The 61806-nt window shown below is 42.7% G+C and overlaps 2 protein-coding genes and 1 long non-coding RNA gene across 3 annotated transcripts; all 3 read right to left on the bottom strand.

Annotated features, from left to right (window-relative positions):
* Positions 1-36826: 36826 nt before the first annotated feature.
* LOC115155467 (trace amine-associated receptor 13c-like) lies at positions 36827-38420 on the bottom strand. The gene has a single exon (XM_029702099.1). The coding sequence runs from the start codon at positions 38324-38326 to the stop codon at positions 37364-37366; it is 963 nt and encodes a 320-aa protein (XP_029557959.1). The 5' UTR covers positions 38327-38420; the 3' UTR covers positions 36827-37363.
* Positions 38421-46865: 8445 nt separating this feature from the next.
* LOC115155468 (uncharacterized) lies at positions 46866-49012 on the bottom strand. Its single transcript, XR_003868079.1, has 2 exons — positions 48526-49012; positions 46866-48297 (listed from the first exon to the last, which is right to left on the bottom strand). It is a non-coding gene; the product is annotated as an uncharacterized LOC115155468 (long non-coding RNA).
* A 9068-nt stretch (positions 49013-58080) lies between these two features.
* On the bottom strand, positions 58081-59666 carry LOC115155323 (trace amine-associated receptor 13c-like). The gene has a single exon (XM_029701891.1). The coding sequence runs from the start codon at positions 59597-59599 to the stop codon at positions 58637-58639; it is 963 nt and encodes a 320-aa protein (XP_029557751.1). The 5' UTR covers positions 59600-59666; the 3' UTR covers positions 58081-58636.
* Between the last annotated feature and the right edge of the window lie 2140 nt (positions 59667-61806).

Below are 61806 nucleotides of genomic sequence, written 5' to 3' on the forward strand. Positions count from 1 at the left end.
ACAGCCAATGGCATTGCACTGCGCGAAATACAAAACCAACTAAAATACCACTAAAATACCACAATTCAATTTTCTCAAACAATCAACTATTTTACACCATTTTAAAGATAAGACTCTCATTAAGAAAATCCCTTGAATGAGTAGGTGTGTCCAAACTTGTGACAGGTACTGTATATTAGAAGTGCCTGTCCAAGAAGGCTCAAGGTAATTGGTCACAGATTTAAACCCAGACTTGCACCACACACTGTCACACCGAATAGCAGGCAGGGGATGCAAAATAGTGATTGCATTGCATTGCAGTGAGCCACTGATTCCATCCAAACCACTCATAGTTGAATTTGCAATTTCCAACTGTTCTGTAATGTTTATGTCAAATGGCCAATGTGCACTGATACGTTGTATCTTACATTTCCCTTCATATGACAAGGATTGAAAAGGATTTGAAAGTAGATTGTCATTGTGATTCAAGATGATGACTGTTTGTCTCGCTAGCTAGCTAAGATTTCGAAAGTATGATGTTGACAGGATCAGTCCAATCAAAGCTATGGCTAATATGTGTCTGTCTCTTTTCCAAGCTTAAAAGGAAAAACATTCACACGCAACACCATGAGGCAGAAAATGTTGAATACATTGGTCATGCTGTCACACCCTGATCTGTTTCACCTGTCTTTGTGCTTGTCTCCACCCCCCTCCAGGTATAAACCATCTTCCCCATTATCCCCTGTGTATTTATACCTGTGTTCTCTGTTTGTCTGTTGCCAGTTCGTATTGTTTCGTGAAACCTACCAGTGTTTCTTCCCCTGCTTCTGTCTGTTCTTGTTTCTGTTTTCTAGTCCTTCCCAGTTTTGACTATTCTGCCTGCCCTGACTCTGAGCCTGCCTCTCATTCTATACCTTGCCACCTCACTGGATTATTGACCCCTGCCTGCCCTGACCCTGAGACTGCCTGCTGTTCTGTACCTTTTCCACCCTCTCTGGATCACTGACCTCTGCATGCCAATGATCTGTCGTTTGCCTGCCCCTGTACTAGAAATACATTTTTGGTTCTTCGACACTGTCTGCATCTAGGTCATACCTGAAACCTGATACATGCTGTCAATCCAGCATGACTTCTGCCCCGTTCCAAACAACTGGGAACTCAGATCTCAGAATTGGGAAATCTGGGAACTCTGAAAAACTAGCACCGACTGGAAAAATCCCTTTTGAACGGTCGTCCAACTCGGAATTCCAAGTCGGGAACCCGGTCTCTTTCTAGAGTTCTGACTATCCAACCTGAAGATTACTGACGTCATGATTCAATGTAGTTTTTCTCCGAGATCCCAGTTGTTTTGAAAGCACCATAAATTCACAGAAAGACAGACTTTGATGACAAAGTGTGAGGACAAAGTTTGCCCACAAGAAGGGCTACCATGTCACCTTCCTGTTCAAGTGAGAACAGCAGAACAACTGTGAGTCTAAAAATAGGCATATGTCTTGTATGCTGCTGCATAAATGATGTAATATGCCAGGTAGATATGTATACTGTAGATAAGAAAGTAATACTAAGTGCATGCTGTGTAGTAAGCTGTTAGAAGCCCATCTGTCTCACCCTAAGAATTTGGACCCCCTCCCCCTTAGAACTTAGCCTACTGTTCTGACTTGATGGTGCACATGTAGCCTATAGCCAGTTTAAGAGACATCTCATCAAATATTGTAAAAGCTTTCATTGTCTGCTTATATGCCTCGTTATTTATCCTACCTTTTTGACTTGGTGCACAGGGAGAATACTGTATGAACGGCCCATGTTCTGAATTCTGTCACTATCCGTTTCAAAAGTGCTGAACAAATAGGCATAATGTTGTCTTAGTTCGCTCATTAATATCTTAATGGAAATTACACCTTGCCTCTTACCCGCTCATCGTTCCTTTATGCCATGGTTTGTATATCTCAATTGTTATATTGCTTATATCAGTCTATCTCATCAGCATCTTATTCATCATTTTAGACAATGTTGGAATTATGCATTTCTTAGTTTTTCTTACTTTATGTATTATATTTTGCTTATGTGCTTTTCTCCACAAGGAGGGGATACTGGGTAAGTAACCATGTTTGCAAGTGAAAATTCAGTAATAGAACCATATAATTCCAGATTATATTGCGTGGGTTGTTTTTGTTTGCGCAATGCGCTGTCTGTGCATCGGTACAAACCACTATCAGAATTTCTGTCAATGTCCATTTTGAAAGTGCTGAAGGAAGGCCTACCTCGTTGCAGCTCGTTTTCTTACGCTTGCTTATATTTAGAGCTAAGTATTTAATCATATAAGCAAGTCAGCCATATTAGCTATGCTTTTAAAAAGTAAAAATTGAGGCTGAATAAACTTTTTTGCTGCCAGATGAGGCTCCTCTGATAGCCAGGTGTAGCGATGGTAAGTATTCACTGCTGAAAGGAAAGCTCTGCTGTCCGGAAAGCGTTATGTCAGCCCCAACAGTTTGTGGGCACCGTTTGTCACCGTTATAGTGCAATTAATGTATTGTATAGTGTCGTGTAGTGGCTTTGCTGGCATGCATCAACATTTTTTTTGAGTTTGCCCCACCAAGATTTACATGCTAAAATCCCCACTGCATACAGTACACACTTTTAGTTGTTGTTGTCCTCGGCTACCTGTCTAAAATGCTTGCTCGCTAGCCTAACTTCCTTTCATGGTCAACAATTAGCCAGCCAGTTGACATTAGCCTTCTATGTCTAGTTACATATAGCTACATAACTTCCATCCTCTCAGGTAAGGGGCACAATGTATTCATTTAAGGTTAAATCAGAATCACCGTTATAATCGTTGGCCAGTACGGAGAATTAAGTAAAATCACAACTCCAAATCCCTATCTCTGTCCATGGCTAATCTAGAAAAGGGCCAATTTTAGCTAGCTAGCGTCCATTTGAATAATTATTGCTGCTTCAAGTTCAGTAGCCATACCTTTCTTCTCCTAGCTGTGCCTGCGGTCTCAATTAAATCGAGTAGGCTATAGCCTATGCATTGGCAGAGAAGCACAGGGCAATTATCTTTCCTAATACATTAACTTTCTAAATATGACTAAGCTATAGTTTACTTCATTCCCTAGAAATAAATATTTATCACCCATATTTGTCTCCATCTGAAAATCGTCACACTCCTAAAAGGAAGGCTATATGTAAAACATAGCTTAAGAGAAAGTGCAAGTGTGTCACGGTTGTCGTAGTGGAGAGAAGACCAAAATGCAGAGGGAATGGGGGTGCTCATCTTGACGTTTATTAAACTCAAAATAGACGAACACCAAAAATAACAAAACACGAAAAACACGACAGTCTTGAAAGGCTTACTCACGTTAGCCATGTAACAGACAAAACAAGAAACAATCTCCCACAAAATACGAACTCAAACACACCCTCATATATAGGACTCTCAATCAAAGGCAAAGAGACAACACCTGCCTTCAATTGAGAGTCCCAACCCCAATTAACTAACATAGAAACAGATACACTAGACAAAACATAGAAATACATGACTGTGACACAGTGCCCAAAAAACCCTGGAATACATAAATCAAATGCCCCTACAACAAACACACCACCCCGAACCACATAAAACAAATACCCTCTGCCACGTCCTGACCAAACTACAAAAACAATTAACCCTTATACTGGCAAGGACGTGACAAAGTGTCCTCTCTCCTACTCTGCTCTCTTCAAACTACGTCTTGCCTGTTGACTGATCTAGCCTGCTAAAACCTATAGCCTAATATAATGAGAGCCAGATGAGAATCTATTTCTTAGGTTATTTTTGCACATTTTGATATTTGCTATAGGGTGCACAATTTCTGGGACCATGGCAGGTAAGCGAGCTGGGTCACATACGCTTAAAACCTCTAAAAGTATAAGCCGTTGCAGGTTAACAAGCTAACATATGGAATTATTTACATTTATGACCATGGATCATTTAGCTATTTGATTTTGAATTTTAGGACCCTTTCAGGTATCCAAAAAAATATATTTAAAATTGTTTGATCAAATATTGGCCTTTACTACTATAGATCATAGAAACACAATCGGAAATGGCAAAAAAGACAGTCAAAAAATGAATCATAAGGAATAAGGTTTTGACGAGTCTGTCCTATATCTATGAGATATAAGAAAGCTCAGGAAATATGTATTTTTTGGGGGATCCATATTTAACCCCTTATTTTTGTTGGCACACAGCTACCTCTGTACTTCCATTAGTTTGTATGGGTTACCTTCAGACGAGTCCGGTGACTCTTGTGGGGGTCATAGATAAAAATGAAGAACACCATGTTTTGTGAGAGTCTATTCTATCCATAGAGTGGTAATTTTAACTACCACTTGGTTACAGCGACACCGTTCTGCCGAAGACACCCAAACCAGAGTGGCCTGCGTAAAGCCCAAGAGGTTAACTCTGTCTTCCCTGGTGAAGGTTTTCTTCACTGCTGAAGACACCTCTTCAGTAGTGAAGAACAGGCATCATCATGGTTGAGACGGCCCAGGGTGCCTATTTAACACAACTTTTTCAACATTTTAAGATAGCAGTTTGTTAATTTAATTCATTTTCACATTTTCGCTGGACTCATTTTTTTCAGCCAAGGTCTCTCATTGATTTACAATGGGATCCCAGGTGCCCATAGTTAAAACGGCCTAAAACGAGCAGTGGTGCCTCCCCTGTGGCTGTCCCATATAGAGGGTGTTAGGGGGTCTCCCACAACCTGGCCATGGAGCCGTAGCCCTAGCCCTGAGGGCCCCGGAGCCATTTCCCCCATCAACACCTGGTTGTTGAAATGTGCTGAAAATCTTCACCACTGAAGATCCTCCCCAGCTTTCAACTTTTTTCAAATGAGTGTAAATGCCTATTTAACACATCTTTTTCAACATTTGAAGATGTTGTTAGGGTTGAACTGGCTATTTGTATGCATAACCTTTATAATATACTGGGGAAGCTATGCTAAGTACATAAACTACGAGTAAATCAACGGTTGAAGACAAGAAGAACTACAACCGGCAACAGGAAGTGCGTCACGACGCTGGGATCAGCCTACACGCCGACGACAGGAGGAGCAAGTTTAAACCACGCTCCTCCTCCCTCGGACAGGCCAGCATTGAGCGGGAAATATCTCTCAGTATAAAAGAGAACAATAGGATGTGTCGTTCTCTTCTCTGTTTTGCCCTGCGAGGTAAAACAGCGAGACCGTATATATACGAACCACACATATACCATGCACGTGTTTGCATTAATTAAAGTACAGCTAAATCAGAAGTCACTATGTGCTGACTATTTTGTTCTGTTACCAGAAACGAACTGTCGCAACATTAACAATAGCAGTTTGTTAAGTTTGATCATTTCATGTACTTCTGCATTGTTCTTTATTTCATTTTTTTAAATTACAAAAAAAAGTCAGGAAACTCCCAGGGAGAAGACCCAAGCGAATAGATTTGTGAGTGACACTGTCCTTCAGGGGGGCAGAGCAGGCTCTATGGAGGTTGGCTGCTCTGTCCCCCTTTTTTTCTGGAAGTTGCTGTAGCCCTGCTTGGGATTTTTAGCCTATATTGACTATTGGTTGAGACACAGGGCCCATTAGTGTGTGTCAGGGTAAGAAATCGGAAATGTGAATTGGGCCAAGTTGGAGGTAATAATGCATTATGGTTCTAGTTATTGAGATGCATGAATACATCACACCAAAAGATAGATTTTATGACTGTTTGAAAACTAAATTCCTGCAATTCTACAAAGTAATGATTTAATTTCACTGCCTGGTTGATTTGATGAATTGATTTGATTATAAAATCTATGCAAATAAATGATGAATTGATAGTTCAGCCCTCTTTTCTTATTTTATTCTGCAATAGGTATATTGTAACCATGTGTTTGTTCAAGCTAAATCAAATCAAAGTTTATTTAGCGCTGTCCTTTTAGAACCATGAAGGACCATCCAGTCATTTAAAATAACACTCATCAAGATATGTTGCCTAATAGTCCTACTCATCACTTATAATTATTAGAATTACAGATAGAAGATTATCACTTCTAACAATGGTCCTCTTTAGTAAAGTTAGATCAAAGATCAATGTCTCACAAAATCACATAAAGATGAATTTGTTTTATATATAACAGCACCGAATAGCAAAGCAGGTCTATAACATTACTGTAACCACAAAAACACCTCATTTCTAATGAGATTTTAGGATGGTTAGCTGAAGCTGAATAATTAAAAATATATATCATTATGCACTTGTCAGGTCCTGACCTTAGAAAGCTGTTATTTTCTATGGTAGAGTAGGTCAGGGTGGGACAGGGTTTTTTTCTAGGTTAGTTTTTCTATGTTGTCAGGTTCTAGTTTTGTATTTCTATGTTGGGTTTTGTTTGGGATGATCTCCAATTAGAGGCAGCTGGTCCTCGTTGTCTCTAATTGGAGATCATACTTAAGTTGGGTTTATTTCCACCTGGGTTTGTGGGAGATTGTTTTTGAGTAGTGTATGTTTCACCTCTGCGTCACGGTTTGTTTTTGAGTAGTGTATGTTTCACCTCTGCGTCACGGTTTGTTTTTTCGTTCATGTATTGCATAGTTTCACAGTGTAAATAAAATGTGGAATGACACACACGCTGCACATTGGTCCACTTCTTCCTACGACAACCGTGACAGCACCAAAACTCAGAGCCACTATGCAGGATGTCTGCTTTGATTGAAACTAAATACAAGAATAGCTAATAGTTTGTTAACATCATCTGCTCTAATTCACTCAGGAAACAGTCATTCAAGAAGATTGAAATGTTGATTCTCATGAAACTGATTGAGATCAATCAAATGATTGGAAGGTTTCACAGTAATGGTGGCCTATTTGGAATTAGGTGTGCCTAACTTGCTGTTTGAGGGTATTAGAAAGGTAACATTTCTTGAGACAATATGTGTGGGCATAGGCAAACGTTTCGATTGGAGGATGCATATTATGCATATTTTATAACAGGGCTCTCCAACCCGGTTCCTGGAGAGCTACCATCCTGTAGGTTATCATTCCAACCACAATATAGTGCACCAGATTCTAATAATTAGCTGGTTTATAAGATGAATTGGGTTAGTAACAACTGGGGTTGGACTGAAACCGTACACACAGGACAGTAGCACTCCAGGAACAGGGTTGGAGAGCCATGATAGGCTATTCAATAGGCTATATCTGTCAGTACAAACATTGATTGAGGAAATGAAGACGTCATTGATATATTTTTTTGCGATCCCTTATCTTAAAAAAAATTGCACTACAAGTCAGATCTGTGGTAGGTCTGTAGCCGGTGGGGTCTGCGTGCTGCATGTGTTCCCCGCTGGATTCATCCATCTGAGCAGTGTCTGCTGTGGTCTCCTGCGCTGTTGTGTTTAATCATTAATGCATATAGTAGTTATTTATAAATGTGGGAATACCTAGCTTACTAACATTTAACACATGTGGATGTAATGATTAATAAATGGTGAACAAACTGTAAATGCCTTATAAATGGTTTATTACTGAATGTTATTTTAAAGTGTTACCCATAATTGCATATTATTACGTTTTTACCACCAACTACTTACACAATACACCATTGAGTGAGCCTCGTGTGCGGTCCCGTGTGTCTCAGTTGGTAGAGCATGGCCTTTGCAATTCCAGGGTTGTGGGTTCCATTCCCACAGGTCACCAGTATAAAAATGTAAGACGCTCTCGATAAGTCTCTGCTAATTAATTAGAAAAATGTACTAAATAAATAATTCATTTAAAAGTATTTTATAATAGCATCACGGTATATGATACAACACCAACAGGTTATGGATATACAACACATCATTCTTGTTATTGTTATTTTAGAGTGGTACAATAAGGGATCACACACAGCGACATAGCGGTCAATAGATATCAAGACCAAATGATCCTTCCCTCGATCCTGACTAGTCTCCCAGTCCCTTCCGCTGAAAATCATTCCCACAGCACAATGCTGCCACCACCATGCTTCATCGTAGGGATGGTGCTAGGTTTCCTCCAGACGTGACTCTTGACATTCATGCCAAAGAGTTCAATTTTGGTTTCTTCAGGCCGCAGAATCTTGTTTCTCATGGTCTGAGAGTCATTTAGGTGTTTTTCGCAAACTCCATGCAGGCTGTCATGTGCCTTTTACAGAGGAGTGGCTTCCGTCGGGCCACTCTACCATAAAGGCCTGATTGGCGGAGTGCTGCAGAGATGTTAGTCCTTCTGAAAGGTTCTCCTATCCCTGGCCAAGGCCCTTCTCCACCGATTGATCAGTTTGGCCATGCGGCCAGCTCTAGGAAGAGTCTTGGTGGTTACAAACTGCTTCCAGTTAAGAATGATAGAGGCCAATGTGTTCTTGGGGACCTTCAATGCAGCAGAAATGTTTGTTACCCCTACCCAGATCTGTGCCTCGACACAATCACGTCTCAGAAGAATATGAAAATAAATAGTTAAAATGTAAAAAGGCTAAAAAATAATAATTTTGTAAAAATGTGCTTATGTCAGTAAAAAATATGGTGGACTAAGAATAGATTACATTTATTTTTATTTAAAAATAATTATTTGGGTGAAAAATATGATTGAATTGTTGACAACCACGTTTCATGACCCATGGGATTAATTAATCAATATTCAGACATAAGGTTGCCTATAAAATAAGGTCTATAATTGTAATAAAAATTAATTTTGTCATATGTGACCACTGGCTCAAATCTTACTTATGTAGCAACATTTGAAATTGTATTTGTTAAATTGGACAAAAGTAGAGATTCTTAGCTACAAAATGGCCTTTGAGAAAATGGCCTTTGAATGTCTCTACTGGAGAGCCCTCTTTATCTATACGCATTCAACATCATTCACACCCTCTTAAGGGTTGATCCGAGCATTCTGTATTGACAACAGCAGTCAAGCACCCCTATAAGACTTTTATTATACACAGATTCAAAAAAGCTATTGATAACAAAATTGTATTTTGTGGTTGTGACCCAGAGACTCTTGACCATTATTTTGGGACTGTTCTTATGTCAAAAGATTGGAGTGAGTTAGAAGATTTTATTATAAAAGAAACTACTATTAATGTTAATTTGGAAGACTAATATTATGTTTTATTTTGATCCAAATTATATGGACCGTGATTTAACAATCATTATTAATTTGTTTAATTTTCATGGCAGATTCTTTATCCATAAAATGATGTGGGTGGAGAACAAATAGAATTTAAATATGTTTTTGAAATGATCAGTAAAACCCAAAAAACAATATGTACCATAAAACCTTTTGACAATGTCAGACTGCTCGAGGAAGCAGGAGGGTTGAAGTCAAGCACAAGAGACATAAGTCCGTGAACACTTGTTTCTTTTAATAAATAAGCCACATTTGCCAAAACAGGTAGGGCGGAGCAAGGCAAAATAAATGCCCATAAACAGCCCGAAAACAGCGTAGGGACGCAGCCCAAAATACACTGCCACAAAACCCACAGGCAGAAAGGAAAAACACCTGTTCCCCCAGAACGTACAACCTGACAAAATAACAATCACGCACAAACACAAACATACCTACCTAGACTAAATAACCCCCCCCCCTACTAATAACTAAACCAAAACAGGTGCGTGCCTACCTAGACCTAACCAACAGAAAGTGAAACAAAACAGGATCGATGGCAGCTAGTAGGCCGGCGACGATGACCGCTGAGCGCCGCCCGGTCGAGGTGGGGCGCCACCTTCCGTCGGTGTCGTGACAGACAAATTGAAAATATATGTTGATATGTAACACCCCTGTCTGTTAGGTTTATGGACTCTTTTTTTGTATGTTTTGTTCATAATAATAATAATAATAATATATATAAATATATATATATATTTAAAAGCAGTTAGGCAACCAAGCTAACTTGCTAGCTCCTTCCAAACACAAGTGAGAGAACAGCTCACTGAACATTACTCACCCTAGCAGAGCTGGTTAGGCTGTTATGTTATCCAGAGCATTGGTGACTGGAATCCAGGCTGTATCACAACCGGCCATGATTGGGAGTCCCATAAGGCGGCGCAGAATTGGCCCAGCGTCGTCCGGGTTTGGCCAGTGTAGGCTGTCATTGTAAATAAGAATTTGTCTAAACTGACTTGCCTGGTTAAATAAAGGTTAATTAAATAAAAAAAGTTTTAAAAAACTGTGCTGTCAGGTTGTCTATTCATAAATTCAGAGCGTTTCGCTCTCGGAGCTTTCAAGTGCTCACTGGACACTGGCCGAGGAGTAGGGTTCTTCCGAGCGTTCTGACCTCACAATGGCAGTCAAGCACCCAATCTAACTGGTGAATATTGGCTAGCTTGCTAGCTACTTCCAGAAACATAATGAGGGAACACCACACTCTGACCATTTTACTCGCCCAAGCAGAGCTGGTTAGCCTGTTTTCATGTTATCCAGAGCAGGGGTGCCAGGTAGCCTAGTGGTTAGAAAGTTGGGCCTGTAACCGAAAGGTTGCTAGAAAGAATCCCCAAGCTGACAAGGTAAAAATCTGTCATTCTGCCCCTGAACAAAGAAGTTACCCAACTGTTCCTAGGTCGCTGTAATATTCATATGTGTAAACATACTGAATTATAATTGGATGCATTTTACCGCCGTATCATACTGTGCTATGATTGGTTAAAACCACCCAGATGGTTAGGTCATGGTCAGTTGATCATGGTTGGAGATAGGTGAACATGCCAGTTGTAGCTAGCTAATAAAGAGCTGCGTTAAGAAATATCCTGTAGTACTGCGTTTTATTATTTTGTACAAAGCGTACAAAACAAGACATGGTGTCAGAGTAAATGGTCTTAAAAGATGGATTTTTCTGGAGTTCCTTCACCTCGAATGGACTGGGAGTCTACAAACGTACCCGATGCATGGCGTAAGTACAAACAGCATGTGGAGCTGATGTTCATGGGTCCTCTGAAGGAAAGAGGAGAAGAAGAGAAGTGCAGCTACCTGCTCCTCTGGATCGGTGAAAAAGGGAGAGATATTTATTACACATGGACACTTACCGAGGCTGAATCAAAGGTACTGAAAACATACTACGATTGTTTTGAAGCATATGTTGTGCCGAAGACTAATACAATTTTCGCTAGGTACAAATTCCATGAGAAAGTACAGGGAGCTAGCGAGTCTTTTGAACCGTTTGTGACTGAGCTGCGTCTGCTTGTGAAAGACTGTGATTATGCAAACAAGGATGAGATGGTCAGGGACCATATTGTATTTGGAATACACTCACCGCGAGTGAGAGAGAAACTTTTGAATGTTGGGTCTGAGCTAACGCTGGACAAAGCTATCGACATAGCCAGATCTCACGAGCTAGCACAGGCTCAGATGAAAACCATTTCGCGCGGCAGCACGAGCGCATCACGTGAACAAGCAGTGCACGCAGTCAGGCAGACATCAAAGCACACCTCCGGTCCCCAGAGAGCGCATTTTAGAACGGAGAGAGACATAACTCCAAAACAGAGCGACACAGACTCAAAACGCCCCAAAACATGTGGATATTGTCGATACAAAGTGCATGGCGAACAAGGAAATTGCCCAGCTAAAGGCAAACAGTGTACTAAATGTGGTAAATGGAATCACTTTGCAAAAGTGTGCAGAGCTTACCGTGGAAAAACAGTACACACAGTGAGTGAAGATGAAATGTCAAATGATGATGAACTGTTTATTGATTCAGTGACACAGAAAAGTCACATCAGAGACAGAGCAAGCCTTTGCTGACATTGAGATAGGAACACAAGGCACAAAGCTAAAGTTCAAACTAGACACTGGTGCACAAGTAAACATTATTCCTCTGAATAAGTACCGCAGCTTGACATCTGAGTGCGAGCTACAGTCCACCATGTGCAGACTGACTGGTTATGGTGGTGAACAGCTCCCAGTAAAAGGCACATGCACTTTCAAATGCAAATACAAGGAAAGTGACATGATGTTGGACTTTTACGTTGTTGACACTAGAGCACCTGCAGTGCTAGGTCTTAAAGCATGTTTAGACATGGACCTCATCAAGCTAGTTTTATCAGTAACAGCACCAGTAGAGACAGAAAATGTACTGGAGGAGTTTGCTGATGTCTTTACAGGAATAGGATTATTCCCAGGAGAATGTACCATTCACCTTGACCCAGACGCAACCCCTGTGGTCTACCCACCGAGAAAGATTCCCCTTGCTCTCCGTGCCCGTCTGAAGAAAGAGTTGGAGAGCATGGAGCAATCTGACATAGTCACCAAGGTTACAGAACCGACTGACTGGGTAAACGCGTTAGTGGTGGTGGAGAAACCACGCACAGGCAAGCTCCGAGTATGCCTCGACCCAAGAGACTTGAACAAGGCTATCAAACGGCCCCATTACCCTTTACCGACGCTAGATGGTATTACACACAAGCTAGCGGGAGCACACTACTTCAGTGTCATGGACGCTAGATCACGCTACTGGGCTATCAAGCTCACAGAAGAGTCATCTAAGCTCACAACATTCAACACACCATTTGGACGCTACAGGTTCCGTCGCCTGCATTTTGGGATTATCTCAGCCCAAGACGAGTTTCAGCGAAAGATCGACGAAGTGTATGAAGGCCTCGACGGAGTTGTGGCAATTGTGGATGACATCCTTGTTTATGGTTGAACCAAAGAGGAGCACGACCGAAACCTCCGCGCGATGCTGCAAAGGTCCCGCGAGAGAGGAGTCCGGCTCAACCACGAAAAGAGCACAGTCAGCGCTACAGAGGTCAGCTACTTCGGACATCTTCTCACAGCGAATGGAGTCAAGCCAGATCCACAGAAGATCTCAGCCATAAAAGAAATGAGAGCCATCAAAGAACCGTGCAGAGCTGGAAACAGTGCTTGGCATGGTCAACTACTTAGCCAAGTTCGCACCCAGCCTCTCCAATGCTAATGTACCCCTGCGTCAACTGCTAAAGCAATCCAGTGAGTTTCTCTGGGACAAGCAACAAGACATTGCTTTCCAGAATGTGAAAGACTTGATCACGAGAGAACCAGGACCAATCCTTGCCTACTACGACCCCAACAAAGAGCTCAGACTCCAAGTGGACGCGTCGAAGTATGGACTAGGTGGAGTGCTACTGCAAGAAGGAAAGCCCTTCGGCTACGCTTCCAAATCTTTCACAGACTGTGAAATCAACTACGCTCAAATTGAAAAGGAGCTCTATGCCATTCTGTTCGGATGTAAACGTTTCCATCACTACGTATATGGACGACAAGTCATTGTGGAATCCGACCACAAGCCCCTTGAGTCAATCATGAGGAAACCACTAGCTGCAGCCCCGCCAAGGCTACAGAGAATGATCCTTCAACTACAAAAATACGACTTCACAATCACTCACCGTCCAGGCAAAGACATCCCTGTCGCAGATACACTCTCCAGGAAGTTTCTTACCTACAAGGACAGCAGCCTCAGTGAGGGCATGGACATGCAAGTGCACACTGTGTACAGCAACTTACCAGTTAGTGACACGAAACTGAAGGAGATCCAAGCAGAAACAGACAAGGACTCACAACTCACACAGCAGAGGAAAGTCATACAGGATGGATGGCCTGAGGAGAGGAGAAAATGCCCTCAGAGCGTCTCAGAATTCTGGAACCATCGTGATGAACTATCACAGATCAACGGAATCATTTTCAAAGGAGAGAAAATCATTATTCCTACCAGTCTCAGAGAAGAGATTTTGACAAAGATCCATGCTGGACACATGGACATGGAAAAGTGCAAACAGAGAACACGGGACATTTTGTTTTGGCCTGGAATGTGCAAACAAATAGGACATTGTTGGTAGATGCACCATCTGTCTTGAAACACACCCCTCAAACACCAAAGAGCCAATGTTACCTCACTGTATCCCAGACCGACCCTGGCAGATCGTGGCAACCGATCTATTCACCTGGAACAACGAGGACTACATCGTAACAGTGGACTACTACAGCAGATACTTCGAACTCGACAAGCTTCACAGCACCACATCTGCAGCTGTGATACACAAGCTGAAAGCAGAGCGGAACACAAGCGGAACCAGGCTATGAGGGGTGGCCAGTCCTCTTCTGGCTGTGCCGGGTGGATATTATAACAGAACATGGTCAAGATGTTAAAATGTTCATAAATGACCAGCATGGTCAAATAATAATAATCATTGTAGTTATCGAGGGTGCAACAAGCACGTCCGGTGAACAGGTCAGGGTTCCGTAGCCGCAGGCAGAACAGTTGAAACTGGAGCAGCAGCATGGCCAGGTGGACTGGGGACAGCAAGGAGTCATCATGCCAGGTAGTCCCGAGGCATGGTCCTAGGGCTCAGGTCCTCCGAGAGAAAGAAAGAAAGAGAGAAAGAGAGAATTAGAGAGAGCATATTTAAATTCACACAGGACACCGGATAAGACAAGAGAATACTCCAGATGAAACAGACTGACCTTAGCCCCCCGGCACATAAACTACTGCAGCATAAATACTGGAGGCTGAGACAGGAGGGATCAGAAGACACTGTGGCCCCATCCGATGATACCCCCGGACAGGGCCAAACAGGCAGGATATAACCCCACCCACTTTGCCAAAGCACAGCCCCCACACCACTAGAGGGATGTCTACAACCACCAACTTACCGTCCTAAGACAAGGCCGAGTATAGCCCACAAAAATCTCCGCCATGGCACAACCCAAGGGGGGGGCGCCAACCCAGACAGGAAGACCACGTCAGTGACTCAACCCACTCAAGTGACGCACCCCTCCCATGGACGGCATGGAAGAACACCAGTAAGTCAGTGACTCAGCCCCTGTAATAGGGTTAGAGGCAGAGAATCCCAGTGGAAAGAGGGGAACCGGCAAGGCAGAGACAGCAAGGGCGGTTCGTTGCTCCAGCCTTTCCGTTCACCTTCACACTCCTGGGCCAGACTACACTTAATCATAGGACCTACTGAAGAGAAGTCTTCAGTAAAGACTTAAAGGTTGAGACTGAGTCTGCGTCTCTCACATGGGTAGGCAGACTATTCCATAAAAATGGAGCTCTATAGGAAAAAGCCCTACCTCCAGCCGTTTGCTTAGAAATTCTAGGGACAATTAGGAGGCCTGCGTCTTGTGACCGTAGCGTACGTGTAGGTATGTATGGCAGGACCAAATTGGAAAGATAGGTAGGAGCAAGCCCATGTAATGCTTTGTAGGTTAGCAGTAAAACCTTGAAATCAGCCCTTGCCTTAACAGGAAGCCAGTGTAGGGAGGCTAGCACTGGAGTAATATGATCAAATTTTTTGGTTCTAGTCAGGATTCTAGCAGCCGTATTTAGCACTAACTGAATTTTGTTTAGTGCTTTATCCGGGTAGCCGGAAAGTAGAGCATTGCAGTAGTCCAGCCTAGAAGTAACAAAAGCATGGATTAATTTTTCTGCGTCATTTTTGGACAGAAAGTTTCTGATTTTTGCAATGTTACGTAGATGGAAAAAAGCTGTCCTTGAAACAGTCTTGATATGTTCTTCAAAAGAGAGATCAGGGTCCAGAGTAACACCGAGGTCCTTCACAGTTTTATTTGAGACGACTGTACAACCATCCAGATTAATTGTCAGATTGAACAGAAGATCTCTTTGTTTCTTGGGACCTAGAACAAGCATCTCTGTTTTGTCCGAGTTTAAAAGTAGAAAGTTTGCAGCCATCCACTTCCTTATGTCTGAAACACAGGCTTCTAGCGAGGTCAATTTTGGAGCTTCACCATGTTTCATTGAAATGTACAGCTGTGTGTCATCCGCATAGCAGTGAAATTTAACATTATGTTTTCGAATGACATCCCCAAGAGGTAAAATATATAGTGAAAACAATAGTGGTCCTAAAACGGAACCTTGAGGAACACCGAAATTTACAATTGATTTGTCAGAGGACAAACCATTCACAGAGACAAACTGATATCTTTCCGACAGATAAGATCTAAACCAGGCCAGAACTTGTCCATGTAGACCAATTTGGGTTTCCAATCTCTCCAAAAGAATGTGGTGATCGATGGTATCAAAAGCGGCACTAAGATCTAGGAGCACGAGGACAGATGCAGAGCCTCGGTCTGACATCATTAAAAGGTCATTTACCACCTTCACAAGTGCAGTCTCAGTGCTATGATGGGGTCTAAAACCAGACTGAAGCGTTTCGTATACATTATTTGTCTTCAGGAAGGCAGTGAGTTGCTGTGCAACAGCTTTTTCTAAAATTTTTGAGAGGAAAGGAAGATTCGATTTAGGCCGATAGTTTTTTATAATTTCTGGGTCAAGATTCGGCTTTTTCAAGAGAGGCTTTATTACTGCCACTTTTAGTGAGCTTGGTACACATCCGGTGGATAGAGAACCGTTTATTATGTTCAACATAGGAGGGCCAAGCACAGGAAGCAGCTCTTTCAGTAGTTTAGTTGGAATAGGGTCCAGTATGCAGCTTGAGGGTTTGGAGGCCATGATTATTTTCATCATTGTGTCAAGAGATATAGTACTAAAACACTTTAGTATCTCCCTTGAGCCAAGGTCCTGGCAGAGTTGTGCAGACTCAGGACAATGGAGCTTTGGAGGAATACCCAGATTTAAAGAGGAGTCCGTATTTTGCTTTCTAATGATCATGATCTTTTCCTCAAAGAAGTTCATAAATGTATTACTGCTGAAGTGAAAGCCATCCTCCATTTGCGAATACTGCTTTTTAGTTAGCTTTGCGACAGTATCAAAAATAGATTTCGGATTGTTCTTATTTTCCTCAATTAAGTTGGAAAAATAGGATGATCGAGCAGCAGTGAGGGCTCTTCGATACTGCACGGTACTGTCTTTCCAAGCTAGTCGGAAGACTTCCAGTTTGGTGTGGCGCCATTTCCGTTCCAATTTTCTGGAAGCTTGCTTCAGAGCTCGTGTATTTTCTGTATACCAGGGAGCTAGTTTCTTATGACAGATGTTTTTAATTTTTAGGGGTGCAACTGCATCTAGGGTATTGCGCAAAGTTAAATTGAGTTCCTCGGTTAGGTGTTTAACTGATTTTTGTCCTCTGACGTCCTAGGGTAGGCAGAGGGAGTCTGGAAGGGCATCAAGGAATCTTTGGGTTGTTGACTGGCGGGCAGCTCTGACGACTGTTGACTGGCGGGCAGCTCTGGTGATGGTTGACTGGCGGGCAGCTCTGACGACTGTTGACTGGCGGGCAGCTCTGACGACTGTTGACTGGCGGGCAGCTCTGACGACTGTTGACTGGCGGGCCACACTGACGACTGTTGACTGACGAGGCTGGGTTCACGCACTTGAAGCCTGGTGCGTGGTGCTGGTACTGGGCGTACCCGATTGTGACAACGCACCTCCATGCTAGTGCGGGGAGCTGGCCTGGGGCTCCATTCTTGCCCCGCAACACTCCCCTTGTGCCCCCCCCTAAAAAATTATTGGGGGTGCCTCTCGGTCTCCCTTACCTCGCCAGCCTTCTTCCGCTGCTTGGTCGTGTTAAGGTGGGGAATTCTGTCACAGTTGTCTTCAGTGAAATAGGACCAAAGCGCAGCGGAAGTGTGGATACTCATATTTTTAATGTTAAAAAAAAAGGAGTAGAGCATCCACTTGAAACAAACAAAACAACAAACAATACTCACAACCGCAACAGTGTGGCAGGCTCAAACAAACGCAGCAGTGCTCACAACAGCAACAGTGTGGCAGGCTCGTCAAAACGCAGTGCACACAACAATTCCCCACAAACCCAAAAGGCAAAGTAGGCCACTTATGTGTGACTCCCAATCAGCCACAACCCTCTACAGCTGTGCCTGATTGGAAGTCACACGGCCAAAATTAATGAAACCACAAAACACAGACTCTTCTGCCATGTCCTGACCCAACTACACCCTCTACTGGTCAGGACGTGACAAACGGACTAAATCTGGAATTGACAACTCATTGCTCTGACGCTATCGACACACTACCAGAGGCACTTCCAAATAGCTTGTTCAAATGGAAACACACACAACCAGTCTGAATACAAAGCAGTCTGTTTGTACAATTCTGTTTGCACAATTGATATATACAGTTGAAGTCGGAAGTTTACATACACAGGTTGGAGTCATTAAAACTCGTTTTTCAACCACTCCACAAATTCCTTGTTAACAAACTATAGTTTTGGCAAGTCGGTTAGGACATCTACTTTGTGCATGACACAAGTAATTTTTCCAACAATTGTTTACAAACAGATTATTTCACTTATAATTCACTGTATCACAATTCCAGTGGGTCAAAAGTTTACACACAAAGTTGACTGTGCCTTTAAACAGCTTTGAAATGATGTCATGAGGTGAGGTAGCTCTTGTGATTAAAAAATAAATAAATATTTAACCTTTATTTAACCAGGTAAGCTAGTTGAGAACAAGATCTCAATTACAACTGTGACCTGGCCAAGATAAAGCAAAGCAGTGCGACACAGACAACAACACAGAGTTACACATGGAATGAACAAGTGTACAGTCAATAACACAATAGAAAAAAAAGAAAGTCTACATACAGTGTGTGCAAATGGCGTGAGGAGGTAAGGCAATAAATAGGCCATATTAGCGAAGTAATTACAATTAAGCAGATTAACACTGGAGTGATAGATGAGCAGATGATGACGTGCAAGTAGAGATACTGGTGTGCAAAAGAGCAGAAAAGTAATAAAAACAATATGGGGATCAGGTAGGTAGATTGGGTGGGCTATTTACATATGGACTATGTAAAGCTGCAGCGATCGGTTAGCTGCTCAGATAGCTGATGTTTAAAGTTAGTGAGGGAAATATAAGTCTCCAGCTTCAGTGATTTTTGCAATCCGTTCCAGTCACTGGCAGCAGAGAATTGGAAGGAAAAGTGGCCAAGGGAGGTGTTGGCTTTGGGGATGACCAGTGAGATATACCTGCTGGAGCGCATGCTACGGGTGGGTGTTGTTATCGTGACCAATGAGCTGTGATAAGGCGGAACTTTACCTAGCATAGACTTATAGATGACCTGGAGCCAGTGGGTCTGGCGATGAATATGTAGCGAGGGCCAGCCAACTAGAGCATACAAGTCGCAGTGGTGGGTGGTATAAGGGGCTTTGGTAACAAAACGGATGGGACTGTGATAAGCTGCATCCAGTTTGCTGAGTAGAGTGTTGGAAGCTATTTTGTAGATGAAATCGCTGAAGTCGAGAATAGGTAGGATAGTCAGTTTTACTAGGGTAAGTTTGGCGGCGTGAGTGAAGGAGGCTTTGTTGCGAAATAGAAAGCCTATTCTAGATTTGATTTTGGATTGGAGATGTTTAATATGAGTCTGGAAGGAGAGTTTACAGTCTAGCCAGACAGTTAGGTATTTGCAGATGTCCACATATTCTAGGTTAGAACCATCCAGAGTAGTGATGCTAGTCGGGCGGGCGGGTGTGGGCAGCAATCGGTTGAAGAGAATGCATTTGGATTTACTAGCGTTTAAGAGCAGTTGGAGGCCACGGAAGGAGAGTTGTATTGCATTGAAGCTCGTCTGGAGGGTTGTTAACACAGTGTCCAAAGAAGGGCCAGAAGTATACAGAATGGTGTCGTCTGCGTAGAGGTGGATCAGAGACTCACCAGCAGCAAGAGCGACATCATTGATATATACAGAGAAGAGAGTCGGCCCAAGAATTGAACCCTGTGGCACCCCCATAGAAACTGCCAGAGGCCCGGACAACAGACCCTCAGATTTAACACACTGAACTCTGTCGGAGAAGTAGTTGGTGAACCAGTGGAGGCAATCATTTGAGAAACCAAGGCTGTTGAGTCTGCCGATGAGGATGTGGTGAGTAACAGAATCGAAAGTCTTTGCCAGGTCAATGAATCCGGCTCTGGATGAAAGCAGGGTGAACAGGCAATGGGTTGGGTGATGATCTCCAATGGGTGATGGTACCCGATGATCTTTTTGGCCTTCCTGTGACATTGGGTGGTGTAGGTGTCTTGGAGGGCAGGTAGCCTGGCGATGCGTTGTGCAGACCTCACTACCCTCTGTGGGTGGAGCAGTTGCCGCACCGCCAACTGCGCATCTGTAAAGTTTGAGTGTTTTTGGTGACAAGCCAAATTTCTTCAGCCTCCGGAGGTGCACTCTTCACCTTGCTGTCTGTGTGGGTGGACCACTTTAGTTTGTCCGTGATGTGTATGCCGAGGAACTTAAAACTTTCCTCCTTCTCCACTACTGTCCTGTCGATGTGGATAGGGGGGTGCTCCCTCTGCTGTTTCCTAAAGTCCACAATCATCTCCTTTGTTTTGTTTACGTTGAGTGTGAGGTTCTTTTCCTGACACCATACTCCGAGGGCCGTCAGCTCCTCCCTGTAGGCCGTCTCGTCGTTGTTGGTAATCATGCCTACCACTGTAGCATCGTCTGCAACCTTGATGATTGAGTTGGAGGCATGCATGGCCACAGTCATGGGTGAACAGGGAGTACAGGAGAGGGCTGAGAATGCACCCTTGTGGGGCTCCAGTGTTGAGGATCAGCGGGCTGGAGATGTTTTTCCTAACCTCACCACCTGGGGGCGGCCCGTCAGAAAGTCCAGGACCCAGTTGCACAGGGCAGGGTCGAGACCCAGGGTCACTATGGTGTTAAATGCTGAGCTGTAGTTGATTAACAGCATTCTTACATAGGTATTCCTCTTGTCCAGATGGGTTAGGGCAGTGTGCAGTGAGATTGCGATTGCGTCGTCTGTGGACCTATTGGGGCGGTAAGCAAATTGGAGTGGGTCTAGGGTGTCAGGTAGAGTGGAGGTGATATGATCTTTGACTAGTCTCTAAAAGCATTTCATGATGACGGAAGTGAGTTCTACGGGGTGATGGTCGTTTAGCTCAGTTACCTTCTCTTTCTTGGGAACAGGAACAATGGTGGCCCTCTTGAAGCATGTGGGAGCAGCAGACTGGGATAGGGATTGATTGAATATGTCCGTAAATACACCAGCCAGCTGGTCTGCACATGCTCTGAGGACGCGGCTAGGGATGCCGTCTGGACCGGCAGCCTGGAGAGGGTTAACACGTTTAAATGTTTTGCTCTTGTTGGCTGTGGTGAAGGAGAGTCCGCAGGTTTTGGTAGCTGGCAGTGTCGGTGGCACTGTATTGTCCTCAAAGCCTGCGAAGAAGTTGTTTAGTTTGTCCGTGATGGGGCTGGTTTTCTTTTTATAGTCCGTTATTGACTGTAGACCCTGCCACATTCCTCTCGTGTCTGAGCCGTTGAATTGCGACTCTACTTTGTCTCCATACTGACACTTAACTTGTTTGAATGCCTTGCGGAGGGAATAGCTACACTGTTTGTATTCGGTAATGTTTCCAGTCGTCTTGCCCTGATTAAAAGCAGTGGTTAGTGCTTTCAGTTTTGCACGAATGCTGCCATCAATCCACGGTTTCTGGTTGGGGAAGAATTTAATAGTCGCTGTTGGTACAACATCACCGATGCACTTGCTAATAAACTCGCTCACCGAATCAGTGTATACATCAATGTTGTCGTTCGACGCTATCTGGAACATATCCCAGTCCACGTGATTGAAGCAATCTTGAAGCGTGGAATCAGATTGGTCAGACCAGCATTGAACAGACCTGAGCACGGGCGTTCCCTGTTTTAGTTTCTGTCTATAGGCTGGGAGCAACAAAATGGAGTCATGGTCAGATTTGCCGAAAGGAGGGCGAGGGTATATAAAGCTTATATTTGAGCTCGTCTGTATGTCTAGGTAATATCCCTAAGGCGGCTTTTATTTTTGTTTATCGCGTAGTGAAATTGCATAAGCCTATTGTCAAGTTAAAGTGTACTGTTAGCTAGCTAACGTTAGCTGGCTGGCTCGCTCGTTATGTGTAAGCTCTCCACTTTCTGGAGGACTGAGTTTTGAAATCAGTGGATTTCGAGTATGATAGCTAAGGAGATGTAGAAAACACCTGTCTCTGGATTATATCTTCAAACTAAGGGCAACCATGGCATCCGACAGGAGACACGTCCATCAATGATGTATACGGGTAAGATGGTCTAGCTAGCGACATTTTCAGATATTACACCTTTCAAGCTTTTACATAAAGTGGTTTCATTTCAAGTTAAAGTGTATTGTCAGCTAGCTAACGTTAACTGGCTGGCTCACTAGCTAACATTACGTGTACTATTTTATTATTCATATCTCAGACCCATTAGCTTAACTAGTTATTGCCTAATGTTAGCTAGCTAACATTGAACCTGGTTGGTTAGCTACCTGCAGATTCATGCAGAGTAGTAATGTCATGAGTTGGGATTATGGTAAATTTTTTAGCTAGCTAGCTACATGTTTTTAACAAAAGACTCCACTATGCAAGTATTCGTTTCAATAGAATGTCATCGCAACAACTGTTGAAAGACGTACTAGCTGGTAAATTCACTCTAGCTATCTACTCAGATTTCAGACCACGGGTAAGATAGTCTAGCTAGCTACATTTTCAGATATTACACCTTTCTAATTTTGACAGAAGGCGGTTTCATTTCAAGTTTAACCCTCCTGTTGTGTTCATTTCATGTTAATTTATTCTGTGTTCCCGGTCCAACATGACCACCACATTATAGCTGATTATAAATCCATAATAATTCATATATTATCACCTAATACTGTGTTAGATCTTTTTATCAACTTAAGTTCTTGTGAACATTACAAGTTTTGAACTTCTATTTGCTATTTATGGCCTGTAGGCCTCATTGACCTGAGCTCATACAACTCTTTTTTGAGTAAAAAAAGCATAATGTATGGATTATTTTGACTATAACAAATGCACAGATTAAACGTATTGTACTATTTATCACAGACTACTTTGTGTCAAAGTTTAACAAGGACTCTCTCCTCCTCACCAGTGTCATGATCAAAGATAGGATCAAGAGCCTCACATACAGTATATTGTTTGGTCATTGTGCTGCCACAGAATGAATTGTGAGCAAGGCCTCAAAAAAGCTTTATATACCAGAGCTGCGAGAAAAGTTCTATATATTATTGAAACAATGTTGCCATTGTTTGGGAGAACGCCAACAGGTGTGGTTCCCGTGGGGAAAAGATTCTATTGGGGAAAGGTTCCCGTGGGTGTTGCCATGGAAGCCAAGAAGGGGAGTGAAATGTGTGTGTGTGTGTGTGTGTGTGTGTGTGTGTGTGTGTGTGTGTGTGTGTGTGTGGGCTCAAACGCACATGCATGTGGGGGTCTGGGAGAGGAAGTGTGTCCATCTGATGAATGGTCATGTGCCTGAATTCAATTTTATACACTAATTGTAGTCTCACCCATTAATTTCTAATGACTGGTAATTTTTGACCAGGAACACCACAAGTGTACAAAGTAAAAAAAAACACCCAAAATTTAACGAAAATCATCAAAATGTATTTTGTGTGTTCAGATGCCCTGTGTGGACAAAGTCATGCAACCTTATGACAATCAGATTAAATTAACTACATTTTTCAGAGAGAAAACATGTAAATTGGTCCAATTTGTCCGGAACACAGCAGGAGGGTTAAGTGTACTGTTAGCTAGCTAGCTAACATTAACTGGGTGGCTCGCTAGCTATCATTACGTGTATGATCTTATTATTCACATCTTAGACCCATTTGCTTGACTAGTTATGGCCTAATGTTAGCTAGCTAACATTGAACCTGGTTGGTTAGCTACCTGCAGATTCATGCAGGGTGGTATTACCATGAGTTAGGATTATGGTTCATTGTTTACCTACCTAGCTAGCTAGCTACATGTCTTAACAAAAGTCTCTTGTCTGAGTGTGCCATAGCGCAGAATAACTGATGAATTTACGAACTCTCAAAACCCGTGAAATATGGCCGGTGTCAATAAATGTTGCAAAAAAGCATAATAACGTTTTTACTATTAGCACAGTTTTTATTTAACTAGGCAAGTCAGTTAAGAAGAAATACTTATTTACAATGGTGACTGTCTTGTTTTGTACGCTTTGTACAAAATAATAAAACCCAGTACTACAGGATATTTCTTAACGTAGCTCTTTATTAGCAAGCTACAACCATGATCAACTAACCATGACCTAACCATCTGGGTGGTCTTAAAAGAAGGAAAAACAAACAAATCACGTATATAAAACAATGAACGACACTAACAGTCCTGTCAGGTGCACAGACACAAAACAGGAGACAACTACCCACAAACCCCCATAGCACAAACACCCCTATACATAGGACCTTCAATCAGAGGCAACGAGGAACAGCTAACTCCAATTGAAGGTCAATCAACAAACCCTAAACATAGAAGTAGAAAAACTAGACTGAAAATAGAAAAACACTAACCTAGAACATAGACCAAAAACCCTGGAACACTCTAAACAAACACCCCTCTTACATAATAACATAGCCCAACAAACCCCGAAACACTCTAAACAAACACCCCCTGCCACGTCCTGACCAAACTACAATAACAAATAACCCCTTTACTGGTCAGCACGTGACAGTTAGGCCAAGCGGTACTATTTCTGTCAGTCAATATTAATTTCTAGAGCAAGGGCATAGAGCCAGTAATGTTAGAAATTAGAGAGATCTGTTCGGTGACCAAGCTGAAGTATTATCTGTCTACCGCGCTTTGCAAGTGGGCCTCAGGCCTATCTGTTTTTGTGCATCGTGTCGCTCCGGTAATATAATGCTAGCAAATAGTATGCTGAATGGGTTAATGTGAGAGGTCACTAGCAAACCCCCCTTTCCATGGTGGAGGAAAACCTATTTTGTGCTTGGAAGTGAGATTTCTGTACAAAGTAGGATTAGCTTGCACAAGATGCTAAGCTAACAAAGGGAAACAGCATTTTCTTTTTCCTGTGTCACGTAGAAATTCCTCCGCCTTGCGCGACGGAAGTCCCGCCCTTTGTACTTTCGTTTGATTTCAGCTTTCTGCGATCAGTGACCCCCTGGTGGTGATGAATTGCCAGTACATTTATTGGAAAAATAATTAGGTGACACCCAAACGTGGGTCATGTTCAATAAGTGGGTACTTAGGATATCCAGCCTAGCCAAACATGTAAACTACTGTTTACAACTTTTATGATAATCCAGACAATCCCAATTGCTTGGATATCATCGTCTAAATTCAAATTAATAAGTTAAATTGTCTAACATAGCTTTCTAGGTTCTTCCAATTTAATGAGACATTTTAAACTTTGCAATAGTAACCTAGATCAACCAACTTCCCAGGTTAAGTAAAGTTTAAATCGCAGATAGCCTATACAGGTATGATTAATCATTATCATTGATTAATTAATTCAATTTGCTTTTGCAAATTCATTCACATCCAACTCCCACATTACTGGTACAGTACTGATGGCTCATTAACGTCTATAAATAGATAAAAATTGTCTTTGCAGCTTTCAACATATTCCAAAACCAAACTTTGGAAAAATAAGAAAAACATTTTTCCTTTCAAATGTTCTAATAATGTGCAAGCTATCAAAGGGGGTAGTCCCCACTCTGCTGCTAATAAGTGAACCTCCACCCATAAATGGATTGATCTCTGACCTCAGCAGCGATGCCAACCCTAATTATGCCATTAGCAGAAAAACAGCAGACATGGCGAACAGCGCTCTCCAAAATCGACCATTGGGCGCAGCTCTTGTGAATGTTCTCTTCAGTCTAGCCCTGATGTCTTGTCATCCGAGATTGTCATCGGTCCAATACCACAGTGCACAACTGAAGCACGAACTGGTAACGGTAGACATAAAGGGACAGGTGGAGAGAACCGGGAAACCAATGACAAATGCAGAAAATCCTGCTAGTCATTCATGAGGGGTATCTGTCGAAGCACCCCTTGGGAAAAAGATGTTTAGAAACCTCTTGGTTTAAGCCAATTGGTGTATGGATGATTCATAGTAAAGGCTGGGTTCGTGCAGATAACCAACAATTGACGACGTTTGGAATGAGACTAATGTGAGGTAAAGAACAATTCATTATTAGAAGACAAATTGATAAGATATTAAAATATCTGAAGAGTTATATTAGGAAAATTAGAACTTGGTAATCTGAAGATTTTCCTTTGTGCCCTAACTTCCTAGTTAATTACATTTAGAAAGTCTTCACTTTTAATGATGCCAAAGACACGACAGTATATACAGTTGAAGTCGGAAGTTTACATACACTTAGGTTGGAGTCATTAAAACTTGTTTTTCAATGACTCCACAAGTTTCTTGTTAACAAACTATAGTTTTTGCAAGTCGGTTAGGACATCTACTTTGTGCATGACACAAGTAATTTTCCAACAATTGTTTACAGACAGATTATTTCTCTTATAATTCAATGTATCACAATTCCAGTGTGACAGAAGTTTACATACACTAAGTTGACTGTGCCTTTAAACAGCTTGGAAAATTCCAGAAAATGATGTCAAGGCTTTAGAAGCTTCTGAAAGGCTAATTGACATAATGTGAATCAATTGGAGGTGTACGTTGTGGATGTATTTCAAGGTTTACCTTCAAACTCATTGCCTCTTTGTTTGACATCATGGGAAAATCAAAAGAAATCAGCCAAGACCTGAGAAAATAAATTATAGACCTTGACAAGTCTGGTTCATCTTTGGGAGCATTTTACAAATGCCTGATGGTACAACGTTCATCAGTACAAACAATAGTATGCAAGTATAAACACCATGGGACCACGCAGCCGTCATACCGCTCAGGAAGGAGACGGGTTCTGTTTCCTAGAGATGAACGTACTTCGGTGCGAAAAGTGCAAATCAATCACAGAACAAAAGCAAAGGACCTTGTGAAAATTTTGGAGAAAACAGGTACAAAAGTGTCTATATCCACAGTAAGGTAAAGCTCCGCCTTATCTCAGCTCACTGGTCACGATAACAACACCCCCCCGTAGCACACGCTCAATCAGGTATATCTCACTGGTCATCCCCAAAGCCAACACCTGCTTTAGCCGCCTTTCCTTCCAGTTCTCTGCTGCCAATCTCTGGAACGAATTGCAAAAATCACTGAAGCTGGAGACTCATATTTCTCTCGCTAACTTTAAGCATCAGCTATCTGAGCAGGTAACTGATCGCTGCAGCTGTACATAGCCCATTTGTTAATAGCCCATCCAAACTACCTACCTCATCCCCATATTGTTTTTATTTACTTTTCTGCTCTTTTGCACACCAATATTTCTACTTGCAAATCATCATCTGCACATTTATCACTCCAGTGTTAATCTGCTAAATTGTAAATACTTAGCTACTATGGCCTATTTATTACCTTACCTCCTCACGCCATTTGCACACTCTGAATATAGACTTACTTTCTTTACTATTGTGTTATTGACTGTACGGTTGTTAATTCCATGTGTAACTCTGTGTTGTTGTTAGTGTTGCACTGCTTTGCTTTATCTTGGCCAGGTCGCAGTTGTAAATGACAACTTGTTCTCAACTAGCCTACCTGGTTAAATAAAGGTGAAAAATAAAATAACATTTAAAAAAGTAAATTGAGTCCTATATCGACATAACCTGAAAGGCCACTCAGCAAGGGAAAAGCCACTGCTCCAAAACCACCATAAAAATGCCAGACTATGGTTTGCAACCGCACATGGGGACTAAGATAATACTTTTTGGCAACATTTCTTCTGGTCTGATGAAACAAATATAGAACTGTTTGGCCATAATGACCATCGTTATGTTTGGAGAAAAAAGGGGATGGCTTGGAAGCCGAAGACACCATCCCAACCGTGAAGCACGGGGGTGGCAGCATCATGTTGTTGGGGTGCTTTGCTGCAGGAAGGACTGGTGCACTTCACAAAATAGATGGCATCATGAGGAAAGAAATTATTGTGGCTATATTGAAGCAACATCTCAAGACGTCAGTCAGGAAGTTAAAGCTTGGTCGCAAATGGGTCTTCCAAATGGACAATGACCCCAAGCATACTTCCAAAGTTGTGGCCAAATGGCTTAAGGATAACAAAGTCAAGGTATTGGCGTGGCCATCACAAAGCCTTGACCTCAGTCCTATGGAAAATTTGAGGGCAGAACGGAAAAAGTGTGTGTGAGCAAGGAGGCCTACAAACCTGACTCAGTTACACCAGCTCTGTCAGGAGGAATGAGCCAAAATTCGCTCAACTTATTGTGGGAAGCTTGTGGAAGGCTACCCGAAACGTTTGACCCAAGTTAAATAATTTAAAGGCAATGCTACCAAGTACTAATTGAGCATATGTAAATCTCTGACCCACTGGGAATGTGATGAAATAAATAAAAGCTGAAATAAATCATTCTCTCTACTATTATTCTGACACTTCACATTCTTAAAATAAAGTGGTGATCCTAACTGACCTAAGGCAGAGAATTTTTACTAGCATTAAATGTCAGGAGTTGTGAAAAACTGAGTTTAAATGTATTTGGCTAAGGAGTATGTAAACTTCCGACTTCAACTGTACATGTGATATAAGAAATCTGAGATATGTAACAATTTTAATTCACAGATGTGAGAGTAATATGGGAGTAATGATAAATTAATGATGAATAAACAATTTACTAATCCATTACAAATGCTTTATTACAAGGTGTCATTTTAAAGTGTTCCCGAATCTCTATATGTGACTCATTTCAGGAAACTAGGCATAGGTCAAACGACACTAAGTCCCAGAAGTGGCATTTGACTGTAAACATTTATTTTTATCAGTAATATAGTAATAGTAGTAATATTACTTGTTTCTCAGAAATCCATTTGAATTGCTCGTTATAGCCTAACATTGAATGTAGTTAATTAGCTTTGGATACCTATGGATATTCAGGCATGGTGGCTAGCTATTACAGTCAGTATGGGTTGGGATTATGCCAGCATTCAAATCAACTGGGAAGTCGGAACTGGGAAGTCGGAACTGGGAAGTCCGAAATCTCTGCCTTCCAACTTCAAGTCAAATCAAATCAAAGTTTATTTGTCACGTGCGCCGAATACAACAGTGAAATGCTTACTTACAGGCTCTAACCAACAGTGCAAAAAAGGTATTAGGTGATCAAAAGGCAAATAAAGAAATAAAAACAACAGTAAAAATAACAAAAGACAGTGAACAATAACAGTATCGAGGCTATATACAGTAGCGAGACTACATACAGGCACCGGTTAGTCGGGCTGATTGAGGTAGTATGTACATGTAGATATGTTTAAAGTGACTATGCATATACGACAAACAGAGAGTAGCGGTAGCGTAAAGGAGGGTTTGGCGGGTGGTGGGTGGCGGGACACAATGCAGATAGCCCAGTTAGCTAATGGTTGGTCGGGCCAATTGAGGTAGTATGTACATGAATGTATAGTTAAAGTGACTATGCATATATAATAAACAGAGAGTAGCAGCAATGTAAAAGATGGGTTGGGGGAGGGCACACAATGCAAATAGTCCGGGTAGCCATTTGATTAATTGTTCAGGAGTCTTATGGCTTGGGGGTAAAAACTGTTGAGAAGCCTTTTTGTCCTAGACTTGGCACTCCGGTATCGCTTGCCATGCGGTATTAGAGAGAACAGTCTATGACTGGGGTGGCTGGGGTCTTCGACCATTTTTAGGGCCTTCCTCTGATACCGCCTGGTGTAGAGGTCCTGGATGGCAGGCAGCTTACCCCCAGTGATGTACTGGGCCATACGCACTACCCTCTGTAGTGCCTTGCGGTCGGAGGCTGAGCAATTGCCGTACCAGGCAGTGATGGAACCAGTCAGGATGCTCTTGATTGTGCAGCTGTAGAAGCTTTTGAGGATCTGAGGACCCATGCCAAATCTTTTTAGTTTCCTGAAGTGGAATAGGCTTTGTCGTGCCCTCTTCACGACTGTCTTCGTGTGTTTGGACCACTCTAGTTTGTTGGTGATGTGGACACCAATGAACTTGAAGCTCTCAACCTGCTCCACTACAGCCCCGTCGATGAGAATGGGGGCATGCTCAGTCTTCCTTTTCCTGTAGTCCACAATCATCTCCTTAGTCTTGGTTACGTTGAGGGATAGGTTGTTATTCTGTCACCACCCGGCCAGGTCTCTGACCTCCTCCCTATAGGCTGTCTCGTCGTTGTCGGTGATCAGGCCTACCACTGTTGTGTCGTCTGCAAACTTAACCTCTCTGGGCTGGGTGGCACCAAATCGTCCCACCTACGTAACAGCCAGTTGAATCCTGTGGCGCGATTTTCAAAACCTTTGAAATGCTATTTCTTCAATTTCTCAAACATATGACTATTTTACAGCTATTTAAAGACAAGACTCTCGTTAATCTAACCACACTGTCCGATTTCAAAAAGGCTTTACAACGAAAGCAAAACACTAGATTATGTCAGCAGAGTACCCAGCCAGAAATAATCAGACACCCATTTTTCAAGCTAGCATATAATGTCACAAAAACCCAAATCACAGCTAAATGCAGCACTAACCTTTGATGATCTTCATCAGATGACACACCTAGGACATTATGTTATACAATACATGCATGTCTGTTCAATCAAGTTCATATTTATATCAAAAAAGAGCTTTTTACATTAGCATGTGACGTTCAGAAAAAGCATACCCCCCGCAAACTTCCGGGGAATTTACTAACAATATCTTAAATTACTCACGATAAACGTTCACAAAAAGCATAACAATTATTTTAAGAATTATATATACAGAACTCCTCTATGCACTCGATATGTCCGATTTTAAAATAGCTTTTCGGATGAAGCACATTTTGCAATATTCTAAGTACATAGCCCAGCCATCACGGGCTAGCTATTTAGACACCCGGCAAGTTTAGCCTTCACCAAAATCATATTTCCTATAAGAAAAATGGTCTTACCTTTCCTGTTCTTCGTCAGAATGCACTCCCAGGACTTCTACTTCAATAACAAATGTAGGTTTGGTCCCAAATAATCCATCGTTATGTTCCATCAGCGACCTTTTGTTCGTGAGTTCTAGACACTATCAGAATGGTAAATCACGGTGCTTTAATAGGCCCAGGACTAGATAAAGTGTATTTTTGCTACTACTTTCACCACTTTTAGTCTTGAAATATTTGGTTGTTTACTACACTATCTTACTCACTCTGTTTAGCACATGTGAATCCTGAAAGACATGAGTGGAGCTAAGGCTTAAGAGGGTGTGAACTAGCAGTGTGAACAAGTCTCTACTTTTATCCAATGTAAAAAAAAAAACTATTTAAAATATTGCTACACAGGACCAAATCAAGCCGGTCGGTCACATATTCATTCTGACTCAACAGCATGTGAGAGAGCTGCTCTGGCATGACCCCTGACCTGGCAGCACTGATAGTGATGTTGTGAGAGTAGTCATAGTGGGGTTCAACCTTTTGTCAACGTGGGAAAGGGCAGTGTGGATTGTGATTGTATTATTTGTTTATCTGTTGAGGCGGTATGCGAATTGGAGTGGGCCTAGGGTTTCCGGGATGATGGTGTTGATGTGAGCCATGACCAGCCTTTCAAAACACTTCATAGCTACCGACGTGAGTGCTACGGGCGGTAATCATTTAGGCAGGTTACCTTAGCTTCCTTGGGCACAGGGACTATGCTGGTCTGAGTGAAACATGTAGTTATTACAGACTCGGTCAGGGAGATGTTGAAAATGTCAGTGAAGACACTTGCCAGTTGATCCCAGCATGCTTTGAGTAGACGTCCTGGTAGTCCGTCTGGCCCAGCGACTTTGTGAAAGTTTACCTTTTTAAAGGTCTTACTCACATCAGCTACCAAGAGCGTGATCACACAGTGCGTAACGACTGGTACTCTCAAACATGCTTCAGCGTTGCTTGCCTCGAAGCGAGGTTAAAATGCATTTAGCTTGTCTGGTAGGCTCGTGTCACCGGGCAGCTCGTGGCTGGGTTTCCCTTCGTAGTCTGTAATAGTTTTCAAGCTCTAACACATTCAAACAGTGTCAGAGCCGGTGTTGTAGGATTCAATCTTAGTACTGTATTGACGCTTTGCCTGTTTGATGGTTCATCTGAGGATATAGCGGGATTTCTTACAATCGTCCGGATTAGTGTAAGAGGTAGCTTGAAAGAGGTAGCTCTAGCCTTTAGCTCAGTGTGGATTTTCCCTGTAATCCATGGTTTCTGGTTGGGATATGTACGTGTGGTCACTGTGGGGATGATGTCGTCGATGTACTTATTCATCAAGTCAAATCAAACTTTATTTGTCACATGCGCCGAATACAACAAGTGTAGACCTTACTGTGAAATGCTTACTTACAAGCCAACAGTGCAGTTCAAGAAGAGTTAAGAAAATATTTACCAAATAAACTAAAATAAATTATAAAAAGTAACACAATATCATAACAATAACAAGGCTATATACAGGGCATACCGGTATCGAGTCAGTGTGCAGGGGTACAGGTTAGAGGTAATTTGTACACATAGGTAGGGGTGAAGTGACTATGCATAGATAATAAACAGCGAGTAGCAGCAGTGTACAAAACAAATGGAGGAGGTGGGGGGTCAATGTAATAGTCCGGTGGCCATTTGATTAATTGTTCAGCAGACTTATGGCTTGGGGGTAGAAGCTGTGAACTGTAATGTTCATCAAGTTATGTATTTACATATTGGTTTCCTTGCCTTGTAAGCAGTCTATGAACTGCTCAAATAAGTGACTGCAATCCACACTTTGGTTTTGGTAGATCAAAGCATTTTCCAATGAAAAACGTTACTTTACTGAGAACAAAGTGTGTCTGAAGTTACATATCGCACTATTACAACAGTATAGCTGTTTTGGAATTAAATATTCACTATATTTATTTTAACATCCTCTGTGTTGTGTGATTATTGTTTAACAATTGATATGCTCTAGGTCATTTTGAGACCTTAAATGGGAGCTGAACTCAAAAACCAACTTCTCTGGTTGAAAAAGGCCGATGCTGCATCGATATTAGTCAGAAACATTGATTTTCGAGTATAAATGTTGTACAAAGTGTAAATAGCATAATTTTCCAAAACAGAGATTTGTGAGATTTAAGTAAGCTGTTATGTTCCTAAATCACTTGGAAATGCGCATCTGGACAATGCACGCTCGAAAATCAGATATTCGTGTTTCTGTCAACAGTAAAAAGTCCTCTGAAATGTGAGTCTTCATCCTTCGGACGATGATAACACTATGACCAAGTGGGCGGGTGCGGTGTTCAGATGCACATTCTTATTGGCTGGGAATGGAAGGGCTGTGATTGGTGAGGGATAACTTAGGTAGGCTGAGCAGCCAAACTAACTTAAGGGAAACTGAAGGGACTGTTAGGGGAAGTTAAGTAGAGAGGTGTCATAAGTGCCGTGTTGAATGGAGGACCAATACGCAGCAGGAATGTGGATGCTCATCTTTTAATTATATAGAATGAAGCGTACACAAAAAACAAGAACGACGAATGACAGTTTTACAGGCTAACTCCAGAATGCTTAGCAGTGCAAAATATAACTACCCACCAACTACAAACCAAACACGTGCCTACTTATAGGACTCTCAATCAGAGGCAACTAGAAACACCTGCCTCCAATTGAGAGTCCAGCACCCAAACCTACCCATAGAAAAACTAACCTAGAACATACTAACCCAGAACATACACCCAAAACCCAGGAACACATAAATAAAACACCCCTCTACACCACACACAAAAAAAAACACCATACAAAATATACCTCTGCCACGTCCTGACCAAATATAATACAAGTAATACCTAAATACTGGTCAGGACGTGACAAGAGGAGCAGGACAGCTTTTTTTTACAGCCGGCCAAATGTTTATTTTGGAAATATTAACATCCACGAAAAGGCCTCAATCCTTAAATGGCAAAGTCTCTAATGGGGGCCACATTATTTAAAGTCTCTGAAAAGCCACAGGACTCAAGGGGAAGCTTATTATTAGCTTGTCAAATCCTGGGGCTGCCTCATGGAACGCCACGCAGTTGGGGAGGGCCCTGTAACTCAGCTGGTGCAGGGCAGCTGGGCCCAATCCTTAGAAGCTGAGTGCAATGCCGGAGGCTGGCTGCGACTGAAGCAGGTGGATTGCCTACTGCGGCTTAGAAATGTGGCATGATGACCACAACTGTTGTTGGCAGCTCACTGGCTGCGGCTGAGGCTGGTGACTCTTTCACCAGGGGGAAGGTGAGGGTCATCCAAGGCGAGAGATGGGAGGCCCCCCAGAACTAAAGACAGCAGGCCCCACGGGTCAGGGAATGGTGGTTCCCCCAGATCATGGAGCTGAGGGCCAAGCAGGGCAGGGGACTTGGAACCCACTACTAAATCTGAGGACTGTAAGCCAGGTATAGTGGGAAGCTGCAAACCTAGCCAAGCAGGGAACATATAGCCTAGTGCTAGTATAGGTGACTGGTTGCAGGCTGAGGGCTGTGAACTGTCTAACTGCACACCTAGAGGAGCAGATAACTCCGGGGTCTAGCGGGACGGGATACCCAGGGCTTAGAACTATGGCAGGTGGTTTGGCATGTAGCACTGAGGGAGAAGACTGCATGCTGACTGAGGCTGGGGGCTGCCCATCAACTGAGGGCAGATGCTGCAAACCTATTGGGGCAGAGAACCTATAGCAGTGGACTGAGGGCCGATTAGAGCTGGAGACAGTGAGAACGACTCTGAATCTGACAGGGAAAATTACTCTGAACTTGACAGGGAGAACGATGCTAGACCGGCCAGGGAGAACAACTCTGAAACTTGACAGTGAGAACGAATCTGAACCTGACATGGAAATGACTAAACCTGACAGGGAGAATGACTCTGAACCTGACAGGGAGAATGACTCTGAAAATGACAGAGAGAACAACTCTGAATCTGACAGAGAGATTGACTCTGGACCTGCCAGGGAAACTGACACTGGACTTGGAGAATAGTAGAGCTCTGGGCCTACTAGAGAAACTGGTACCTCTAAGCCTTGTGGGGAAGGAGCTTGATGACTCACATGGGTTAGGGACTGAGGGACAACTAATGCTGGAGACAACAGACCTAGTGCAGCTGGAGACCAATGACCTGGTGCTCCACAAAAGCCGCAGCCCTTGCAAAGCAAGGGGAACAACTACTTCAAGGTCTCAGAGAGAGTGACGTCACTGATTGAAATGCTGTTAGCGCATACCCCGCTAACTAACTAGCCATTTCTCACCGGTTACATACATGCTTCAAGAAGGTACAGAGTAAAGGGTCTGAATTCTTAGAGCTCTCCAGAGGGTGGTGCGGTCTGCTCAACGCATCATCGGGGACACAGTGCCTGCCTTCCTGGACACCTACAGTACCCAATGTCACAGGAAGGCCAAAAAGATCATCAAGGACATCAACTAACCGAGTCACGGCTTGTTCACCCCGCTGTTATCCAGAAGGTGAGGTCAGTACAGATGCATCAAAGCTGTGACAGAGAGACTGAAAAACAGCTTCTATCTCAAGGCCATCAGACTGTTAAATACCCATCACTAGCCGACTACCACCCGTTTACTCAACTCTGCACCTTAGAGGATGCTGCCCTACAGTCTGTACATAGACATGGAATCACTGGTCACTTTAATAATGGAACAGCAGTCACTTTAATAATGTTTACATACTGCTTTACTCATCTCATATGTATATACTGTATTCTACTGTATTTTTTGTCAATACCACTAAGACATTGCTTGTCCTAATATATGTATATATTTCTTAATTCCCTTCTTTTACTTTTAGATTTGTGTGTATTGTTGTGAATTGTTAGATACTACTGCACTGTTGGAGCTAGGAAGAAAAAACATTTCACTACACCTGCAATAACATCTGCTAAATGTGTATGTGACCAATAAAAAGTGATTTTGATATGATTGTGTTGTGTATTAAAGGTAGTAACCCTTTAAACATAATGTTCATTATTTATATATGGGTTCCCTGACCCTGTAAGCAGTCTATGAACTGCTCTTAGTCTATGCCACTCTGATATTGCTCATCCATATATTCTTAATTCCATTCCTTTACTTAGATGTGTGTGCATTTAAGTATTTGTTGTAAAATTGTTAGATATTACTTGTTAGATATTGCTGCACTGTCGGAACTAGATGCACAAGCATTTCGCTACATCCACAATAACATCTGCTAAACACATGTATGTGAACAATACAGTTTGATTTGATCTGATTTCTAATGAGTGACTGCAATCCACACTTTAGTTTTGGTAGTCGCTGCCAACGAACAAGAATGTTATCATTTTCAGACAAACACGTTAATTCTTTCAGCACACTATAAGAACAGTGTGACTGTTTTGGAATAAAATGTTCAATATATTTCCTTTAACATCCTCTGTGTTGTGTGCTTATTGTTTAACCATTGAAATGTTCTAGGTCATTTTGAGAACTTAAGGAGCATCAGGTACTGCTTGAATGTCTACCAATAGCAGGTCTATCTTTTTGTGATAAATTACACTGGTCACTGTTCAAAACATTTATAAAGTATTAAGAAAGTATGAATAGTCCTCACTTTAGATTAGGGACTGCAAAAATACTTTACTAATGATCAGTAAATGGTTTATAAAGATATTTATTAAACATCTTGTGAATCATTATTACAGACTATACAAGTTGTTTATAAATGTGTGAATAACTAGCTTACTAAAATAAATATGGGAGTAATGATAAATTATGCATGAACTATTTACTAATCCATTATAATAAATTTAGTGTGTTATCCAATCTCTATATTCATTCACACTAAACAGCTTCTGAGAAAGCTGCTCTGGCGTGACCCCTGACCTGGCAGCAGTGATGTAGTGAGAGTAGTGGTTGTGAGAGTAGTGGTAGTGTTCATAACCAGTATGTTGAGGTTGAAGTGTCTACTGTGGTCTCCTGCTCTGTTGTGTTGAATAATAGATTTATTTACTGTAGTAGTTATTTATAAATGTCAGAATACTTAGCTGAGTAACATTTCACAAATGTGGCCTTAATATTAAATGGTGAGCAAACTGTAAATGCCTTACAAATGGTTTATTACTGAATTTTATTATAACGTGCATACTGCATATTCTTACATTTTATCATCAACTACTTACACAGTACACAATGTATTTAGACCTGGACGTTATCTGATATCATGCAGTATTGTACATTTCAACTTTACGACACTTGATGAAGTCATTGTGTCACAATCAAGCCACTAGAGGGAGATGTTATACAACATATAGAATGACTCATAACATCCTCGGAAAGTACTTTAGAATACTTACTATTTATCATTAAGTAACACAGAACAACGACAGCCTTAGGTATTTGGAGTACACAATCCACAATGACTATAATGTCTTTTATAAAACAAGCTTATGCCTTCTCCAAGTCATTCCATTCCAATCCAGACAAATCATTCTGAATCAACAGCACATGTATCTATGATGACAACACTGAGGTAAGTAATGTCAGTGTATTGTTACATGAAATAAATACTTACAACAATTGTAGAACAAAACTATATCAAGCCTATGTTTGCCAACCTAGGGAATAAAATTATAGGAACTATGAACCTCTTATCTTCAAAGTTAATAAAAGTGTAGCTGTCACTTTGAACCATGGATAAAAGAAAGCATAAATTATTGGATTAATTAAGGAATTAACAAGTGGCAGAAAAATGATGAAATATGATGAGAAATTGTCAATTAGAAAAGAAAAGAAAAAGTTAATAAATAGAGTTGAAATCCAACAAATGAAATAGTTGAAAACAACAATAGAAAGAGTTTTTGTTGCTTTTCTCTCAGACTTATTAGCCTGTAGAGTTTTAACACCAGACACACTGGCAGCCTCTTTTGAAAATACCTTTCTGGCCTGTGACCTGGCCACCACAAAGATTTTCATATAAAGTGTTATAATAATAGAGCACGGGACAACCATTGTAATTACCAGGTCAATGATATTACCCCAGGTTATTCCTTCAACAATAAAACATTCTGTCAAACACCTACTGGGTACCTGTACATTTACAAAGTTTTTTACAATAACAGCATCGTATATAATACAACAACACCAGGTAATGGATATACAACACATAATTCCTGTTATTGTTATTTTAGAGTGGTATAATAAGGGATCACACACAGCAACATAGCGGTCAATAGATATCAAGACCAAATTTCCAAGCGATAAAGAAGTACATAAAAAAGAGATGTAGAATTGAAACGCACAGAAATAATCCCCAAAATCCCAGCATGATTCCATTGCTGCTACAGTCACTACTGGTATCACAATCAGTCCCACCAGGAGATCTGACACAGCCAGAGAGAGGATGAGCAGGTTGGTTGGAGTGTGGAGCTGCTTGAAGTGAGAAATGGAGATGATCACCAGTATGTTCAAAAATACTGTAACTGCTGAAATCAATGAGAAGAAGATATACAGTGTTATGTAGATAGATGTCGATATCAAAGCCTTTCTGCAAGAAGAGTTTCCATCTTTCAAACAGTATTGAACATCTTCCTTTTTCTCCATTTGGTGAAAATGCTGAGGTCCTGCTCCTGCTTGGTCCTGTGTGTGACCCTGTCAGGTCAGACTTCTGACAAACTCTGAGCTCTGCTTCTCTATTTATCCCTGAGTTTCTGACAGCCACTCCCCTCCCCAGGATCTCTCTACACACACACACACACACACACACACACACGTGAGCACACAAATGAACAAACGGATGATGCTGTGCCCAGCCTGCCTGTCCTTCAGCCTTACTGATAATTACAGATGAGAGAAAAGGTACATTTTCTCCAATTCAAATCAAATTTCATTTGTCACAAGCGCCAAACAGATGTGGAGCTTACAGTGAAATGCTTACTTACAAGCCGTTAACCAACAATGCAGTTTTAAGAAAAAATAAATGTTAAGTAAAAAAAAGATCAGTAAAAAATAACAGTAACAAATAATTAAAGAGCAGCAGTAAAATAGCAATATTGAGGCTATATAGAGGGTGTACCGGTACAGAGTCAATGTGCGGGGCACCGGTTAGTCGAGGTAATTGAGGTATTATGTACATGTAGGTCGAGTTAAAGTGACTATGCATAGATAATAAACAGAGAGTAGCAGCACCGTAAAAGAGGGAGTTAATGCAAATAGTCTGGGTTGTCATTTGATTAGCTGTTCAGCAGTCTTATGGCTTGGGGGTAGAAGCTGTTAAGCAGTCTATTGGACCTAGACTTGGCGGTCCGGTAACGCTTGTCGTGCGGTAGCAGAGAGAACAGTCTATGACTAGGATGGCTGGAGTCTTTGACTATTTATAGGGCCTTCCTCTGACAGCCTAGTGTAGAGGTCCTGGATGGCAGAAAGCTTGGCTCCAGTGATGTACTGGGCCGTACTCACTACCCTCTGTAGTGCCTTGCGGTCGGAGGCCGAGCAGTTACAATACCAGGCAGTGATGCAACCAGTCAGGATGCTCTCGATGGTGCAGCTGTTAAACTTTTTGAGGATCTGAGGACCCATGCTATATCTTCACAGTCTCCTGAGGGGAAATAGGCTATGTCGTGCCCTCTTCACAACTGTCTTCGTGTGCTTGGACCATGTTAGTTTGTTGGTTATGTGGACACCAAGGAACTTGAAGCTCTCAACCTGCTCCACTACAGCCCCGTCGATGAGAATGGAGGTGTGCTCGGTCCTCCTTTTCCTGTAGTCCACAATCATCTCCTTTATCATGATCATGTTGAGAGAGAGGTTGTTGCCCTGGCACCACACGGACAGGTCTCTGACCTCCTCCCTATAGGCTGTCTCATCGTTGTCGGTGATCAGGCCTATCACTGTTGTGTCGTCTGCAAACTTAATGACGGGGTTGGAGTCTTGCCTGGCCATGCAGTCGTGGGTGAACAGGGAAAACAGGACCAGACTGAGCACACACCCCTGGGGGGCTCCAGTGTTGAGGATCAAGGTGGCAGATGTGTTGCTACCTACCCTCACTACCTGGGGGCGGCCCGTCAGGAAGTCCAGGATCCAGTTGCAGAGGGAGGTGTTTAGTCCCAGGATCCTTAGCTTAGTGATGAGCTTTGAGGGTACTATGGTGTTGAACGCTGAGCTGTAGTCAATAAATAGCATTCTCACATAGGTGTTCCTTTTGTCCAGGTGGGAAAGGGCAGTGTGGAGTGTGATTGTGATTGCATTATCTGTTGAGGCGGTGTGCGAAATGGTGTGGGTCTAGGGTTTCCGGGATGATGGTGTTGATGTGAGCCATGACCAGCCTTTCAAAACACTTCATGGCTACCGACGTGAGTGCTACGGGTCGGTAGTCATTTAGGCAGGTTACCTTAGCTTCCTTGGGCACAGGGACTATGCTGGTCTGCGTGAAACATGTAGGTATTACAGACTCCATCAGGGAGAGGTTGAAAATTTAAGTGAAGACACTTGCCAGTTGGATCGAGCATATTTTGAGTACACGTCCTGGTTGTCCGTCTGGCCCCGCGGCTTTGTGAATGTTGACCTGTTTAAAGGTCTTGCTCACATCGGCTACAGAGAGCATGATCACACAGTCGTTCGGAACGGCTGGTACTCTCAAGCATGCTTCAGTGTTGCTTGCCTCGAAGCGAGCCTAAAATGCATTTAGCTCATCTGGTAGGCTCGCGTCACTGGGCAGCTCGTGGCTGGGTTTCCCTTCGTAGTCTGTAATAGTTTTCAAGCTCTGACACATTGTCAGGCAGCTGACTGCTTGCTGACTGAGGCTGGGGGCTGCCCACCAACTGGGAGCAGATGCTGCAAAGCTATTGGGGCAGAGAACCTATAGCTGTCACGTCTTTCAAGGAGCAGGAAACGGGTGAGTCAGGCACAGGAGACAAAAGGTCCATAGAAAAATATTTAATTAAGTCCAGAGTGAATACAACGATTAGGCAGGGTGCAAAACATAAGCAGCAGGTAGAACAGCTCCAAAACTCAAAATACACGGGACGCAGCCCGGCAACCCTAATGCCTAATATCAGCATCGTGTAAATCAAACAAATAGGAAAATAATCTAAGCCCTAAACCCAAAACGTAACACGAAACAATCCCACACAACTCCAAACAAGAAACTGACAAACTAAATAAACTCCCACTAATTACAAACAAGAAACAGGTGCACACTAAACAGACATAACTAACAGACACATGAAACATGGATCGGTGGCAGCTAGTAGGCCGGCGACGATGACGACCGCCGAGCGCCGCTCGACCGGGGAGTGGCGCCACCTTCTGTGGACGTTGTGACAATAGCCTGGCGGAGCAGTGGATGGAGGGCCGATTAGAACTGGAGACAGTGAGAACGACAGGGAAAATGACTCTGAACTTGACAGGGAGAATGATGCTAGAGCTGCCAGGGAGAACGACTCTGAAACTGACAGTGAGAATGAATCTGAACCTGACATGGAGAATGACTCTGTACCCAAAAGGGAGAATGACTCTGTACCCGACAGGGAGAATGACTTTGAACCTGACTTGGAGAATGACAATGAACCCGACAGGGAGAACGACTCTGAACCTGACAGGGAGGATGACTCTGAAACTGACAGAGAGAACAACTCTGAACCTGACAGTGAGATTGACTCTGGACCTGCCAGGGAAACTGACGCTGGACTTGGAGAATAGTAGAGCTCTGGGACTACTAGAGAAACTGGTACCTCTAAGCCTTGTGGGGAAGGAGCTTGATGACTCAAATGGGTTAGGGACTGAGGGACAACTAATGCTGGAGACAACAGACCTAGTGCAGCTAGAGACCAATGACCTAGTGTAGCTGGAGACCAATGACCTAGTGCAGCTAGAGACCAATTACCTAGTGTAGCTGGAGACCAATGACCTAGTGCAGCTAGAGACCAATGACCTAGTGTAGCTGGAGACCAATGACCTAGTGCAGCTAGAGACCGATGACCTAGTGTAGCTTGAGACCAATGACCTAGTGCAGCTGGAGACCAATGACTTAGTGCTAGGGACTGAGGGCTGACGAGTGTTGAGAACTGAGAACCTAACACAGGTAACTTATGACTTAGCAAGGCAGGAGGCCCTAAGCATGGTGGGATGACTATGTCTGACTATGTCTGCAGACTGCGAATCTAATAGAACGAACTTGGGGCCAAGTAAGACAGGAGGCTCTAACCCTGGTTGGGTAGGCAACTGCCTAACAACTAAGGTAGGGGTCTGCAATCTGTGCAGGGCAAGAGACTGCAGACCTGCAGACGGATAAGCTAACTAATGGCCTAGCATGGCAGGGGTCTCAAAGCCTGGTGGGATAGAGAACTGTCGAACAACTAATGTAAGGGGCTGCGATCTGAGCTGGGCAGGAGCCTGCAGACCTGTAGACGGGGCAGCTAACTTATGGCCTAGCATGGCAGGATACACTAGACCTACTTGAGGGTCAGAACATACTTGGCCTTCTGGGAAGGCAGGGGACTATAAACCTGACCCTACCAGGAAGGAAGGGAACCGGGAAGGAGGGGAACTCTCACCCTACAAGGAAGGAAGGTAACTCTGACCTGACCAGGAAGGAGGGGAATGCCTGAACAATGAATATCTGTTAAATAGCTGTGGTCCCGTGGAGGTGGTGAAAACTCAGGACGGTAGGTCCTGGAGTAGTGTCTCTCAGGGGAGTAGACAGGCGACTCGGGGAGTCCCGGCAGTGATGACGCTCCCGTGGCAGAGGCGATGGCCCCAGCTGTGGAGGTCTGGAGCTGTGGTGGTCATTAACTCTGGCTTGAAGGACAACGTAAAAATGTTTGGCTGGTATGCCCTCACCCGTCTGAGCGGTCGGCTGTGAATTCCCTCACACGCTATATACTTATAACCGATTGGTCTGGTTCTGTCCTCTATAGTGCTGTCCTGTTAGAACATGATGTAGAGGCCCATCGCTGTACTCTTAACAGTCACCACCATACATATACAGACACATCTGTTTCCATTTGAGGTTGTTTGTATGATTTTGGTAATCCGAATGACTTAGAATCTTATTGATCTGGTTCTATAAGGCAAAAATGTACACACATGTAAACAGTATTAGTTCAATCAAATATGTCGAATACTGTCAAATACTTACTTCCAAGCACTTAACCAACAATGTGGTTCAAGAAATAGAGTGAAGAAAATTTTACAAAATCAACTAAAGTAAAAATCTTTAAAAAAGTAACACAATGAAGTTACATAAGAATAACGAGGCTACATACAGGGGTTACCGGTACCGGGTAAGTGTGCTGGGGTACAGGTTAGTTGAGGTAAATTGACCATTCATAGATAATAAACAGCGAGTAGCAGCAGTGTAAAAATTCATCTCTTAGAGAGAGAGAAATTTATTGTATTGACAAAGGGTCAAGATTTAAGGCACTCTTTCTCTCCAGCCTTGTGTGAGAATCTGCCAGGCTGAGATCTTATCAGATCTGCCCTGGCACCACAGGGTTATAAATTACTGTGCACATGAGCAAGCTCCAAGAACCATCTGGGATGACTCTGTGATGACTCTAGAAGCTCACCCATGGCAGCGCAATAAAACACCTTAATAAAGGCCACAATGGAAAGCGCTGTGGTAGTTTGTGCACGCTAAAGACTATGTTTACCATTACAGCAAGAGTGAAGGAAAAGCAGCCAACAAGTTCTCAGCATATGTGGGAATTAAGAGAATTTGGCAGTATGTCGGTTGGACGTACTGCCAAATTCTCTAAAATGACGTTGGAGGCAGCTTATGGTAGAGAAATTAACATTACATTCTCTGTCAACAGCTCTGGTATACATTCTTGCAGTCAGCATGCCAGCATTCCGATTCGCATGCTCCCTTAAAACTTGAGACATCTGTGGCATCGTGTTGTGTGACAAAACTGAATTTTTTTGAGTGGCCTTTTATTGTCCCCTGCACAAGTTGCACCTGTGTAATGATCATGCTGTTTAATCAACTTCTTGACATGCCAAACCTATCAGGCAAACTAGACAATGGGGACATGCTCACTAACAGGGATTTAAACAAATTTGTGTACAAAATGTGAGATAAATAATATTTTTGTGAGTTTGGAATAACCGCAGACCACGTGTAACCACGTCAGCCCAGGTACTCCACATCGGCTTCTTCACCTGTGGGTTCATGCAAAGGAGATGTTTCGCACTGCATGAGGCAAATGATGGTCACACAAGATACTGACTGGTTTTCTGATCCACGTCCCTACTTTGTTTTTCAAGGTACACTACATGACCAAAAGCATGTGGACACCTGCTCGTTGAACATCTCATACCAAAATCATGGGCATTAATATGGAGTTGGTCCGCCCTTTGCTGTTATAACAGCCCCCACTCTTCTGGGAAGGGTTTCCACTAGATGTTGGAACATTGCTGCAGGGACTTGCTTCCATTCAGCCACAGGAGCATTAGTGAAGTCTTCCATTGGTGTTGGCCGATTAGGAGGTTTCCCTTCACTGGAGCTAAGGGGCCAAGATCAAAAATGTCAGCAACGGTTGAGGATGAAATAGCCAGATCCACTAATTTGAAGTGGTGTCCCCATACTTTTGTATATGTAGTCTATCTGTGACCAACAGATGCATATCTGTACTCCCAATCATGTGAAATCCATAGATTAGGGACTAACAAATGTATTTCAATTGACTGATTTCCTTATGTGACTAACTCAGTAAACTCATGCATTTATAATTTTCTTCAGTTTTGAATAAGTCAAGTTATCCCTCTGTAACAGATTATGAATTATATTGCCGTCCTCTGGCCTCTGCACATACTGAAAGCAATCCCTGTCCTATGTTTCACTCAGCAGGAAAACATTTTAAGAAATGTGGCTCTTTTTACTCCAGCACTTTGGATATGAGATCAAATGTTTAATTATAGAATGTCACCTTTTATTTGAGGCTATTTTCATACATACAGTGCATTGGGAAAGTATTCAGACCCGCTGACATTTTACACATTTTGTTACGAAACAGCCTCATTCTAAAATGTATTAAATACTTTTTTTCTCACATCAATCTATACACAATACCACATATACAGGTTTTTAGAATTTTTTGCAAATGTATTAAAAATAAAAACAGAAGTACCTTATTTACATAAGTATTCAGACCCTTTGCTATGAGACTCGAAATTGAGCTAAGGTGCATCCTGTTTCCATTGATAATCCTTGAGATGTTTCTACAACTTGAATGGAGTCCACTTGTGGTAGATTGAATTGACTGGACATGATTTGGAAAGGCACACTCCTGTCTATTTAAAAGGTCCCACAGTTGACAGTGCATGTCAGAGCAGAAACAAAGCCATGAGATCGAAGAAATTGTCCTTAGATCTCCGAGACAGGATTGTGTCGAGGCACCGATCTGGGGAAGGTTACCAAAACATTTCTGCAGCATTGAAGGTCCCCAAGAACACAGTGGCCTCCATCATCCTTAAATAGAAGAAGTTTGGAACCACCAAGACTCTTCCTAGAGCCCAGCCAAACTGAGAAATCTGGTAGAAGGGCCTTGGTCATGGATGTTCACTCTGAAAGAGCTCCAGAGTTACTCTAGGGAGATGGGAGAACCTTCCAGAAGGACAAACATCTCCATATTCTAGAGTGGCCAGATGGAAACCATGCCACAGTAAAAAGCACATAATAGCCTTGGAGTTTGCCAGAAGGCTCCTAAAGAACTCTCAGACCATGAGAAACAAGATGGAACTCTTGGCCTGAATGCCAAACTTCACGTCTGGAAGAAACCTGGCACCATCACTACTGTGAAGCATGGTGGTGGCAGCATCATGCTGTGGGGATGTTTTCAGTTGCAGGGACGAGAGACTAGTCAGGATTAAGGGAAAGATGAATTGAGCAAAGTACAGAGAGATCCTTGATCAAAACCTGCTCCAGAGAGCTCAGGATCTCAGACTGGGTTGAAGGTTCACCTTCCAACAGAACAACGACCATAAGCACACAGACAAGACAATGCAGGAGTGGCTTCGGGACACTCTGACATTGCTCATCCATATATTCTTAATTCCAATCCATTACTTAGATTTGTGTGCAATAGGTATTTGCTGTGAAATTGTTCGATATTACTTGTTAGATATTGCTGCTCTTTCAGAACTAGATGCACAAGCATTTCGCTACACCTGCAATAACATCTGCTAAACACCTATATGTGACCAATAAAATATGATTTGATCTGATTTCTAATGAGTGACTGCAATCCACACTTTGGTTTTGGTAGCCATTTCAGACAAACACATTACTTCCTTCAGCACACTTCCACAAATGTGTGATTCTTAGAGAGCATATTACATCAGCAAAAGTCAACCTGTGCTCTGTGAATGAGGTCTAAAACTAAGGAATTCCACCAATTAAAGGTGTTACTCCAGGGACCTAATAAGGCCCTACTACAGCATAAACATTCAAAGTGAACCTAAGTACAGTTCTATTGTTATTTGTGTGAGTAAAATTTCCATTAGGCCTCAGCCTCAGTACAACCCTCACCCCTAAACTAGTCTTTCCTGCACAGGTCAAGAATCCCACCTCTGAATCATGACTCTGTCACAGGTGGGATCTGAACTGTGGTATCCTGAGTGGAAAACCAACATCTTAACCAATAGTCAAAGAGGAAAGTCCCTCTTGGACCGAAGGTGAAACTGATTTAGAAGTACCAGGCAGGGCTACCTCATCACGAGAGCATGAGTCTGACTCCCCTCTGCTACACGTTTTCTATTTTAGTTATTTAGCAGATGGGGGTGGGGGGTTGTGGCATTAATCAAGATACTCATGAAGAGGTATGTTTTCAGACTAAACCTCCCCTGAACTCACTCAAGTCTAAATCCTACACCCTATCTATAGTGTTTCTGACAAATAACAAGACATTTTCACAAGTACAGAACTGAAAATACATTTTTTATACGGCCTCTCTGAGTTGGCACATCTTAATTTCATGGGGCAAGAGCTTTTTGGACTCCTTTGTCTGTGTGTTGAACGAGTGGATTACTGAAATTGATGGCGCCAACTAAACAGACTTTTTGAGACAAAAAGAAGGATTTTATCTAACAAAATGACCATTCATGTTGTAGCTGGGACCCTTGGGATAGCAAACAGAGGAAGATCTTCAAAAGTAAGTGATTTATTTAATCGCTATTTCGGATTTTGTGAAGCCTGTACTGGATAAAAAATTTTTTGATGTGGGGCGCCGTCCTCAGACAATCGCATGGTATGCTTTCGCCGTAAAGCGCTTTTGAAATCGGACAACACAGTTAGATTAACAAGAATTTAAGCTTTTAAATGATAATAGATACTTGTATGTTCATTAATGTTTAATATTATGATTATTTATTTGATTTGGGCTCCCTCCAATTTCCCCGGATGTTGTCGGCTAGTGGGAACGCCTATCCCTAGAACCAGGCTCATCAAGGAGGTACTAGTACGAGTACACTGCTGAGCCGTACGGGGACTTTCCCATCTTCCATTGCTCGTACCCCTCTCCATGCGACACTGTTGTGAGGTGACCAGTCCAAATCCCTCCGGGTGCTCACAGACTCTGGGGCCGACGAAAGCTTTATGGACGCTAGCCTGGTGTCGGAGCTGGGAATCCCCCCACAAACCCTCTCCATTCCCATGGATGTCAGAGCGTTGGATGGGTGCTCTATTGGCAGACTCACCCAGACCACATATCCCATTAACCTGAGAGTGTCGGGTAATCACAGCGAGTTTACGTAGATCCTGCCCGTCGAATCCCCTCATGCACCCGTAGTTTTGGGGTTTTCCAGGCTCCAGAAGCACAATCTATTGATTGACTGGGCTACTGGTTCTATTCTGGGTTGGAGCCTGTTTTGCATGGGCATTGCCTGAAGTTGCTGCTGCCTGCACCGAGACGTCTTCCTGCGGGCTTGGGAAAAGCCCCGGACCTCTCTGCCATTCCCGCGGAGTACCAAGACCTTCGGGTGGTTTTCAGCAAGGCCCGTGCCACAGCTCTTCCTCTGCATCGGCCCTATGATTACGCCATCGACCTTCTCCCGGGCACTACACCACCTCGGGGGTAGCTTTATTCCCTGTCAGACCCAGATATGAAGGCTTATATTGAGACTTATATTGAGCACTCCCTGGCTGCAGGGGGTATCAGTCCTTCTGCATCCCCCCCCGGCGCAGGGTTCTTTTTTGTTGAGGACAAAACCCTGCGTCCATGTATCGACTACCGAGGGCTGATTGACTTCATGGTTAAAAAACGTTATCCTCTTCCACTCATCACCTCGGCTTTCGAGCATTTCGAGCCATCTGCTCCAAGTTGGACCTCCGGAACGCCTACAATCTGGTACGGATCTGGGAAGGGGATGAGTTGAAGACCGCATCTCACACAGTTAGTGGGCACTACGAATACCTGGTGATGCCATCTGTACTGACCAACGCTCCTGCTGTGTTCCAGGCCCTGGTAAACAACGTTCTCCGGGACATCTACCTTGATGACATCCCCATGTTTTCCCACTCAGCTCAAGAACATGTCCTCCATGTCCGACAAGTCCTCCAGCATCTTCTGTAGAACCAGCTGTAAGTCAAAGCAGAAAAATGTGAATTCCATTGCTCCACCATCTCCTTCCTGGGGTACATATTAGCTGCAGGCAACATCAGGATGGATCGTGAAAAGGTGAGCGGTGGTGGATTGGCTGCAACCCAACTCCAAAGTGCAGCTGCAACGCTTCCTAGGGTTTGCCAATTTCTTCCTCCTGTTCATCCGGGGATACAGCACTCGGGCTTCCCCCCTGTCAACACTCACCTCTCACAATTTCCTGTTTACGTGGTCTCCAGCTGCAGACCAGGCGTTCTTGGACCTCAAACACCAATTAAATTCCTCCCGCACAGAAATAATCCCAAAAACCCCAGCATGATTCCATTATTGCTACAGTCGTTATTGGTATCACAATCAGTCCCACCAGGAGATCTGCCACAGCCAGAGAGAGGATGAGCAGGTTGGTTGGAGTGTGGAGCTGCTTGAAGTGAGAGATGGAGATGATCACCAGTATGTTCAAAAATACTGTAACTGCTGAAATCAATGAGAAGAAGATGTACAGTGTTATGTAGATAGATGTCAATAGCAAAGCCTTTCTGCAAGAAGAGTTTCTGTCTTGAAAACAGTATTGAACGTCTTCATGTTTCTCCATTTGTAATAAAATGTAAAAATGCTGAGGTCCTTCTCCTGCTTGGTCCTGTGTGTGACCCTGTCAGGTCCGCCTTCTGACAAACTCTGAGCTCTGCCTCTCTATTTATCCCTGAGTTACAGACAGAAACTCCCCTCCCCAGAGTCTCTCTGCACACACACACACGCACACACACACACAAACACACACACACGCACACGTGAGCACAGAAATGAACAAACGGTTAGATAAACAAATCATTGGTGAAAGCATGATGTAATGTATGACAGGATTGGATGTTGCTGTGCCTACCTGCCTGTCCTTCAGCCTTACTGATAGTCAGAGATGAGATTGTTTTCACCTATTTCATTTGTTGGGTTCCACGGGTAGGCCGTCATTGTCCATAATAATTTGTTCTTAACTGACTTGCCTAGTTCAATAAAGGTTAAATAAAAAATAAATGAGAGAAAAGGTACATTTTCTCAACTAAGTATTTTAATAGGGAAAATATAGCATGGGTGATATTTTGGTCACTCAAAGGCTATTTTACATGGGAAATAGGATAACTGTGCAGACTTACTGGTTTGGGTGATGTCAGTGCTCAGTGTCGAACATAATCCACAACCTCAGCTGAGAGACATGACGGCACGCCACATGTCAGCTAGTCAGTGTGTAGGAAAGTTGTCAGTAGGGAAGTTGATGAAATGGCATAAGTTTATGCTGCCCTACAAAGGCAAAATGCAGTATCTATGAATTTGATCTGTTGTAACGGCCAAGTATATTATCTGATTAATGTGGTTTTTGTTTCCTGAGACAAGAACAAACCAGTGGATCAGAATATATAATGCAGTATCAGAAAGTGCTGTCTGTCTAGACAGAAAAAGTCAGATTTTGCAGTAAAATAAATGACATATTTACTGTGTTTTGCCTTTGTAGGGCAGTATGGGGTATGCACTATAGCATATGCAGTCAAAATGAATAGTACCGTTCCATATGAACATTCCATAGACACTTAGAAATGTCCATATGAACTGAATTATTAACCATACTTCTTCAAGTTGAGGGACACTGTCTCAGTTACATCATGGGGACAAATACTATTTGTCAGATATCAGAACAACCACACTGTATTCTGACCCAATCACCTCTTAATGTTGTTTTCCTTTTCTGGTGTGTTGTTTTCTCTGATTTAAACAAAAAAAAGACAAAATTATCATGACACAAGGTGAGACCCAGATGCAGACACAGGAGGCAGATGGTTGGAGTCTTACAATGTTTATTAATCCAAAAGGAGTAGGCCAGAAAATAGTTGTGGACAGACAAATGGTCAAAACAAGATCAGAGTCCAGGAGGTACAGAGTGGCAGACAGGCTCATGGTCAAGGCAGGCAGAATGGTCAGGCAGGTGGGTACAAAGTCCAGAACAGGCAAGGGTCAAAACCGGGAGGACTAGAAAAAGGAGAAATGCAAAAAGCAGGAGAACGGGAAAAACACTGATTGACTTGGAAACATACAAGACGAACTGGCACAGAGAGACAGGAAACACAGGGATAAATACACTGGGGATAATCAGCGACACCTGGAGGGGGTGGAGACAATCACAAGGACAGGTGAAACTGATCAGGGCATGATAGTACCCACCCCCCCAGGGACGCCACTGGCGTCCTACCTGGACACATACATGGTTGACTGGGGTGTCGGCGGTGGAAATCGGCGATAAGGGCCAGGTCCAAGATGTCTTTAGCAGGAACCCAGCACCTCTCCTCCGGGCCATATCCCTCCCAGTCAACCAGGTACTGGAAACCCCTGTGGTCGAACCTTCAGGAGGCGTCTTATCGTATACGCTGGCTGGCCATCGATTACCTTGGGGGGTGGGATGGGCAAGGAAACAGAAGAAAAAGGACAGTGAGACACGGGCTTAATTATGGACACAAGGAAAGTAGAGTGGATACGGAGGGTACGGGGTAACACAAGATGGACAGCAGTGGAACCCAGGACTCTGGAGATGGCAAAAAGGATCAATGAACCAGAGAGACAGTTTGCGGGACTCTACCTGCATGGGCAGGTCCCGAGTGGAAAGCCATACCCTCTGCCCAATGCGGTAGCTGGGAGCTGGGGTCCGGCGACGGTCCTCTTGTCGACGATACCTGGAGTTGGTCTTAAGAATAGCCGTCCTTACTCTTCTCCAGGTACATCGACAGTGGCGGAGAAACATCTGGTCCAAGGGTACGCTAACCTCCTGCTCTTGTTCCGGGAAGAGTGGAGGCTGATACCCCATCGAGCACTCGAAAGTCCCGTGGCAGAACAGGGAAGGGTGTTCCGGGCATACTTCACCCAGACCAGTTGTTGGCTCCAGGTAGTGGGATTGGTTGAGACTAGGCATCTCAGTGTGGTTTCCAGGTCTTGGTTGGCTCGCTCCAACTGACGGTTGGTTTGGAGATGGAATCCGGATGACAGGCTGGTGGACGACCCAATAAGTGCAGAATGCCTTCCAGAACTGAGGACCCCGATCAGAGACAATGTCTACCGGGAGTCCATAGATCTGGAAGACATGCTGCACCATAAGCTTGGCCGTCTCCTTGTCAGAAAGTAGTTCGGGGAGAGGGATGAAATGGGCGGCCTTGGAAAACCGGTTGACTACCATCAGAATGACAGTGTTGCCATCAGACAGAGGAAGCCCAGTGACAATTCCAGAGATATATGAGACCAGGGACGATGAGGGACAGGTAGTGGCTGCTGGAGGCCAGAAGGAGCTGCAGTGGATTCTTGTTTTGAGCACACACTGGGCATGCTGCAACAAAGGCAGCGACGTCAGGAACCATTGTGGGCCACCAGAAGTGTTGTCGAAAGAAGGCTAGTGTATGACGGGACCCTGGATGACAGGTCAGCCTGGAGGAATGAGCCCATTCCAGGACCCGGGACCGGACTGGGTTAGCGACAAACAGCCGGTTAGTCGGGCCCCCTTCAGGTCCAGGCTGGGAGCGTTGTGCCTCGTGGACCAGGTTCTCAATACCCCAATCCACAGTGGCAGCAAGGCATGTGGTAGGGTGAATGGTTTCAGAGGTCAAGGGTGTGACAGGAACTGTATAGGTGGGAGAGGGCATCAGGCTTCACATTTTTTGACTCTGGGCAGTAGGAAATTATGAAGTTAAATCTGGTGAACAGGAGGGCCCACCGGGCCTGCCTGGAGTTGAGGCGCTTGGCTGTATGGAGATATTCCAGGTTTTAATGGTAGGTCCAGACCAGGAATGGCTGTTCTGCTCCTTCCAGCCAGTGCCTCCACTATTCCAATGCCATCTTCACAGCAAAAGGAGTTCTCGGTTGCCAACATCGTAGTTCCTTTCAGCAGGATTGAGACAATGGGACAGGAAGGCACAGGGATGAAGCTTCTGGTCCTGGGCAGATCGTTGGGACAGGATGGCCCCCACTCCAACATCCGAAGCATCCACTTCCACCACAAAGGCTTTGTCGACAGCTGGAGACCATTTGAACGATACCTTAAGAGAGGTGAGTGCCGAGAGGGGTGGCACCAGGGTGCTGTAGTCCCGAATTAAACTGAGGTAGAAGTTTGCAAAACCAAGAAACCATTGCAACTGCACCCTGGACGTTGGTTGAGGCCAATCCACCACTGCTTTCACCTAACCGGGATCCATCTGAACATTGCCCTCGGCAATGACATTTCCCAGAATGATGATTGTAGAGCAGTGAAACTCACACTTCTCGGCTTTCACGAACAGTTAGTTCTCCAGGAGGCGCTGAAGGACCTGTCTGACATGAAGAACATGTTCTTGTGCAGATCGGGGAAAAGAACAGGATGTTATCAAGGTATAACAACACAAACCGGTTTAGCATGTCCCAAAGCACATCGTTTACCAGAGCCTGGAAGACAGCGGGTGCGTGACCTGGTACTCATAATGTCCACTGGCTGTGTTGAAGGCTGTCTTCCACTTATCCCCCTCGCGTATCCGAACCAGGTGGTAGGCATTATGAAGGTCCAACTTGGAAAATATGGTGGTCCCTTGGAGAGCTTCAAATGCCAAGGAGAGGTAGGGGGTAACAATTCTTGACAGTAATGTCGTTAAGTCCCCGGTAGTCAATGCACTGACGCAGGGTCTTGTCCTTCTTCTCCACAAAGAAAAGCCCTGCGCCAGCAGGAGATGCAGACGGACGGATGGCCCCAGTGGCCAGGGACTCCACTATGTACTCCTCCATAGCTTTGGTCTCTGGTCCGGACAGAGAATACAACCGACCCCAAGGTGGTGTAGTGCCTGGGAGAAGGTCAATGGCACAGTCATAAGGACGGTGCGGAGGATGGGAAGTAGCACGTGCCTTACTGAACACTTCCAGGAGGTCATGGTATTCTGTGGGAATAGCAGAGACATCCACAGTCTAGCTAACATCCTGAGGAAGACAACTTGGGGAAGGCTGTGCTGCTTGAAGGCAGTGGGAATGACAAAATGGGCTCCAACCCAGGATGGAGCTTGTGGTCCAGTCAATCACAGGATTGTGCTTTGTAGCCAGGAAAATCCCAAAACAACCAGAACATGGGGAGGTGCAATGAGGAGGAACTGTATGGTCTCACTGTGGTTACCAGAAACCCGTAATTGAATGGGCATAGTACTATGGCTGACTTCCCCTATAGAGCAGCCGTCCAGTGCCCTAGCATCCAAGGGAACAGAGAGGGGCTGAGTGGGAATACCAAGCTCCGAGGCAATAGTGGCATCCATAGAGCTTTCATCAGCCCCAGAGTCAATGAGCACTCGGAGAGACTTAGATTGGTCCACCGGCAAATCCCAAGCAGCTAGCTCATCCTTTCAATCCTCAGATAATCTGTGTAGAAAAGTATCGAAAGGCGACTCCGGATTCCAGGCCCTCTCGGCGGCCAACGTGCGAAAATCAATAGCGTAGTCTGCCACACTTTGGGAGTTTTGACGTCAGTAAAGCAGTTTACAGGCCGCCTTTCTCCCGGATATCGGAGACTCAAATACCTTTCTCACCTCTGCCATGAATTCCTCCAGATGACCACAAATGGCAGATTGTTGCTCCCAAACTGCCGTAGCCCAGGAGAGCGCTCTTCCCGACATTAGGGTAATAATATATGCTATCTTTGATCTGTCTGAAGGAAACGAAGATGGCTGTAGCTCAAAAATAAGTGAGCGCTGAGAAAGAAAACCCCGCAGGTACAAGGATTCGCCGAATATCACTCCGGAGGTGGTAAGCGGGGTTCTCTGAGGGCCTGGATAGGCTGTGCAAACTCACTACAGATAGGGAAAAAAATACTGGGTGATTGGGGTTTTTCAGAAGTGGCAGGCAGCCTCTGAGCTAACTCCCTGATTTGCTCCATAATAGCCTTTAACCCAGTTTGGCCAGTTTGTACTATCATGACACAGGGCGAGACCCAGATGCAGACAGATGGTTGGAGTCTTACAATGTCTGAGCCTCTCGTCCCGTAAGCGGGATCAACATCCAGCAAAAACTCCTAGCGAAATTAGCATAACGAAATTTATTTTTATTTTTTTTCAAATATAGGACTGTCTCATATCGTTTTATAGATACACCTCTCCTGAATTGACCCACGTCGTCCGATTTCAAAAAGGTTTTACAGGAAAAGCAAAACATTAGATTATGTTAGAGGAGTACATGGTAAAATTAGCAACATAGCCATTTTCCGACCAACCACATGCATCACAAATAACCAAAAAACAGCTAAATGCAGCACTAACCTTTTACAAACTTCATCAGATGACACACCTAGGACATCATGTTACACAATGCATGCATTCCTTTGTTCAATAAAGTTCATATTTATATATAAAAACAGCATTTTACATCGGCGCCTGACGTTGACTAACTATTTTCCCTCAAATGCATCCCGGGAAACAGTGCTGCAATTTACTCAATTACTATTCGAAAACATTTTTAAAATGTAATATTGTCATTCTAAGATTTATAGATGAATATCTCTTGAAAGCACCCGTCATAACAGATTTTAAATTAACTTTACAGGGTAATCACACTTTGCGATAAAAGGGGATGCGATACTCAGAAAATTAGCTAGTAATTCCAGCTCGGCGCCATCTTGGAACAATCGCATATCACATCTAATCTTGAATAATATTGTCAATAATCCCTTACCTTTAGTTGTCTTCATCAGAAAGCACTTCCAGGGATCCCAGGTCCACAACAAATGTATTTTCGGTCGAAAAAGTCCATCCTTTATGTTCCATTAGCTTGCTGTTATTAGCGCATCTGAAGGCTGTATCCAAATGCTCCGTCGGGCGCGGGACAGCGGTTTCGAAAAATAACATTTTTCCCCCATTTAGGTTCGTTCAAACATGTCAAACGTTGTATAACATAAATCTTCAGGGCCTGTTTCAACAAGAGAGCCAATAAGATTCGAGGGGGACGATTGTATTGTGTTTCAAAACGTTTCGAAAGGAGGGGGTAGACAGGGCCGCCGACGTCACAATGGGGATGGCCCTCCTCCTGTGACCAATTTCCACAGCGTCTCATTCATTCAGTTTCAACAGTAGAATGCTCAAAACACTTTGTAAAGACTGGGGACATCTAGTGGAAGCAATAGAAAGTGCTCAATGAACAATAGCTCACGGTGTGATTAATAGGCAAAGATGTGAATTTGAGTCCACAATTCAGAATTCCACTTCCTGTTTCAATCGGTCTCGGGGTTTTGACTGCCATATGAGTTCTGTTATACTCACAGACACCATTCAAACAGTTTTAGAAACTTTAGGGTGTTTCTATCCACAGGTATTAATTATATGCACAACCTAGCTTCTGAGTTTGATTAGTAGGCCATTCGTCCGTCCTTTCCTAGCCCCCGTCGACAGCGGCCGCTGCTAACTCAACGACTAGGAAGTATCACTTCTGTAGTGAATAAGCTCAAAGTTCATACCAGTTCATACCATAGCTCACGCCAAGGTTGGCTTAGTTCTGTCCTTGATATGGTTTAGTTAACATGTGTGTCCTTCTAACGTAGAGGCTGCAGACCTCACGTGCTGGAACCACTGGTTATCTTTTCGTCAAAGGCTTATATAGTGGGGAGGGGGAAAGGGGGTGTTTCATCGTTTATAACCCCTGTCTCTTCACAGGGTTGGGCCACTGATCGAGCAGGGCACTTTCCTTATGAAAACCCAATTCTCTCATTTGGAAGCTAAAATTACATTTAATCTCCTAACAAACAATTTCAATATCAAACATTTCAATTGCATAACAATTCCATGTGACTCTGATAACTAGAGGGTGTATACTTTCTCAGGTACAGTTTATGTCGTCCTGTCATCAATCATAATGTCCCAGATAACAATGAACTGACATACATACTCATTACGTTATCAAGCATATTTCCAACTGGTTTTATTACCAAAATATGGTTCCTTTCCCCATTTGTTTGATGTTCCCAGACTCTCTATATTTAACAGGACAGCAGTCCTTCAGTAGGGTCAGTAAGAGAGGGGAAGGGAGAAAGGTATTTATGGGGGGGGGGGTCATAAACCTTACCCACAGGCCAACGTCATGACACAACAAACGACACTAAACAGTCCTGTCAGGTGCACGAACACAAAACAGGAAATAACTACCAACAAATCCCATAACAAAAAACACCCCTCTTAAATAGGACCTTCAATTAGAAGCAACGAGGAGCAGCTGCTTCCAACTGTAGGTCAACCCAATTAACTAAACATAGAACTAGACATACTAGACTAAACATAGAAATAGACTAACATAGAACATTGCCCAACAAACCCCGAAACACTCTAAACAAACACCCCCTGCCACGCCCTGACCAAACTACAATTTCAAACAACCCCTTTTACTGGTCAGGACGTGACACTAGGAAGAAAAGCATTTCACTACACCCACAATAACAGCTGCTAAACATGTGTATTTGACCAATAAAATGTGATTTGATTTGATTTTGTTGTGTACTAAAGGTAGTGACCCTTTAAAAGTAATGTTCTGTTAATTTATGTATTTATATATTGGTTCCATTACCCTGTAAGCAGTCTATGAACTGCTGTTTGTCTATGCCACTCTGACATTGCTCATCCATATATTCATATATTATTAATTCCATTCCTTTACTTAGATTTGTGTGTATTAGGTATTTGTTGTGAAATTGTTAGATATTACTTGTTAGATATTGCTGCACTGTCGGAACTAGGTGCACAAGCATTTCGCTACAACCACAAAAACATCTGCTAAACACGTGTTTGTGACCAATACAAAATGAAATGTGATTTGATTTCTAATGAGTGACTGCAATCCACACTTTGGTTTTGATAGTCACTGCCAACAAACAAGAATGTTATCATTTTCAGACAAACACGTTACTTCTTTCAGCACACTACTACAACAGTGTGACTGTTTTGGAATAAAATGTTCAATATATTTCCTTTAACATCCTCTGTGTTGTGTGCTTATTGTTTAACTATTGATATGTTCTAGGTCATTTTGAGACCTGAAGGAGCATCAGGTACTGCTGGAATGTCTACCAATAGCATGTCCATCTTTTTGTGATAAATTACACTGGTCACTGATCAAAACATTTATAAAGTACTAAGAAAGGACTGCAAAATGACTTTACTAATGATCAGTAAATGGTTTATACGTTAATTTATTAAACATCTTATGAGAGATCATATAATTCATTATTACAGACTATAAAAGTTGTTTATCAATGTGTGAATAACCAGCTTTCCAAAACTAATGTGGGAGTAATGAGACATTAATCATGTGGAGTCAAAATAAACATTATACATTCTTCATTACAAAGTGTTATTATAAACTGTTACCAATCTCTATATTAATTCTGACTACACAGCATCTGACAGAGTTTCTCTGGCGTGACCTCTGACCTGGCAGTAGTGGTAGTGAGAGTAGTGGTAGTGAGAGTAGTGGTAGTGAGAGTAGTGGTAGTGGTGAGAGTAGTGGTAGTGGTGAGAGTAGTGGTAGTGAGAGTAGTGGTATTGAGAGTGGTGAGAGTAGTGGTAGTGGTGAGAGTAGTGGTAGTGTTCATACCCGGTATGTTGCTGTTCAAGTGTCTGCTGTGGTCTCCTGCACTGTTGTGTTTAATCATTAATGCATATAGTAGTTATTTATACATGTGAGAATACGCACCTGACTAACATTTAACATATTTGGGAGAACTGATTAATAAATGGTGAACAAACTGTAAATTCCTAACAAATAGTTTATTACCGAACATTATAAAGTGTTACCCATATTTGCATATTCTTAAATTTGACCATATTCTACTTACACAATACACCATTGAGTTATACTTATACTGGGACGTTATCTGATATCATGCAAATTGTACATTTACATTTTACTCCATTGTTGAAGGCATTGTGTACCAATTGAGCCACTAGAGGGTGATGCAAAACATACATAATGACTCATGACATTCTCAAAATGTACTTTTAGAAAACGTACATACTATTTATCATTAAATAACATGGAACAACAGCAGACGTTGGTATTTCCAATATACAACCCAAAATGACTACAATGTCTTTTATAAAACATGCTAATCCCTCTTTATGCCTTCTCCAACTCATTCTAATCCAATTCAGCCAAATCATTCTGTATCAGCACCACATGTATCTATGAAGACAAAACTGAGATAAGTGATGTCAGTGTATTATTACATGAAAGAAATAATTACAACAAATGTATAAAAAAATGATATCAAACCTATGATTGTCAAACAAGGGAAAAAACATATGAGCTATGAACGCCTTAAATTGAGAGATAAAATAAGTTTAGCTGTCACTTTGAACCATGGATAAAATAAAGCATAAATTATTGGATTAATTAGGGAATTAACAAGTGCCAGAAAACTGGTGAAATATGATAAGAAATTGTCACTTAAAAAAGAAAAAAAGAAAAAAACAAATAGAGATGGAATCCAACAAATGAAATAGTTGAAAACAACAATAGAAAGAGTTTTTGCTGCTTTTCTCTCAGACTTATTTGCCTGTACAGTTTTAACACCAGACACACTGGCAGCCTCTTTTGAAAATACCTTTCTGGCCTGTGATCTGGCCACCACAAAGATTTTCATATAAAGTGTTATAATAATAGAGCATGGGACAACCATTGTAATTACAAGGTCAATTATATTACCCCACATAAATCCTTCAACTTTGAAACATTCTTTCAAACACCTACTGGGTACCTGTACATTTACTAAGTGTTTTATAATAGCAGCATCATATATGATACAAAAACACCAGGTAATGGATATACAACACATCATTCTTGTTGTTGTTATTTTAGAGTGGTACAATAAGGGATCACACACAGCAACATAGCGGTCAATAGATATCAAGACCAAATTGGTGATGGATAAAGAAGTACATAAAAATGCCATATAGAAATGAAACACACAGAAATATTTCTCAAAATCCCAGCATGATTCCATTACTGCTACAGTCATTACTGGTATCACAATCAGTCCCACCAGGAGATCTGATGCAGCCAGAGAGAGGATGAGCAGGTTGGTTGGAGTGTGGAGCTGCTTGAAGTGAGAGATAGAGATGATCACCAGTAGGTTCAAAAATACTGTAACTGCTGAAATCAATGAGAAGAAGATGTACAGTGTTATGTAGATAGATGTCGATAGCAAAGCCTTTCTGCATGAAGAGTTTCTGTCTTGAAAACAGTATTGATCATATTTGTTTTCCTCCATTTGTAATAAAGTGTAAAAATGTTGAGGTCCTGCTCCTGCTTGGTCCTGTGTGTGACCCTGTCAGGTCCACCGTCTGACAAACTCTGAGCTCTGGCTTTCTATTTATCCCTGAGTTACTGACAGAAACTCCCCTCCGCAGAGTCTCTCTGCACACACACACACACACACACACAGGCACACGTCAGCACGTAAACAAATCATTTGTGAAAGCATGATGTAATGTATGACAGGATTGGATGTTGCTGTGCCTACCTGCCTGTCCTTCAGCCTTACTGATAGTTAGAGATGAGATTGTTTTCACCTATTTCATTTTTTGGGTTCCACGGGTAGGCCGTCATTATCCATAATAATTTGTTCTTAACTTGCCTAGTTAAATAAAGGTTAAATAAAAAAATAAAAAAATAAATAGATGAGAGAAAAGTTACATTTTCTCAAATAAGCATTTTAATGGGGGAAAATATAGTATGGGTGAAGTTTTGGTCACTCAAAGACTTTCTTACATGGGAAATATGATAGCTGTGCAGACTGACTGGTTTGGGTGATGTCAGTGCTGAGTGTCGAACATAGTCCACAACCTCAGGAGACATGACGGCACGCCACATGTCAGCTAGTCAGTGTGTAGGAAAGTTGTCAGTAGGAAGTTGATGAAATGGCATAAGTTTATGCTGACCTACAAAGGCAAAATGCAGTATCTACAAATTTCGTCTTGTAATGGCCAAGTATATTATCTGATTAATGTGGTATTAGTTTCCTGACACAGGAACAAGCCTGTTGATCAGAATATATCATGGAGTATCAGAAAGTGCTGTCTAAACAGAAAAATACCTTGATATCAGATTTTGTTGTAAAATAAATTACGTAGTTACTGCGTTTTGCCTTTGTAGGGCAGTATGGGGTATGCTCTATAGCACATGCAGTCAAAATGAATAGTGACATTCTATAGGAACATTCCATAGACGTTTACAAATGTCCATATGAACTAAATTATGTACCATACTTCTTCAAGTTGAGGGAGACTTTGTCTCTGTTTAATCATCGGTACAAATACTTTTTATCAGACTTCAGAATAAACACACCGTGTTCTCACCAAATCACCTCTTAATATTGTTTTCCTTTTCTGGTGTGTTGTTTTCTCTGATTTAAACGAGGTAGATGGTTGGAGTCTTAAAATGTTTATTAATCCAAAAGGAGTAGGCCAGAGAATAGTTGTGGACAGGCAAAAGGTCAAAACCAGATCAGAGTCCAGGAGGTACAGAGTGGCGGACAGGCTCGTGGTCAAGGCAGGCAGAATGGTCAGGCAGGTGGGTACAAAGTCCAGAACAGGCAAGGGTCAAAACTGGGAGGACTAGAAAAAAGGACAAATGCAAAAAGCAGAACGGGAAAACCGCTGGTTGACTTGGAAACATACAAGAACAACTGGCACAGAGAGACAGGAAACACAGGGATAAATACACTGGGGAAAATCAGCGACACCTGGAGGGGGTGGAGACAATCACAAGGACAGGTGAACCAGATCAGGGTGTGATATAAATGTAATTTCCATTTCATTTAGTTGAATCAATCATCTCAAAAGCACTTGCAAAAGAACATTTCACAAAAAAATGACAACTCTTTAGGAATAATTCATGATTAACCATTTAATCAAGTTAGCCCTTCTCAACAGCTTCAACGGTAGCCCCCAGACCCTGGGCACAAGAACCATCTATAATACAAGTCTAACTACTGTATTGTAACAGTAAACATACCTTGCACAAAATGCTGTGATTGTGTGAATGTCACTTTTGGGGTGTTAATATTTATGACCTAATTCTGTAACACTATAATAATTTTCATTAATTAACCTGTTGTAAGGCATTTACATTTGTATTAATGTAAACCATTTACTAATCAAATATTTTTGCAGTCCCTAATCTAAAGCGAGAGCTATTTGTTCTTTTGAAATAAGTAATCAATGTTTTGAGTGACCTGTGTAATTTCTCACAATAAGAAGACATTTAAGGTGTCGAAATGGACTAGAACATATCAATGATTGTAACGTATATGCTTGGAGTCAGGAAGCAGATGCAGAAGGTAAGTTTAATGATGAGAAAAAGCAGATAAACAAAACAGTAGAAGCGTACGGAATGTGAACAAAACCAATACTGCCTGATGACTGAGGCTAAATGAAGGGAGAGTAATCAGGGTGCTGATGATGTACAGGTGTGCAC

This window comes from Salmo trutta, chromosome 20 (assembly GCF_901001165.1).
Source record: "Salmo trutta chromosome 20, fSalTru1.1, whole genome shotgun sequence".
Classification (NCBI taxonomy): Eukaryota; Metazoa; Chordata; class Actinopteri; order Salmoniformes; family Salmonidae; genus Salmo; species Salmo trutta.

Excerpts from the sequence above, each read along its gene's own strand:
- LOC115155323 (XM_029701891.1), bottom strand. The coding sequence starts at position 59,599 with ATGGAGGAAAACAAATATGATCAATACTGTTTTCAAGACAGAAACTCT.
- LOC115155467 (XM_029702099.1), bottom strand. The coding sequence starts at position 38,326 with ATGGAGAAAAAGGAAGATGTTCAATACTGTTTGAAAGATGGAAACTCT.